The sequence below is a fragment of the Bidens hawaiensis genome, unplaced genomic scaffold (genome assembly GCF_021521415.1).
Source record: "Bidens hawaiensis isolate Kalapana, Puna unplaced genomic scaffold, B.hawaiensis_p1.1 tig00005897_1, whole genome shotgun sequence".
Classification (NCBI taxonomy): domain Eukaryota; kingdom Viridiplantae; phylum Streptophyta; class Magnoliopsida; order Asterales; family Asteraceae; genus Bidens; species Bidens hawaiensis.
This window is the reverse complement of record NW_027491387.1, coordinates 1,378,300-1,448,164: the sequence shown is the minus strand read 5'-3', so window position 1 is coordinate 1,448,164 and position 69,865 is coordinate 1,378,300. Positions and strand designations below refer to the sequence as shown.

At 38.8% G+C, this 69,865-nt stretch overlaps 2 protein-coding genes and 1 pseudogene across 3 annotated transcripts in view; 2 read left to right on the top strand and 1 right to left on the bottom strand.

Annotated features, from left to right (window-relative positions):
• The first annotated feature begins 10,449 nt into the window (after nucleotides 1–10,449).
• Nucleotides 10,450–12,530, top strand: LOC143630997 (strychnine-10-hydroxylase-like). Its single transcript, XM_077099867.1, has 2 exons — nucleotides 10,450–11,616; nucleotides 11,712–12,530. Exons 1-2 carry the CDS (start codon nucleotides 10,648–10,650, stop codon nucleotides 12,342–12,344), a joined length of 1,602 nt encoding a protein of 533 aa, XP_076955982.1. The 5' UTR covers nucleotides 10,450–10,647; the 3' UTR covers nucleotides 12,345–12,530.
• Nucleotides 12,531–36,934: 24,404 nt separating this feature from the next.
• Nucleotides 36,935–39,071, bottom strand: LOC143631005 (uncharacterized). The gene has a single exon (XM_077099873.1). The coding sequence runs from the start codon at nucleotides 39,051–39,053 to the stop codon at nucleotides 37,002–37,004; it is 2,052 nt and encodes a 683-aa protein (XP_076955988.1). The 5' UTR covers nucleotides 39,054–39,071; the 3' UTR covers nucleotides 36,935–37,001.
• Nucleotides 39,072–65,623: 26,552 nt separating this feature from the next.
• LOC143631004 (putative methyltransferase PMT26) overlaps nucleotides 65,624–69,865 on the top strand; it is a 12,802-nt pseudogene continuing 8,560 nt past the window's right edge. The window contains exons 1-5 of the transcript XR_013153274.1: nucleotides 65,624–66,548; nucleotides 67,531–67,681; nucleotides 67,841–68,111; nucleotides 69,475–69,585; nucleotides 69,666–69,840. The product of XR_013153274.1 is annotated as a putative methyltransferase PMT26 (transcript). The remainder of the gene's footprint in view (nucleotides 66,549–67,530; nucleotides 67,682–67,840; nucleotides 68,112–69,474; nucleotides 69,586–69,665; nucleotides 69,841–69,865) is intronic.

The window sequence follows — 69,865 nt, the reverse complement described above, 5'->3', positions numbered from 1 at the left end:
TCGTATAATGATGGTTGTTCAGCATAATAAAGGGGGTGTGTTCTTCATATATGGTTATGGTAGAACAGATAAAACGTACTTATGGAAGATCTTATCAACTGCCATAAAGATCAAAAGGCGATATCGTTCTAACTTTTGCTTCAAGTGGAATTGATTTCTTATTTTTAACCGGAGATCGCACAGCACATTCTAGGTTTCCTAACGCGATAAGTCTGAATGAGGATTCTACTGCTACATGCATCCAGGAACAGACGAGGCACAATTATTAGAAAAAAACAAATTAATAATTTGGGACGAAGCTCCAATGGATCACAAACATAGCTTTCAAGCTCTTGATGTAACATCCCTAAATTTCTCGTTAACCGAGTGTCACGCACTCTAGATATGTAAATAATTCCGGGGTTCGTTGTTTGTCTAATGGCCTAGTGGTGCTTCCTAAAAGTCCTATTACTCTAGTTTGGGAGCAAGGGGAACATTTTACAAAGTGCAGGGGGGCTAAATTGAAACATCTTGATATTATCAACCCTAAACCACCCCCCCCCCCCCTTTCCCTATTGCGATCGGTATTTTTCCCCAGACCCAAACCCCACGTTTTTTGACCTCCAAAGTTCAATTCCAAGCAGCTGGAAGTCGACCATGGTGGTACTACACTCCCATATTCTTTAATTTCCATTATCTCGGTCGTTAATATGGTCAATTATGCCGTTTCTTAGACTAGGGTCAGATTCTGATTAAATTCGTTTGGCACGCTTCCCGAGGTCAAAATTTAGATTTTTTTGGTGTCAAAAGTTTCCCAGATATGTCTATTATATCATACTAAAATTTCGTGATCATTGGAGTTCGTTTGATAGGTCAATTGTTATAAACCGATTTCTAGAGTTCTTGAGTGTTGAAATCGGTAATTATTGTGTTTCGGGTGTTGTGTGAAAGGATGGTCGACCCGAGTTTGAGGAGTCTCATGTTACTATTTTAACAGTAGGAAAATTATTTTTTTGGTCTTAGGGGCTGGTTTGGTTGGTGATACCTTAATCGTTTTGAAAGAGCGCGTAAAATCGGTTAATTGTTAATTAATGTGGAAAACGGAGATTTCAAACCCTATCAACTCGGGTGGTTAAGTATTAATGGGTAGGCTGTAAGGATGTTAAAATTTATCCAAATGGGGCTGGTTTGGTTGGTGGTTGGTTAATCGGTTCGTTAATGCACGAATTCGACTCGTTTAACATAAAACGAGCATAGTTTGGGAACCGTTGGTGGTGTTTTATTGTAAAGGGCATTTGGGGTAATTCAAGGACTCCGGGGGCTGATTAAATGGATATGAATGTTGGGTGAGGACATGGGCCAATTCAAGCCCATCAGGATGTCTCGTAGAATATACAAGTCACCGAGGTCTAGTTAGTGAATGTGGTGTGATTCGTTTCAGGAGTTTGATCTGTGTGTGGTTAGCTGGAGGATCTGGATGTGATATTTGTGTGGTTCGTTCCAGGGAGTTTCATGATGCCCTTTTTAAATGTTTTATGTTTTGGGCTAGCATACACGTTTTATGACGTTTTTACCCTTTTGAAGCATTTTAATGATATTGCATAGTTTATATATTTTTACTATCTATGCTTGAAGTTTGTAAGTTTGATATTTATGTTATGTGTATTTGTATGTGTGTGTGTGGCCACCACGTGAATGTTTTTGTTAAGCTGTGACCCGGGTCGAATGTGAATGTAAAAATTCCTTGATTTCCCTGTTGGGGGTTAAAGTGAATGTGTTCCGGGACAGGAAGTACTGTCCTTAGGGGGCGAATGAATGTAAAATCCCCTAACAGTTTATCTGTCCTTGGGGTGAAAGTTATTCGGGTCCTTAACTTTGTGTTTTGGATTTGATGGAATGTGACCCGTGTTACGTGCTTGACTGAGGAAAGTTTATTTATTGATTTATTGATGTTATTTATGTATTATTATAATGTTATATATATATATATATATATATATATATATATATATATATCATTACGGAAGTCGTATGTTAAACACCTTGGTTGGTCTTTAAAATAATTTGATGATTAAAACATGAACTCACTCAGCTCAAGCTGACTTTGCGTGTATGTTAGAATGATTTTCAGGTTGTACGTGGATGGGATTACTGCTTGGAGGTGCACAAGACTACCCGAGGTCCTGAGGCAGTTCTAGTCGATGTTCTTCGTCATGTTATTATGTTAGAATGATTTTCAGGTTGTACGTGGATGGGATTACTGCTTGGAGTTGCACAAGACTACCCGAGGTCCCGAGGCAGTTCTAGTCGATGTTCTTCGTCATGTTTTTATTTTTGAAAATTTTGAATTACATTTTTGTTTTAAGGATAATATGTTTCTAGATGAAACTCATTTCTATTTTTAATAATTAAGACAACCATGGGTGACCTTTTCTTGTCTTAAAAAGAAATAATGTTTGAATGTTTCGTTGACCTTTCCGCTCCAAGGATACTCTGAATTGGATTTTCAAGTTATGTAAAACTGATTTATCTTTTAATAATTTAATTTACATTTTCATGCCTTAAGGATAATAATTTGATGATTTGTAATTTCCACTGCAAGAATACTCTGTAATGAAATTTTGGATTTAAGAAACCAGTTTAAACTTTATTTTTGAATTTGTTTGGAATGATTACCAACTGTAGGACTCCCGGATTTTGGGATCTTACACTTGACAGGTCTTTAAAAGGTGTTTTATCGTCTAATTTGCTATTTGGAGAAAAAGTTGTTGTATTTGGAGGAGACTTTCGGCAAATCCTACTTGTAGTTCAAAAGGGCACTAGACAAGACATAGTAAACGTCTCTCTATGTTCTTCATACATTTGGAGTGAATGCAACGTCTTGAGATTAACAAAACCTAAGGTTAACTATGGGTACATCAACATCTGATGTTGAAGAAACCAGATTATCTGCGAAATGGCTTTTAGAATATGTGAAAGTAATATTGGCGGTCCTAATGATGGTGTTGAAAAGATAGATATACATGACGATCTACTTAAAAAAGATTTTGTTGATCCTATATCAAAACTTTTTGACTTTGTATGTTATGATATTCTACAAAATTACGAGAACCAACATTACTTTCAGGATAGAGCCATACTGTTAATGAGATTAATTTTAGTTTGCTCAAGTTTATTTCCAGGTGATGAAGTCGAGTACTTAAGTTCATATACTATTTGTAGTTCAGAATATGTCAATGACACGCTTTATACTCTCCTGAACTGCTTAATGGTCTAAGAATATCCGGACTTCCAAACCACAAGCTTGTGCTAAAAGTTGGTGTTCTTGGTATGCTTCATAGAAATCCTAACCAGAAAGAAGGCTTATGTAACGGTACTCGACTACAGATTATATTTTTAGGTACTCGTGTAGTTGAAGCAAAAATTATTTCTGGAACCAACATTGGTCATAGAGTTTTGATCCATAGATCTCCACTGACTCCATCAGACAACAAAATAGCATATAAATTTTAAATACGACAGTTTCCCCTTGCAGTATGTTTCGCGGTGACCATAAACAAAAGCCAAGGTCAATCATTATCTAGGGTTGGTTTGTACTTGAAAGAACTTGTGTTCTCACATGGACAACTATACGTCGCTTTGTCAAGAGTTACAAGCAGGTGTGGGCTAAAGATTCTGATTCTTGATAAACAAAGTAATCTGACCAATACAACCACAAATGTGGTGTACAAGAAATTTTTTTCTTATTTGTAAAATACTTGCATAATGTTTTTTTTTGTAATTCTTGTAATTTTAATGTAAGTTGTAATTGTATTAACAATATATGATAATTGTGTTAATGATTGTATTTTGCTTAATGTTTAAATATTATAATTTTCATTACTTACTCGTGTAATACACGGGTCTCAAACTAGTGATTAATAATTTAATACATAAAAGTAATCACTATTGAGATCAAAGTGTAGAGAAAAAGGGGGAAAAAAGGACGGTATTTAGTGGTAGCCACTTTCATTGATTTTTTATCAAACTCCACTATTTTAAACATTCATAATTTTTTCATACTTCATATTATTTTTTATTTTTTAAATTACACATTAAAATCGAGCATTTTTAATCTTTAATTTAAGTAACATATTATTACATAAAATAACAATTAAAAGAATACAAAAAAGTACACTTTTTATGTTGTACAATATTAGTTGGGTGCTCATGCAATGCAGCGAGGTACGCGTGCAAACACGACATCAAACGCGTAACCGGTGTCAGCACGTCCTTGACCTCACATCGACATGGGCATAACCCAACAATAGTATGTGTGTAACGCGACATCAGACACCTAAACGATGTCGGTAAACGCGCCACACAACGGTTGTGCATGTACAATATGGTGTCGGTACATGTGTAACGCTACATTAAACGCATTACTGGTCCTAACCAGACCCAGACCAAATTAACCCTTCTTGTATCACGTGTGTTGAACGTAACCAATTCTGACCCATGACCCGAACCCACCTGACTTGGCCCGCTTTTCGATCCTAACTGGTAATCACATAACACGTTAAGCTTTTTAAATTAAAACATTACATCAATACCATACTTAAATTAAACAGAATAAAATGCTCGTTTTTATGGTGCAATTGTTTTTTTAAAAAAATATTAACGTGTGAAAAATTTTTGGTCGTTTAAAAGTCGTAGGGGTAGTTAATTTAGAATAAGGGGGTAAATGTGTAACTATGGTATAAATTAACAAAATTTAATTGAAGTTAAGAGACCATATTTGTGACCCAATCGTTAGAGTTTGATCTGGGAGATTTTTGTTTAATACCCATTTCTCAGGCTCAGTCCGCGACTTTGCTTCGGAACTTTGTTGGGTTTTGAACTTTCTGTCGCGAAGCAATGGTGGTTAATGTGAATGATAGCCACACCGGTGCTAGTCGGGACTCCCACTGCACCATGCGCTGTAGAAGGATGGGCATTAAAGTCACCGACCGCTTCCCTACCTAGGATAATGACATGTTTTAATGTTGCTGGTAAAACCAAAAACTCAACCTCTTCGGTTCTTGAATGAATTCCATCACTTGGAGTGATCGGAAAGGATATCCCCCCTCGCGGGTGCATCACCCGCCTCCGAATCCATATACAGGAGCACGAATGGATTCAATCTCTCCTTATCTTCTTCATATAGCTGCTCAAAGCACTGTTCGTACATTATATCCGACGTGCTACCAGTGTTATATTTGAACCAAATAAGGTTAATGGTAGAAGATGTGACCAAAATACCACATTACTCATAAAACGTCATAAATGTATGCATTATGTATTGTACCTTATGCATGTTTTTTTTACATCTTATATTTTAAGATGTCTTAACATTTGTATCATATATAGTATTGATATTTGTATGAAATACTTTTGTACCGAATTATGTACCAATTTTTTTGCACCAAAATTTTTGTACTCGATTTCTCCTGTATTTTTCAACTAGATTTATTTTTCGTACTTGATTTATGTAATTTATTTTTTGTAGTGTAAATTAATAAAAAAAAGTTGGTGAAATTTTCTGTACTTTTTGTATGTTTACCATTACAATTTTTTTTCTTTATGTATTTATTTACAATAAAAGCATAATATTATATTAACAAATTACGAAATATGAACAGTGTTAGTCTAATTTACTTATAAACTTTGTTCGATTAAAAAAACCCAATCAAATAAGCAAAACACCATTTATAGAAAATCCACCTCATGTATGTATCATAATAATGTTATTTGATAATAATATGATTTGACCTTGTTGTATGTATTGTATATTTCATCCATCCATCCATCCATCCATCATCATCATTTCCTCCTTCCTCACAAAAAACCCTAGACCCAATCAATCTCCAAATGCTCACTCAATGATGAAACAAGACCCACTTCCCACCACCATCTGCGGGCAGTGCGGCATCGTGGAACCCAAACTCCTCCACCACATCCGCCTCCGCGGAAACTTCCGCCGCCTCTGCACCTCCTGCGTCCTCCACCTCCACCCCCAGTTCTTCTGCCCCGCCTGCCTCGGCGTCTACGACCGCTCTCCACCCGACGACGCCGTCGTCTGCTACAAATGCTACTCCTCTTCCCACCCGGCCTGCGTCCCGACCCCCGTCTCCTCTCGTAACCCCTCGCCTTGCCCCTCCTGCCTCAATCCCAATCTGCTTCTTTTTAATTTGACCCGGCTGGATGCTGCCGGATTCCGGGTTGTCGATGTTAATTCCGCCAGGCTGCTGCTCGCTGCGGCCAGGATTGCCGCCATGTCCATGAGCAAGGCGGAGGTTGCGGCCGCCTCCGAGGCCGAGAGACGGTCCAAGGAGGCCGCCTACACCAAGAAGAGAGCCAAGGAGGCGTTGGATCATGTCGTCAAGTTGATGGGGAAGGAAAAGATGAGCATTCTTGAAAATAATAATAATAATAAGGCTATTATTATTAATAATAATAATGTTGTTAGGAAAGTGGATGATTCGAGTGAGGTTGTGAAGGCGTTGAATGCGGTGGAGTTGAAGGATAACAACGGGATTGAGAAGGTTGTGGGTGAATCGAAGGTGGATGATAGCGGTGGTAAAGATGAAAATGGAGGTGTAAAGGATAATAATGAATTGGTGAAGGTTGTTGAGAATGGTCAAGATCAGGGTGATGTGGAAAAGAATGGCGCCAACGCTGTCAATTAAAGGTGGAGACTTTGAAGCTGGTATGTATTTTTTGGTATTGTGTTAATGTTGTTTTGATTTGTTTGTAATCAGGTTGTGAATTTTTTATACGACGCGTATCTAAAATTGTCAACACTCTTTGCTAAACAGGTTGTGTTCGGGTTGGCTTTGTGGGTTTACGGGTTGATCTGTTTAACTAATATGATTCTGTACTTTTTTATTTTGTTTTAATTCATAACTAAATCTGAGAGTGTCTTTTATACCAAGTTTTAAAATTAGAAGAAATTTGAGCACATTTGTATATTGGTGGCTCTAAATGTGCAACTTTAGAGTGTTAATATGCAGACAAGATAAAATAAGATTTTGGGTCAAACAGACCATGATTGTGTTCGGGTTGACTTTATGGTTTTACGGGTTGACTTGTTGGTTGTGTTCGCGGGTTGACTTGTTGGTTGTGCTCGCAGGTTGACTTGTGTAACGCATTTGATTTCATACTTCTTAATTTTGTTTTAATTTGTAACTTAAAGTGAGATTGCCTTTTATACCAAACGTTAAAGTTGAAAAGAAGTGAGATTGCCTTTTGTAACAAACAAGATAAAATAAAATAAAATTTTGGGTCAAACAGGCTGTGGCCGTGGTCCTGTCGTGCTTGTGTGGATTCATGTGTGCGATAAGAACTTAACGCTCGTTATTGTATTTAATGTTGATTGTAGGTGTTGATGATCTATGGTAAGAATGGGCTGCTTCGTTTTGGTAAAAGAGCATTCTTCCTGGCCGATTATAGTTTGGTTTCAGTGAGTTCAGCTTGTTTCTAGTTTTGAATTTGTGTTGTGCTCTTAGTACCTGCTTTTAGTAAATTAATGGTGTTTGTTTTATCATAATTTACTTATTTAGACTTGACTTTCAAGTCTAAATATGTGTGAACCCTTGGGTGGGCAAAAGTAAAATTGCACTAATTTTGACGTTATTTTACTAATCACGTGAAAATAACGTTAAAAGTGGCGGAAGGTTAATCAGGCATCATGTGGTGGCGTTGATAGCCGAAAGACAAGGGCACATGCACCAATCAGCCGGTGTCCCGATGATTGAGTGTTATGTGTCTTATGTCCAAGGCTTGATTCAAAACTACTATCGAGCCGGGGGTCTCACCGGAAGCAGCCTCTCTATCCCTATGGGATAGAGGTAAGGCTGTCTACATCTTACCCTCCTCAGACCCTACCATAGCATTGCTTGGTGGGATATACTGAGTACGATGATGATGATGATGATAGACTTGACTTTCAAGATATGATATGGTTATTATTTATTTTTCAAAACCGCATAGCTTATTACCAAGAAGTAAGTTTATGGGAATGAAACTTAAGGTTGTTTGTGGGTGTATGATAAACGGTTGGAAGGTTGTTAGTTTTAAAGTCTCAATGCAGTTGAGAGATGGCACAATGTATAAGGGTGTGCGTCTGGTCAAAGTTGGACCGAACCTGAATCTGGAATCTCTGGAAACTAAAACCGACCGATCGAATATAGGGTGGGTTGGTGGCGGTCTGGTAACGAATTATTTTTTTCTGCAGGTTATCAGCTTGATTAATTTGTTTTTCACACTTATCTTAGATCTTCCAAATTTGGTTAGCAATTTGGTTTTGATTTTCCTTGATTTGGTTGCTATTTTTGAGTAATTTCGGCGGGTCAATTTTCTCTTGGTTTTCTATTCAAAATCCAAAATATTAAGAAATGTGAACAACGAGGACCTGACCAAAGGTTGGTGCCTGGGCGTAAAACTGGTTGGTCTCAGTTCATATCTATTAATGTCTTATTTGATAGGATTAATTTCATATATACCCCTACAAACATTGATAATATCATATACCCAATGAAAAATCAATATATCATATATATACCCAATTTTAATAAACTTTTATTTAATGACCATTCTACCCCTTTGGTGTTATATGATTTGTTTCTATCTTATTTCTTTTTTGATTTTAGTAATTAAAATTTGAAATATTAGATTATATCTCATCCTTGTAAGTCCAGTACCATGCAACTAGCCCCACCGCCATCACCACAAGTTCCGACGATGATTCCGACCTGTGTCGGCGGTTATGTCCATGTACTACCATTGTCTCACCACCGTTTCAGATGCCGATTTCAGATCTAACGCCCTGCAACCAGGCCCACCACCGTCGCCACCAATTCCGGCAACAATCCCGACCAGTGTTGGTGGTTATTCCGTGTTCGGCCAATGCCTCACCACCGTTTTAGAATGTGATTTCTAATCGGAGGGTTCGGAGCTCGATTCGTTTTTAAATTGCACACATTCTGGACATCACCAATTGTGCAAACTTGGGTAAAATAATGTTTATAATTTTGTGGGGAAGGAGACGAAGGGAAGCAATCTGTTTAATTTTTTTTAGGGTATTCTAAAGTTTAAATACAAGGGTAAAAGTGTCATACATTAAAATATTTTTAATAAATTGGGCATATATGATATATTAACTTATTTATAAGGGTATACATGATATTTTTATTTTTACATGGGTATATATGATATTATCAATGTTTGTGAGGGTATATATGAAATTGCCTCTATTTGATATGATTACAAAACGATACTTATTTAACAAATTTCTATTAAATGATATACGTCGTTGATTTCAATTTGCGTTATATTAGCCCCGGTTTTTTACTATACCCACTACTATTGTTCAGTTATCACAAAATTTTGGGCATCGTATTTGTAAATCTTCTGATCAGCTTTTTTGATAGGGATATGACAGTGTTGAGACTGCCATGAGCTATTCAGGATGAGCTCATTAAGCTCGAATCAAACAGGCGCTAACTTGGGATTATGTTGGAACTCGTTTATTTAATGGGTTTGAGCCCGGGCCTTAAATATCTAGCTTGATTAGACTCGCCCTACAATTTGTGTAAATTTAATTTAACTCTTTAAGATATATACTTACAATATACTTACATGGTAAGTTGACAAGTATACAAGAAGGATTTACTTAAATCTTCACTGTGAGACGGTGGTGTAACACCTTATTCGGATTTAGGGTCGTTTTTACTCAATTGATAACATAACAAGAATCCATTACGAACTAAAATACAGCTTATTAGGATTTTATGGGCGCCGTCATCCTTTGGGGTTGTTGGTTTACAGAATTTTTTCGAAAGGAATACATTTCCAACGAAAATTTGTATTGTGTTTGGTTTACAAAGTAGTTAATGGTATTGAGAAGTAAATATACCAAATTTACTATATTACCTCCTAAATCCCTCACAACCGTGCGTTTAGTTTCTGACATGTATTGTAATGGAAATCTGCATAGGAATTAAAATACGAAGAAACTGGAATATGTGACAATTGAATTTGGAATTTAGACATTCTATTAGAATTTGTTGGAATTGGAATCTAAATTCCATTCTTGATGTGATTGGTTGGTTGGACAATTAATTGGAAACACTCTTTCCGAGCCCCACCAACCTCCCCCACTCTACTGCTGACCCGGCTCGCTGGCTATCCGCACCATTTCGACTCCTTCTGGCCTGACAAGGACCCGTAGCGTTTCGATCTGACCCTGCCCGCCAAAGACCCGCAATGTTTCGACCAACTCACACAGTTCCTACCTGACCCGGCTGACCACTATTTTGATACACGTATATTTAAAAAATCAGGGGGAAAAATTACTTAACAAAAAACAGGGAATAAAAAAATGTGTCTCACCTGTCTAAACTGTTGCTATATTTATTTATAGTATATCTATTTTGATTCCTTATCTTTTTAAAGAGAGAGAACTCATTTTCATTCCGAAGAAGTCAAGAACCATATAATATATTATTGCATCGTTGATTTTAAGGTAAGTGAATCACACACGACAGTATCTAACCACGATTTCAACAGCCTAACAAAATTGACTTATGTTTTGATTTTTGGCATGGGGTTCACATATATCTAACCATAATTCTATTTCTACAACAAGTAATGGAGTTCAGTCTCCCATTTTCAACAATGGTGACCACCATTTTTGTTGTTATTATAATAGCTTTCCTGCTAAAGATCTTAGGGAGCTTAAAGAAGGTAAACACAACGAAGAACCAAGCAGTACCTCAAGCAAAGGGTGCATGGCCTATAATCGGACACTTGCACCTTCTCGGTGGATCTCGACCACCTCAACTGGTTTTAGGAGACATGGCAGACACATACGGCCCTATCTTTACCATCAAGCTTGGTGTTCACCAAGTTTTAGTTGTGAGTAGTGGGAAGGTGGCTAAAGAGTGCTTTACCACAAACGACAGGGCCTTTGCAAGTCGACCAAAATCAAAGGCGGTAGAGATCATGGGTTATAACTATGCCATGTTCGGCCTGGCTCCATACGGGGATTACTGGCGACAAGTTCGCAAGATCATTATGCTTGAGGTTCTCTCTCAAAAACGAGTTGAGATGCTTCAACATATTATGGTTTCAGAAGTTAGAACATCCGTGAAGGATATATTTGACAAGTGCTTAATGAACAAAGATAGTGAAGATTCGGATAATACGGTAAAGGTGGATATGAAACAATGGTTTGGGAACCTGGTGTTTAATGTGGTAGTTAGGATTATTTCGGGGAAGAGGTTTGAGCTCAATGATGAAGAGGGAGTTCGGTTTCAAAGCGTGGCAAGGAAATTCTTTGAGTTACTAGGGGCATTTGTGGTGTCGGATTACCTTCCATTTACAAATGGTTTGAACCTCGGAGGATATGAGAAACAAATGAAGATGACGGGTAAAGAAATGGATACCATTATTGAAGGATGGTTAATGGAGCACAAGAGAGAGAAAGAGTCGAGCTTTAGGCAGCACCAAGAAGGTGACCAAGTCTTCATGGATGTGCTGATTTCGGTTCTCCAAGATGCCTCCGAAGAGGATTTCCTAGGTTATGATCATGATACAATTATCAAAGCCACGTGTTTGGTAAACTTACTTAACCTTGATTTATGCACAGTTGTTGCATCGTTATGTTTATATTGTCAAAACCTACTAACTTTGTGGCCACTTCAATCATGCAGGCGTTAATAACCGCTGGCTCGGATACTACATCTGTCACTTTAACATGGGCTTTATCTTTGCTACTTAATAACCCGGAAGCACTAAAAACTGCCCAAGATGAAATCGATGAAAATGTTGGAAGAGACAGAATGGTAGAGGAAACGGACATAAAGAACTTAGTTTACCTCAATGCAATTATCAAAGAAACATTGCGTTTATACCCAGCTGCACCTCTCTCTGTTCCTCATGAGTCCATGGAGGATTGCATTGTGAGTGGCTACCACATCCCAAAAGGCACACGATTGTTAGTAAATCTCTGGAAAATCCAACATGACTCAAATATATGGTCACATCATTGTGAATTTAAGCCTGAAAGGTTCTTGACAAGTCAAAAGGATATAGATCTTAAAGGAAATCATTTTGAACTTCTTCCGTTCGGCAGTGGTAGAAGATTGTGCCCTGGTGTTTCCTTTGCCTTACAAATTTTGCCTTTAACATTAGCCAACGTGATTCAACAATTTGTGATAAGCAAACCGTCAGATGAACCAATTGATATGAGTGAAAGCTTTGGACTAACCACAAGCAAAGCAACGCCACTAGAGGTCCTTCTTGCCCCTCGTTTATCCCATAATGTGTATCATGTTGGCGCGTGATGATATTATTTATACACACACCAGACATCAATTCATTCGCAAACCTCACACCATCAACATTATGAATTTTCAAAGTGTAGCTAGTAATATCCTCAACACGGTTTGCAAATACATGTGATCTTGTTGATAAAAGCTTTTGCTAGAGAAGTTATATTAGTTAAATTTCTTTTTCTTTTAACTTTTTTGTGTGTTATAGCTAGCTACATAAATGTATTAAAAAGTTATTTGTATGTTTGTTTCGGGTTCTAAAAATAAATACAAATAAATTGTATGATTTAGTTTTTGCATTTATGAGAAAAGAGAATTCATGAGTTCTCTAATAGTCTAATTTAGTTTGAGTTATTTAATGACTTTTAATGTTTTCAGCTTTGATTATTATGTAGAGAAGTTATTGTTAAGAGTTGTTACAACTCATGTTTTAGTTGTATTAGATTAGTTATGTACTTGTATGTACTTATCGTACCTACATAGTATATTTATGTAATATTGTATTGTAAAGACTCCACAATCAATATACATTATTGAAGAAACACAGATCAACTCCCCACTAATGGATCCTAGATCCGATGAATCCACAGGGTAGGATACGGTTACTGCCAATACGATATGAATACAATCTCTAAAGTCCAGTGACGTGAATCCTGCAAAACAGAACACCGTGAGCTCGTTACGGGAAGGACAAGGTGGGGGGTCTTCCTGTAACCACCCTCCGGCGTGAGAATAAGTACCGTTCTGACGAAGAGATAAAGTACTTAAGTAAATTGAGAGAGTACCGTGATGGTGAAAGAATACCTCATGATAATTGAGAGGGTATTTATAGCCGAAGAGTGTGGGGAAGTGATTGGGTCAGCTGTCCCTTTAGAAGATGCTTTCATAACCGTCTAGACACGTGTCCTCCTATGACAGGTTTGACCTATACGTTGCATGTGCATGTATAACAACCTGGACATGTGTTGCTCTATTATTGGCTAATGGGGTAATATTGGCCATGTGCACGGTTATAACGACCTTGTCACGTGTCACTAGCTAATTGGCCGATGGATCACGTATTGCCCAAGAAAGAATCTTGGCGAATCTTCTAGAAGGTAGTTAGTTATTGATAGCTATCGCGAAGCATTACCTCGTGGTCATTTACGCAGAAAGATATTCTTTCTTGCGGATGACCCTTGAGGGTGTCAGGATGCTTCCGCATGTGCTTCGAGGGTGTTTCTTCCTCAGATGATTTATGCGGATGATTCGTATGTCCCGCGGGTGCCTTATGAGGGACTTCTGATTGACCCGCGGGTATTCCTTAAGGGTATTTGGGTCTTTTTGGTATCCTACCTCTATAAGTCCCCCCAGTCCAGTGTTTCTTCCGTGTGAAGTATTTTATGCGGGTGAAATTCTGGACTTAATGTAGATTTGGGGATTTTTGACTTTGCAAGTTAGTGGGAAATATCTTTTGTTGTTGTGGATAATCATGAAAAAAGGACAAGTTGACCACTCGCAGGCGCGTGTGCAGGTGACAGGACGTTTGTGACGGCTACCGACTGTACAACTTTTCTCCTTTTTCGAATTTCCCGCTTGACGTGGCGATCTGATACTGGGCGATTTTTTCTCTCTCCACTGTTCGCATCCCATCGCATTAATTGCGGTGGGTATAAATAGAGGGAGTTAACTTCTTTTTGAGGCTTTATCACCTTTTGATTCTTAATACGAATTTGCTTTCTTTCTTCGATCTACCATTTAATCTTTCTTAAGATAAGCTTATATTCCACCAAGTGTTTTGTAATGGCGCCTGCTCAATGAAGTCGATGAGATAGAGGTCTGCTGGGGCCAAGAAGAATACCAGAAGCTTATCACGACTTATGGTATTCCATCGGAGTGGGAACCGGAGTTTCCCTCTGCTGGTTCCATAGCCAGATTTCCACCTCCAGGAAAGATGGCTTTATATGCCGATTTCTTTGACCACGGGAATTTCCGCCTTCCCGTTACAAAGTTCTTCCAACGGGTGATTAAACCGTTTGGGATTCATTTATCTCAACTTCACCCACGTGCTATCATGCGAATTCGACATTTCGAGTTCGTGTGCATGGCACATGACTTAGTACCTTGGTTGGATCGGTTCGCTGTGTTTTACAAGATGGCGAGTCGGAACGGATGGTATACTTGCCGTAGCTTGCCAGATAGAGTTATTGGCAACATGACTGAAGAAATTTCCAAGGATTGGAAGAAAAGATTCTTCTGGATCTCTTAGGATGTGGTGCCTGAGGCCATGACTCGTCGTTCTCCTAACGACGCCCTTATTGATATTACTCCAGCCGCTCATGAGAAGCGTGACTGGTTCCGCAAGCTTACCACTCCATCAACCTTTATGCGGGCACTTCCTGAGGAAGTACTTGTGTGGGCAGGCATGAGCCGTTTGTGGCCTTCTCCTTTCATGGAGCCTCTTTTTATTGGGCTAGACGGCCATAAGCTTAAATATCTTGTTCTTTTACTCTACCGTGTTTGAGTATTTGTTGCTAACGTTCGCGCTTGTTTTCAGGTTTTGGGCCAATGTTGAACGCCCTAGATGATGGCAAGGGCTGTGTAGGTAAGGCTATCCGTGACGTAAAGGATGCGCCTATCATTGAGAGGACTGCTCAATATTTCCTCTTTCCTGTCAAAGTGTGTGCTGAACCGATTGTCTCGGAGGCTATCTTTGAAACAGGTGCGTATATTCTAAATCCTCCTCCTCTTAATGCGCTGACCTCCAACGGGACGATCGTCATTCTAAGTGACGATTTTGCCCTCCTTGAGGGGGAAAGCTCAGATGATGCTTCTGAAGTTTCATCTGTCTCGCATTTGTTGGCAGAACTTTACCGGAAGAGGTCTCTCCGTGCTACGCAGGCGAGTGACGCGGGTACTAGCACTTCGGAAGCCGAGAAGGGGCCAAAAACGAAGAAACGTCGGACACATCGTCCAAGGAAACCACTATCCCCAACCTTGCGGAGCGATTAGGGACGGTGACTGGTGAGTTCTTGCTTGTCAATTTTTGTCAACCATAGTAATGAGATCTGACTATGGTGTTCTTACGCAGAGCCGTCCATTGCTAAAGGACGCACATTTGATAAGCTGTCAACACCGACACCAAATATTGAAAAGCAACCGTCGCCTCCTCTGGAGAAGGAGGCGGTCAAGCCTGTTACCCCTCCTGTTGAGGGGTCTAACGTTCAACCAATGACTACCGGGTCATTGGATTGTCTTTTTCAAGGTGGGGATGCCACTGGTTCTCAGCATGATAACCTTGACGTCACTGCAGAAGGTTTCAGGGTTGATGATCCTCCTCCACAATCTGGTCCTCAATTCAATCCTACTTCCTCACCTTTCGCACCAGGCGGGGAAGATGAATTCTTTTTTGGACCATATGTCCACGAGGTTGGGGGTTCCACGCAAGGCGGGCCTCAGCATTCTTCCTCCACTCCTGTTCGTCTTGGGACTTCCAGTTCCCAGTACTCTGAGAACGTTCAGTTGGGGGGAGACTATGATTTGTTCGTCCCGTCTTGGGACATTGTCAATGGGTCTCGGGTTTCTAATCCCAAGACCTGTATGAGTTTTGTTGAGCACTGTATGCCTCCTGCCGAAATGGCATATCAACGAACTCGCTCCCGCCAGGAACTACATACTGATCTGGCTATTTCCTTGACTAACAGCTTAGCCTGTAGTTAGGAAATCCTGCGAGAGTGGCGGACGATGGGCGGGAAGCATGGTGAGGATTTCGAGGCTTTGAAAGTTGCGGAGAAGGAAGCCGAAGAGCACCGTAAAGCAGCGAGTGCAGCTAGGTGGAAACAGACTGATGCCGAAGCTGCACTCAAGAAGGAAAAAGAACGAAATGCTGATGCTGCTAAGCGGTGGAAATAAGCATGTGAAAGGTCTAATGCCACCCTTGAAGCTTCCCGAGCTAAAACTCAGAGGAAAAAGGACGAATTGGCGAAGGCACAGGATGAAGTGTCTCAACAAAACGCCCGAATCCAAGAACTCGAGGAAGCTTTAAGGTTGCAAGGGGAACAGTCTGAAATGAAAGACAAGACGATTGTCGAGATGCAGTCTGCATACGACTCCCTTTTGCAAGCTAAGACTGAAGCTGGCGACCGTGCCTCCACCGAATTGCAAGAACTCCGTGGCAGGGCGGAACGCGCTGAGCGGGAGAGGCAATACTTCCTCAACCGTGGTCTTGATTCAGTAAGTTTCTCTTGGATACTGCTTAACTTTTGTTCACTTTCTTTCATGATGTTTAACAAACTTCGTTTATAGGTCATCCGTCATATTAAGAGAAGTACAGAGCTTACTTATGCTTTGTGAATTTGACGACCGCTTCTGAAGGGGTTGGCCGGGTGAAAGGTTTCAACAAACGGTTGGCATTCGCCCGGTCCGGACAACCTATTGAAAGCCATCCCCTCTATGGTCTTGACGCGGAGCAAGAACTTGGCATGCGGGTCCAAGAATATGACAGCCTGACCTTTCCGCTGCAACATATTCTTCCAGAGTTTGCCTTGTCTGACGATGGTGTGAAGCAGTTGCGAGTATATATTGACGATGAATCCGATGATGAAGAATCTGATGGCGATAAGTCTGATGATGATAAGTCTGATAATGACAAGGCGGAAGATGCGGCCCAGAATGTTCCGGAAGACACGACGCCTCAGAACCCATAGGATAGGTGTAGGCGTAAAAACTTGGACTTGTGATTTTTTTTCAAAATTTTTTGTAATCACTATTTTGAATGTTAATGAAAAGAAACTCTATGTGTTGATAATATCATTGCGAAATATCTTCTCTTTAAATTTTGAATTTGTCCAAGTTAAATAGATAGTACTGGTGACGTGGCAGAGATAGAAGTTTTAGGAAGTGGCTGACAAGACGTGTTGAATGCCTGTTTGACAGTCTGTACGCAATTTTTTGAATCTCCCGCCTGACGTGTCAGTTATTTTGTGGTCCATCTTTTCTCTTTCTTCTGTCAGTCAGACGGTCGCATTAATTGCGATGAGTATAAATAGGCTTTGACGCCCATAAATCTATTCTTACCACTTGCATATTTTCTCCTTCAATTTATCAGAGAACTTTTTCTTTCTTACATTTATTTCCATATACAGAATGGCTTCTCAGAAGAAAAATCCCCGTTCTATTGATGAAGTTGGATGCGAGATCAAGGAGAAAGATTTTGACGATATTAAAAACGTATACGGCTTTCCTCCGGAATGGGAAGCCGAACGCCCGTCAAAAGGGGCCATCGCAACGGTGCCCCCGCTGAAGAAGATGGCCGTTTATTTGGATCATTTCACCACCAGGAACTTCCGATTGCCTGTGACCAAGTTCGTGCAACTGGTCTTGATAGCGTATGGGATTCATTTATCCCAGATTCATCCTTTTGGGATGCTAAGAATTCGACACTTCGAGTTCTGCTGCCAAGCACACAACTATGATCCGTCCGTCAGCATGTTTGTCGTACTATACAAGATGACTTGTCGTGAAGGCTGGTACAGCTTTGCCTCCACCGGCAAGGCATCTATTGGTTTTGAGTGGCTCCGCAGTATCCATGGCTGGAAAACCAAATTTTTCTGGATCCGAGAAGATGTTATCCCGTTTACCATGGTTCATCAAAAGCGAAAGATAAACTACTGGAAGTTCGTGCTTCCGAACAAGAGGGTCGTACCTGGTTTCTTACTTTAACCAAGACTCCGACACCCATGCGCCCGATTCACGAGGGGGGCATGGTGCACGCCAAGATGAGTCGTTTATGGCCGTTTCCCAATTTGGAACCTTATTATGAAAATTCTGATGGAAGTAAGTTCTTACTTGTAACTTTCCGGGTTCTTAGTTTATTTTCTTTAACGTTCTTTGGCTGCAGGTGAAGGTACGATCCTTTCCACTCTTGTGGACAAGATGGGGGGCATGATGGTTCGACGTCCCATTACTCAGCATGACGTACCATTCTTGGAACGTACGCGTAGTAACTTCGTTTTTTCCACTATTGTTACTCCGGAGCCTCTTGTCTCCGAGGCATTGTTCGCACAAGGTGAGGAGTTTGTCACAAAGTGTGAAGGTATTCTTCAACCTCGACCTATAACCGCCGCTACTTCGAGCGGGGTGGTAGTACTTCTTTCATCTAGTGAGGAATCATCACTTTGTGATGGAGGATTATTAGTTGGTGCTACTAACCCTTCACCTTCGACTGTAGCTTCGACCCACAAGCAAGATTCGAAGACCACCGCCGATCCCTCAACAGGTGAGGAAGGTGGTCCTCAATCCGTTGAGGGTGAACCTCAAGTTACAGAAGCAGGTACTTCAAAGGCGGTTGGAAAACGGAAGGCACAGGCTTCCGATGCCGCGCCCAAGAAGAAGAAAAAGAAGAAGAATAAGGTTGAAGTCCCGGACCTGGGAGCTCGTCTTCGGGAGCTTTCTGCCCAAGACGTTTCTAAGGGTAAGCCTTGAGCCCTTATGATTATAATCGAACTCGTTATTTCCTGGGAACTTAGCAAGTTTTTCTTTTTGGATTTTTCAGGCTTGAAGGATTCCAGTCGTCCGACTCCTCCAACTTCGCCGCTAAACATTGTTCAGGATCCGATTGACTTATCAGACAATTCCCCTATCAAAGAGAAAGAGACTGGTGAATCCGATCGACTTCCCACATCCCCACCTCATCCCGAGCATTTCTTCTGGGATCAAGGTGGGGTTAGTGTTTTTCCTTATGGGGGGGCAGGCTTCCTCATCTCAAGTGGAGGAAGATACTGCTCCACATAGACCTCGCTGGTCATTACGCCGGGACTCAGTGTTGAATGATGCAGACGTTTGCCAAGAATATCTCGATGAAAGTCTTCCTCCTACAAAGAAGGAGCGGCAACGCTGTCGCATCCGCCAGGAACTCCTAGAGTCAAACTCTTATCATATGGCTAATACTGTTTCTACCAATCAGGAGATACGTCGTGATTGGTTGGCCATGAATGACGAGCTAGAGGAAACCGAGCGAAACTTGCTCGGTGCCAAGAAAGAGGCCCTCAAGGCGTTAACTGACGCCCAAGATAGTCATCGGGCTATGGAGGTGGCGAAAGCTGAACAACTTGCTGCTGAGGAAGCTAAGGCTGTTCTCCAAAAACAACTGGATGACCAAGCTGAGCTAATCAAGACCCTTCAAGCTGACTCAACGGCCAAGGATTAACGCTTGTCCGACCTGAATGCCAAGAATCGAGACCAAGCTCTAGAATGTGCTGGTCATAAGATGGACCTTATCCGGGCTCAGGCGGATAAAAAATGGCTTCTGTCAACAGCGATTCCCAAGGTACCGAATTTTATATTAACACAATGTGTTTGTTTGTACTCACACATGATTATTTTACTTAACAGGTTATCACTGACGTTCGAAATAGTGACGATCTTGGAAATTGTGTTGCGGTGCTCCTCCGTGCTTCATAACAAACAGGCCGACAAATGGGCTTTGAGGAAGGATATAAGTTTTGTTCCGAGGGCAAAGTTTCGGAGGAGTACGTTTTGGCCGGCAAGGACACTGCTGCTATCCTTCTTGAGAAAACTAAGGAGTTTGATACCTTGAAGTTTTCTCTTTTTGACCATATACCAGAGCTCACAGATAAGGAAGATGCCCTAGAGCAATTAAAGGAGCTGCTAGATCTTGAGGAGGAGGAAGAAGATGAAGATGCCGAAGATACTACGGAAGACGAAAATGTAGCCCCGTATATGTATATGTACTTTTCTTTGTAAATCTTTCTTCCTGTTTTGTAATCTCTTTTGATCAACAATAAGAAGTCTTTGCGTTTCTTCCGGTGTACTTTGTCTTAAGTACTATAATATAAGTGCCTATCCGGAACTTCGGTTTTGTCAATAAAAGATTACAAGTTAATGAAATAACATGGGATTAACTGGACATTCTCATACATTTAGGCATAAGCCTTCACAATAAAAGAAATTACATAACTTGCTAGTCTATGTGGGCACGCAGGCCGAAAAATAAAGAAGCAAATAAAACTGCTATATATAGCATTTCTTTAACTGTGTTGCGTTCCATGTTCGAGGGATTTCCGTCCCATCCAACTTCTCCAACTTATAGGCACCTTTGGATAGTACTAGTTTGATTTTATAAGGTCCTTCCCAAGTTGGGGCTAACTTTCCGGGAGGCTCCTGGCCGGAGGCCTCGTTATTGCGAAAGACAAAGTCTCCCGCATCGAACTTGCAATTTTGGACTCGCGAGTTGTAATATTTCTCTAGCTGCCGCTTATAATTGTGCTCGCGAATCAATGCTAGTTCTCTTCTTTCTTCCAATAGATCTAGATTCATCCTGAGTTCGTGATCGTTGTCATCAATTAACAGAACCCTCGCGGATGGAATCCCGATCTCTGCGGGGATCATGGCTTCAGTGTCGTAGGTTAGGCTAAAGGGTGTCTCCAAATTACTGGAGTTCTTTTGGGTTCGGAAGGCCCAGAGTACATGAGGCAATTCGTCCACCCAACCCGTACGTTTCGTCCCTAGCCTTGCCTTGATCCCTTCCTTGATTGTTCGGTTAATCCTTTCGACCTGACCGTTTGCTTGCGAATGAGCTACAGATGTGAAGGTTTGAATGACTTGAAGTTCTTTCAACCATTCTTGTAGTCCGCTATCAGCAAATTGGGTCACATTGTCACTTACCAATTTTTGTGGGAGACCGAACCGGCAAATGATGAATTCCCAAAGGAATTTTTTCACGCTTGAAGCCGTGATTGATGCAACCGGTTTGGCTTCTACCCACTTGGTGAAATAATCAATGGCCACTATCAAGAACTTGACTCATCCTGGGGCTTCTGGGAAAGGTTCCATGATATCAATAGCCCATTTTTGGAACGGCGAGGCAGATGTTATAGGAATCAATTCGTTTTTTGGACGCAAGGTGTTGGGGGCATGGCGCTGGCATGAATCACACTTTCTGATTTCTTGCACAGCGTCTAAGTGCATGTCGGGCCAATAATACCCTGCGTTCATAATCTTTGCAACTGTCATTCTTGGTCACGCGTGTAGTCCGCAAATGCCTTCGTGAATTTCTCTGATCAAGTAATTTGCATCTTCTGCGTCTACACAACGTAATAATGGACCAAGGAATGATCTCCGGTATAATATGCCGTCAGTCAACTGGTAATTCAGAGCTTTGTGCTTAATCTTCCGAGCCTCAGCCTTTCCTGCTGGAAATGCTCCGGAATATAAGTAAGCTATAATGGGTGACATCCAAGACTCAACACCAGTTTGGATTACCAGTACTTGATTCTGTGGAACGGATGGATGGTCTAGAACTTATACATGAATATCTTTGGCGAAATGCTCAAAATTCGTTGAAGCTAGCTTGCTGAGAGCGTCCGCCGATTTTTTCTCGCTCCTCTTAATGTGAACAATATTGAAGGAGGAAAATTGGCGAATCAAGACTCTTGCTTGTGACAAATAAGAAGCCATGACATCGTTTTTGGTTTCGTATGTTCCGTTTATTTTCCCCGCAATTAGCATAGAATCCACCCGAGCCTCCAAATGTTTCACCCCCAGCTTTTTCGCTATCCGCAGTCCTACCAGGAAGGCTTCGTATTCCGCCTCATTGTTGGTACTTTTGAAGTCCAACTTGATTGCGTACGTAAATTCATGCCTCTTAGGGTTGACTAGCCTTAAACCTGCACCTGACCCTTCACTACTGGAAGCTCCATTCGTGAACAATGACCAAACATGCCCTTGTTCCGGAGGTGCTTGGGGTTGTTGTTCAATTAAGCATTCTTGCTCTTTGCACTGTGGAACTACCGTGACGAAGTCCGCGAGTACCTGCCCTTTGATCGCTGGTCTAGGCTTATATTCGATCGAGTGTTCACCCAATTCAATAGCCCACTTTGCCAGTCGTCCGGACAACTCGGGTTTACTCAACACGTTCTTGAGTTTGAACCCGGTTAACACATTAATAGGGTGGCCCTGGAAATATCTGCGGAGCCGTCTGGCGGCATAAACCAATGCCAAAACCAACTTTTCCAACATCGAATACCTTGTTTCTGGGTTCGATAGCGTTCTACTGACGTAATAGATTGGAGTTTGAACATTTTTTCTATCGGTCAGCAGAACGGCTCCTACGGAAATGTCCGAGGCAGATAAATACAGTGTCAAAGGTTCACCCGCGTATGGTGCTGTTAGAGTAGGAAGCTCCATTAAGCATTTCTTAACTTCTAAGAATGTTTTTTCAGCCTTCGCAATCCACTTGAAATGTGCCTTTTTGAGGCAATTTATAAGTGTTGACACAAATGGATGAGACTTAACCGCGTGGTTCGCTAAGAATCGGTTTAACGCTACAAGTCTTCCGTTAAGTGTTTGAACCTCTTTGAGGGAAGAGGGTGAAGGCATGCGGGCTATAGCCTGAACCTTATCAGGGTTGGCTTTAAAGTCCGCGCCTGTTACTATGACTCCAAGGAATTTACCCTCTTCCCTGCCAAATGAACATTTAGCCGGATTCAGCTTCATATTGATGCTTCTTATCAGGGTCGAAATTCGAGCAAAAACATATGTTGCTCATTCACGTGTTTCGAGGTTGAGATCACGTGGAGGTTGTGCTTGATTCTCCGTCGGCCCTTTAGGTAACTGACTCATATCGTAAAGAGAACGGAAAATTTTTCAGCTGTTCTAACAAAAGCACGGATGGCGCCAATGAAGAAACACGGATCAACTCCCCACTAATGGGTCCTAGATCCGATGAATCCACAGGGTAGGATACGGTTACTGCCAATACGATATGAATACAATCTCTAAAGTCCAGTGACGTGAATTCTGCAAAACAGAACACCGTGAGCTCGTTACGGGAAGGACAAGGTGGGGGTCTTCCCGTAACCACCCTCCGGCGTGAGAATAAGTACCGTTCTGACGAAGAGATAAAGTACTTAAGTAAATTGAGAGAGTACCGTGATGGTGAATGAATACCTCATGATGATTGAAAGTGTATTTATAGCCGAAGAGTGTGGGGAAGTGATTGAGCCAGCTGTCCCTTTAGAAGATGCTTTCATAACCGTCTGGACACGTGTCCTCCTATGACAGGTTTGACCTATACGTTGCATGTGCATGTGTAAAAACCTGGACACGTGTCGCTCTATTATTGGCTAATGGGGTAATATTGGTCATGTGCACGGTTATAACGACCTTGTCACGTGTCACTAGCTAATTGGCCGATGGATCACGTATTGCCCAAGAAAGCATCTTGGCGAATCTTCTAGAAGGTAGTTGGTTATTGACAGTTGTCCCGAAGCATTACCTCGTGAGGCATAACAAGGTCTATTAATGGACTTGCCACATTGTAATACCTGTAAACTTTAAAAATCATAAAGATAATGTTACGGACCACACTGGCCCATCAGTAGACGCACATGCCCAAGACAAGTTGGACGAGTACAACATGCCCAAGAGAAACATAAAGAAGCCTAGCTAATTATTGGATTGAGCTGCAAGTTTCACGATCACATGTTTTCCTATTTTCTCTCTTTGTTTTACTAAGTCTTAGGAGTGTTAGTTAGTGGTGCATGTTTCATTTTGAATAAGGAGCGTGGGTGTACACCCTTCTGTTTCATTGCATGTATATATTCAGTTTTTGTTTAATGAAAAATATCATAAAATTGTCTCAATTGTTTGTTTCCTTCTCTGCAATTCTTTGGAGTGTAGCCTACTATAACAAGGTCTATCATCTTGGTGCTTTCATTCACGTCTCACCTTCCGCCATGCCTCCTACTATTGCCGACCAACTAGCCCAACCCATTGCTATTGCCACTGAAGCTTCAAAATCCCACCAACAAACCAATGCTTTGTCACAGCTACTAATAACCTACCTGTAAAGATCGATTCCCAAACCACCCACTTCACTGGATTGTCGGACTCCCTAAATACCGACGACAATTTCCAGGCCCGACCCCGTTTCGAACGCACCAACAACGAGCATTTCGATAGACCTGATCCACTTCCACCCCAACGCCAACCCAGCCATCCCAAAATTTCCCTTCCCATGTTTGACGGATCCAACCCCCTCGGTTGGATTTTTCAGGCCGACAATTACTTTGCCTATTTTAATGTTCCTCCAGCCGAATGCGTATCCCTGTCCGCTTTCCATTGCACCTGTGACGCTCTTTATTGGTATCAACACCAGAGAGAGAATGACCTATTGGGCACTTGGACGAATTTCAAACGTCAAATTGTAACTCGTTTTGGTCCTTCTTCTTATGAGAATCATGAGGCGGCCCTTTACAAACTTCAACAAACATCCACCGTACCCGATTACCTACTTGCTTTTGAAAGACTTAGTAATCGCATTACTGGCCTCACCCCACAAAACCGACTCAATTGTTTTTTGTCGGGCCTCAAACCGGATATTAGGTCTGAAGTGGCGGTTCACAAACCAACCACTTTGCGTGACGCAACGAGCCTGGCCCGTTTAATGGAGGAAAAACTGGCACATGTACAAAAACCTAAACCCTTTCCCTTTTACAAAATCATCTTCTTCGACGTCTGCTCTCACATCCCAGCCAACCACCACTTCCACAACTTCCCCTGCATCACCCTCCACACCTGTCACCATTTCATCCGCCACTACGAACCCCTTACTACCCACACCCAATAAACCACCTCCCTTTCATAAACTCACTCCGGAGCAAATTCAACAGCGCCGTAAAGAAGGGTTGTGTTTTCGTTGTCCAGCTCGCTACTTTCCGGGTCACACTTGCTCTCCTCCACGGTTCCTTCTAGTCGTCGATCACGGCGATGCCGACTTGTCTAAACAAGATCCTCCTCTTGATCAGCCTGGTTCATCCACCCCCACATTCATGTCACTGTCTCCAGCGGCCTTTTTTGGTTTGTCTTCACCACGGACCTTACGTCTCACCGGTTTTATTTTGGGGGAACCTGTCACCGTCCTCATTGATTGCGGGAGCACCCACAACATTATGCAACCTCGTATTGCAGCCTGCCTCGATATTTCCACACAACCCTTGAATCCGTTTCCGGTCATGGTTGGCAATGGCCAACTCATTCATTCTGAAGGTCACTGTTCGTCCGTTCCGGTTAAGCTCTATAACATTCAATTTGATATCCCATTCTTTTTATTCCAAATTCAAGGTGCTGATATTGTTTTAGGTGTCACATGGCTTGGGAGTTTAGGAAAAATCACTGCTGATTTCTCTATCCCTGAGCTCTCATTTACCTTCACCGGTACCACCACCACCCTACGCGGTGAACCGTTGTCTCACCCCACCACCCCATGCTCCTTGTCCTCTATGATTCGACATGATTCGGTTGCATCCATTCATGCCTTCTTCCCCATCCATCACTCAATCCACACAACCCACCTATGACCCGAAACTGGCTAACTTGCTTGAGTCGTTCCCCACTCTTTATGACACACCTCAACACCTTCCCCCGTCTCGCCCCCATGATCACCATATTCCCTTACTTCCTGACTCCAAACCGATTAATGTCCGACCCTATCGATACCCACATTTTCAGAAACAAATAATGACCCAGTTAATCTCCGACATGCTCCGTGATGGTGTCATTCGTCCCAGTAACAGTCCCTTTTCGTCTCCAATTTTACTTGTTAAAAAAAAGACGGTACATGGCGATTTTGTGTGGATTATCGGGCCCTTAATGCGGTTACAATACGTGACCGTTTTCTGATTCCCACAATTGACGAGTTATTGGACGAGTTACATGGTGCCACAATCTTTTCTAAAATTGATCTCCGTTCGGGCTATCACCAAATCAGAGTCGTTGAACCGGACATCCCAAAGACAGCCTTTCGAACTTCTAACGGACATTACGAATTTCTTGTTATGCCCTTCGGTCTCTCCAACGCACCATCCACCTTTCAATCTGCCATGAATGACTTGTTTCGGCCCGTTTTGCATCACTTCGTCTTAGTTTTCATCGACGATATTTTGATTTACAGTGCCAATCGAGAAGATCATTATGCTCATTTGCGGTACGTATTCGAAGCACTGACCACCAATCAGTTTTATGCCAAATCATCAAAATGCACCTTTGCAATTTCGGATATTTCATTTTTAGGCCACAAAATTTCTAGTTTGGATGTTTCCCCAGAACAAGACAAAATAGATTCAATACAACAGTGGCCTACACCACACTCTTTTACCACCTTACGAGCTTTCCTTGGTCTTACGGGATATTACCGTCGCTTCGTTCCCAACTAGGCCCATATTGCAGCCGCCCTAACCGACATTTTGAAGCAAAAAAACTTCTCATGGTCGGACGCGGCCCACTCTGCCTTCACTAATTTGAAAAACCACATGTAGAAGCTTGTTACCCTAGCCTTACCCAACTTTTCACAACCTTTTGATTTAACCACGGACGCATCAGGCTTAGCAATTGGTGTTGTTCTTTCCCAGAATAACTGCCCAATTGCTTTCTTCTCAAAGAAATTGTGTCCTACCATGCAGGGTCAGTCAACCTACACCAAAGAGTTATACGCCATTACCGATCGGTACGCAAGTGGCGTCAATATCTATTGGATAGAAAATTTCGAATTTTTACCGATCATCATAGCCTTAAACATTTACTCACCCAAACGATCCAAACACCCGAGCAACAAAAGTGGGTTACAAATCTCATCGGTTATGATTTTGAAATTCAGTTTAAACCCGGAAAAGAAAACATCATGGCTGATGCGTTGAGTCGAGTTGATCTGCCAACCATGTTGGCCTTGTCGCACCCAACAACCCTCTGGTTAGATGAGATCCGATCCTATTTTGCTAACCACACCAACGGTAAGCATTTGACTCATCAAGTCACCGCTGAACCGGAGGCTTTTCCCAACCATTTAATCCGTGACGGTCTCTTGTTCTTGAACGGTCGCATCACGGTCCCTCCCATTCCAACCCTTCGTCAAAACCTATTAGCTGAATTTCATTCCTACACTCTTGGTGGCCACTCCGGTATCCATGCGATATTCAAACGGCTCTCCACTTTCATTACGTGGTTGGGCATTAAAAGAGATGTGACTCGCTTTGTAAAAGAATGCCAGGTCTGTCAAGCTATTAAGGTTCCGACCCACAAGCCTTATGTCCTTTTACAACCCTTACCCACACCAATTGATACTTGGCAAGATATCTCTATGGATTTTGTCACCAAATTGCCAATTTCAAAAGGTAAGTCTAACATTTGGGTTATCTTGACCGCCTTTCCAAGTTCGCTCATTTCATTATGTTACTCGCTCACTACACCGCTATCATTCTTGCCACCACTTTCATGCGTGATATCTATCGTTTGCACGGTCTTCCTAAAAATATTGTGTCGGATCGCGACCCGACATTCTTAAGTCACTTCTGGAAGGCCCTCTTCACTCAAATGGTCACCGAACTCCTCCATTCAAGCGCATACCACCCCCAAACCGATGGCCAAACTGAGGTCGTGAATAGGTGTTTGGAAAACTACCTTCGTGCCTTTGTCTTTGAGAAACCGGCCACCTGGGAACGTTTTTTTATTTTTGGTAGAATTTCCTATAATACCTCCTACCATACCTCCATTAACATGTCCCCATTCAAAGCTCTTTATGGTCGGGACGTCAACACCATTCATGACTACACTCTGGGATCCAACTCTAATGCTTCAATTGATTTATCACTTAACAATCATCAGGTTCTTTTGGCAGCTTTAAAGTTTTCACTAGAACAAGCTCGGGCTCGTATGACTAAGCAGGCTAACAAAAAACAGTTGGAGAAGGAGTTCAACATAGGCGACTTTTTTTACTTGAAGCTTCAACAATATCGCCAACATTCGGTTCAGCAACGCAGAAATCAGAAGATATCCAAGCGTTTCTTTAGTCCTTACAAGATTTTAGATCGCATTGGCAAGGTTGCGTATCGATTGGAGTTACCGGCTACTTCGAAAATCCACCCAATTTTTCATGTTTCATTACTGAAAGAATATATCGGACGTGCTAAGCCTACTTCAGATTCTCTTGACAACTTTGAACCTACCGACATCAGTCTCCTACCGGAAGCAGTTCTCGACTCGCGCAAGGATAGTGAAAACTGTAACAACTCGGATTTTTATATCATTATTTTAATAATCGTTACCCGACCTGCTTATACGTTCGGGAATTTTATCAATAAAATTATCACGCTTATCGAGTAAACTAATTATTATAATTTTTATTTACTTAGTTAAAATATATCTCTCTTTCACATTATGGCAATTTTAACCCAAACTAAAACTATTACCCCATTATGTTCCCACTTTCATTCTTCAGGGACTAAAGTGTAAATATATATTATTATTATTATTGATTTGATCCACCTGACCCGTTTACCAACAACCCGCAACCCGTATTGAGTAACCGAGACCCGTTTAACAATCTTTGAGCACAATTCTGGTCATATATTTGGAAATTAAAATCATGGACTTGCTAAACTTGCCTAACGCGGCCTATATACGCCCTTAATTACGTTAAATCGATCACACATATACGTATTTCCTATTTTACTTGGCCGCCTATACCCGTTTCTGATTTTACATTATAAAGAGCATTATTTTTCAATTAAACCAGCATGCATAATCACACCATCATCGCAGTTCAAAACCCCATACTTAATTGTTTTTTTCATGGTCTGCCAATATGCTTATTTGATCAAGCTTGGGCCGTCACACTTGGGTCGCCGTTCACCATACATCCCTCATCGTATCGGGTAATTAAACATATCATTGTGTTCGTTTTGATCTGCTAATCAAAAACCCTAACAGTAATTAATCAAAACTTTAACGGATTTCGCGATTTGAATTGGTTAGGATTCATGGTATAAATCGGTTGTCTAGTATGCATGTTATATTAAATGTGTTAGTGTTCAAACCAACTAACCCTTTAGCCCAAGTGGCTAGAGTATGCATGGTTAAGGTGTTGTGACTGGGGGTGCGGGTTCGAGTCACCCCCAGTTCATTTTGCATCTTGTTTTTTTGGAAAAAATTATTTTTTGGTTGTTATATTAATTTTCTTAATCAATTAAATCATATTATTAATAACTTAAACACAATAATTAATCAATATTATTACAAAACCGTCATGTTAACTTGTCGCTTTTCCAAACATTGGTTCAACCATATACGTGTGTATATATATATGTATATATATACACACGTATATGGTTGAACCAATGTTTGGAAATATATATATATATATATATATATATATATATATATATATATGATTATTAAAAATTGTTGAGAGTATAAATTAAAACTATATACTTCGTAAATGTAATAAAAAAAATACAGTTCAAGTATTTTATAAACCAAAGGTATTTGTTTTTATATAAATATTTAAGTATACAATTTATTACAACTTATAAATAAAAGTTTTTATAAATGATTCTGTTTTATAAAAATTATTATTTACAATATTAATTGATAAGTAATCATTAGTTATAAACTTTGAATAATCATTATTTTACGAATTCGCGTTCAATCTTGGATCTCTTTATATAATTTATCGATATCTATTTATTTAAGTAATATCATTATAAGTATATTTTAATAATAATAATAATTCATTGTTATATTTATATATGTACATGTCTATAATTGCATTATATTTAATTAGATATTATTTAAATAATCATATAATTATTTTAAATCATATTTATTTAAAATTAATAACAATGATTTCATAATAATAATAACGTAGGGTTTAATCGATCAATCAATAATCATTGTAATCACAACATAACTCAAATCTCATCCAAATCTTAATTCATTAAATCAAGTCTATCTTTTATGATTAATATATATTGTATCATATTTAAATAGGACTCCTTGTCAGTGAATCCTGAAGGGTTTATCTTACTCACATTATCATTCTAATTTTGTTCCTCTTATCAGGTGAGTAATCACTCCCCTTTTTACTTATTTTTAACCTTTTTGGGGACATATGCGTATCGTATCATATTTATCTATTATCTAGTATTTAAAATCGCAACTGTTTAATCCTTGTGTGTATATAAGTTTATGCCTAACTTGCTATTTGCTTACTTGCTTTATTTGAACCGCATTTGGAGAGGTCCAACATATTCTCAGTCTAGTATGATCATACGACCGTCGTAGTGTCCGGCGTCCGACGCGTTGACAATGGTTTCACCGACACCTCATTTTTGGTAACCAATGCCCATTCGCATGGCAACGATTTAGCCATTTATTTATGTTTGATTGTTGGTGTATGTGCTATGGTTTAACTATTTATCTCACAGGAACAGTGTAACACCCCAACCCGGAACAGGCTAACGTGTTACTATTACAGATATCATAAACCAAACAAACTCCATTTTAAAGAAAGAAATAGAATCCAAACCAATGAGTTAAAATCAAACCGAAAGAAATCCTAAGTCTTATTTATTAAATGCTGAAATAAACGAAAATAAATAAAATCTTTATTCTTGAACTTCATTTTACTCTCCTCACTGATTTCCCTGATTTCCCGAGTTACCTGTCAACAAATAAAACAAACACAAACAAGAAAATACGGCTGAGCCAAAAATTGCCCAGTAACGGAAAGAGCATAGTATAGGTAAGGACATACGTAAAAAAATAAATATACGGACTTCAATTCAAACTCGAAAGCAACCTTTTTACCGAAAACTTATACTTAATTAAATTCAGATGTATGATCCGACACTTGGCCAGAACATAATCAAACGGGCACGGAAACGTATCAAAACTATAACAGAAACACCCAGAGCCAGAAACATATAACATATAACTTGTAACATATAACGTGTGACGTGTAACATATAACTGAACTAGGATCGATCCATACGCCCCTAAACGGCCAAAGTACTACCAAAGTACTAGTTAGAGACGCCGTGAACTTTTAAAACACACTGTCACGAAAAGTGTGTGCTCGGGTAACAGAGTACAAAAGATAAAACCATATAACTAAACATATTCAAACCGGAACATGCAATAAAGAATTAGTAACCAAAACGAATAGTTAAACAAAACTATATAAAAGTTGACAACATATAAAATGTCCAAAGACCAAACGGATCATATCGATAGACACAACTTGATGGTACTAAAATATGAAATATTGAAAATCCGGACTACAAAGTAACGGATTAGAATTTATACTATAAGTAAACGAAAACGAAGTAACGAAATACAATTAATACTAAGAGTGAACGAAACCGAAAACCGTACTATGAAGTAACAAGAAACAGAATCCGTACCTTAGTAGTCGATAAGCAAGCAAGTAAATATCGAGCCCTTAAGCCGTACTAACACCTACATTTATTAGTTTTTAATTTCAATAAGATGTTAAGTTGTCCAGTTTTCTAGTTGATCGATGTTCCCGGCGGCGACAGAAACTTTTATATCTGAACACCTCTTTTCGTTGTCGTCCAGAATTCTCAAACCCCGCTTATTTGTTTTAGACAAAATGAATAGTTAACCTATGTTCCTTTTTATAAAACTGATTCTCGTTTGTTAAATAGTTGGAAAGAAATTAAAGTAGTAAGATAACCCTCATATAATTCATCAAATAATAGTTACATGATTTTCAAACTGTATGCATGAACATCTGAACCACTACGTGTGAAAAAGTATATTATTATTATTATTATTATTATTATTATTATTATTATTATTTACACACAAATAGCTACGTACAAAAATATATCAGATCTATTTATTATTTAGCTTATCATCTTAGTATACAAATTTTAGATTCTACAGCCAAATCAAAGAAAAGAGCAGATTCTTTATAATACTTTCTTCATGAACTAAGTTTCATATTTGGCTTTAATTGCCGGAAACGAATCGATCTGAATTTAGGAACCATAATTTCAACCAAAAAGAAAACGAGCAGACGATTACCTGATGACTGAATTACTTAATAGAGACGCCACTGAATGAACACCGGAACTAATCTCTAACTGGCGAACTCACGATGTCAGTGGCGTATGAGTGCAACGGCAGCCACTAGGGTCCGATTTACGACAGCGGTTTGAGTAATAAAAGAAATACGTAGCAATAGGTGGTGGTATCGTGAACGGAGGTAGAGGGAACGATTATAAGTTGGTCCGTGACTGAGTCCGAATTAAAGGTGACAGAAAGAAGCGACAAATTGGAGTTTTACGGGGACGGGGTGATATATATAAACGAATCGAAGTTAACTCAAAATTTGAATTTATTTGGTGATAACTAATGAGAATTCAGATATTGATTGAGAAGTTAAAATCCTTGTCATTCTTATAAATCCGATTATTTTAATCTTATTTCCAGTTTTAATTTTTTTTTCTATTTAATTAAATTATCATATCAGTTTATTTTTTTATTATTATTATTATTTTCAAATTTGTGGATATTATTACTGTTGTGTCTGAAACTGGTGTTTTAATCACTCAACATGTGTTGTTGACAAAAAAATATATTTTATACGCATTTGCAGGTTATCAGCTTGGTTGTTTAGCAAGATGGAGATCACGTAGAGATGCCTTTAAGGATACAAATAATTAATAATTGTTGTAGTTTCTTTATATTTGATGTACTTAACTGTAATTGTTTCATTTAAATAAATTAAATAAATATTGTCATTTATTAATCTTGCTTGATAGTAACCTGGATCTGATACCACCTGTAACATCCGGCCCCTCGCATCACCAATATTGTCTGCTCTCTTCAATCACCAACGCGTTTTGGGCTTAGTTGGTTGTGGAGCACATGAAAACTCCACGGTTAAGCGTGCTTAGATGAAAGTAGTACTAGGATGGGTGACCTCCTGGGAAGTCTCCATCTGGGCAACCAAAAACAATTCCGTGAGCTCTTCGTGGGCAGAGCGGACAATATTGGTGTGCGAGGGGTCGGATGTTACAGGTGGTATCAGATCCACTCTTGTGCCATTCAGGATGATGGGACACACCTCATCGAGGACGATGAGTCCAAAGGGGGTTCTTTGTAACACCCTTGGCACACATAACATCGTCCCACTCTTAGGCAAATCCCACATCGACCGTGGACAAGAGACATCCTTGGTTCATAAGTAAATGTCCTGTCTCTTCAATCACCAACGCGTTTTGGGCTTAGTTGGTTGTGGAGCACATTAAAACTCCATGGTTAAGCGTGCTTAGGTGGAAGTAGTACTAGGATGGGTGACCTCCTGGGAAGTCTTCATCTGGGCAACCAAAAACAAATCCGTGAGCTCTTCATGGGCAGAGCGGACAATATTGGTGGTGCGAGGGGTTGGATGTTACAAAAACACGACAAAACTTCTAGTTAAATGGGAGAAATTGCCTCTTAAAGAGTCAACCTGGGAAGATGAAGCTCAACTGAAACAACTTTATCCATTCTTCATCGACATTGAGGACAATAGAAATTCTCCAGGGGGAGGTGATGTTACGGACCACACCGGCCCATCAGTAGACGCACATGCCCAAGACAAGTTGGACGAGTACAACAGGCCCAAGAGAAACTTAAAGAAGCCTAGCAAATTATTGGATTGAGCTGAAAGTTTCACGATCACATGTTTTCCTATTTTCTCTCTTTGTTTAACTAAGTCTTAGGAGTAATAGTTAGTTGTGCATGTTTCATTTAAAATAAGGAACGTGGGTGTTCACCCTTCTGTTTCATTGCATGTATATATTCAGTTTTTGTTTAATGAAAAATATCATAAAATTGTCCCAATTGTTTGTTTCCTTCTCTGCAATTCTTTGGAGTGTAGCCTACTAAAACAAGGCATATCAGATAACCATACCGGTATGAAAGATTTTAGGTGCGTTAATATATCGTAAAACCGATTGAATGCTCAAAATTGTTACCGTTATTTTTGTTAAAGTGGTTACACTTGGTGGATGGCCTAGCAAGATAAAGATATAATGTTAAGACTTTTTGATTACTTGTTGTGTATGGATTTGAAAGTCTCTGTCAAAGTGTCACGTCACTCCCACCGTACCACGTAGGTAGAGTGGGGTTTAAAGCCCAATTCCGTTAAAGTCATGTTTACATTTAACTTAAATTGTATTTTGTAAAGCCCAATTCTCTTACCCTTGAAAACATGAGCTCACCTCACCACTATCCCCTTTCATGTCCGGCAAAACATTGCAGCCCGTCCCTTTACCGCTCCCACTTTAAAGTAGGGGCGGCAGATCCTGACACGACTCGAACCCGACACGAAAATATTGTCACACCCTTACTTAGGGCCTAGGCGTGTGACCACAAGTTGGTACATGTTTTGTAAAAACATCAGAGTCACGGGTTTCATTTTAGCAGAAGTCTTTAGTTAAATATTATTATATTGAAAACTTATTAAAAACTCGGATTTAAATACCCGTTTTGATAGTTCAAATACATTTCTTTATAAAACATAACTCTTTATAATATTTTGAAATAAAATATCTGAGCCATCAGATAGCATCTAATGACTACAACTCCAATCTTCTATTCCTTCTTGTTTGTCTGTTCTAACCTTTCTTGTTTTCCTGTTAAATGGTTAGAAAATACGTCAGCACACAGTTGGTGAATGACGCTGACTCTAAATATATCTTTTCAATATCTTTGTGAAACCAACAATAATACCTTTGTGACTACTCATTAGGCACCCAACTACATTGGGATCAAATTACCCTAAGTACCATGTACAATTAATTATATACACAATATCATTTCTCTAAACAGTCCAGTAGACCTTCAGAGGCATGTTGATGATATGCATGGCCTCGGGGAAATGCCGAGTCACCATGTATGTTTGGAACCAGACACATGTATACTCTTAATCAGAGTGTTCGTTTCTTATTATTGTACACAAAGTTTTAAGGATTCGTAAATCCCATGCAAACAATCTTGACTCAATATAAAAGGTTTAGAGCATATTCACCTTTTCTGTTTATAATCAGTTTCTGATACTGATTCCTGTTTTCTGTTCTCTTCTTCTTGTTTTGTTACCTCGGACCTATAGTAAGAGAATAACATTTGTATAAATAACTAGATCATCGATCTAGCTTCAGACCTTTAGTCCGTTTTGTATAGCTTTAACCTTGATAAAATAATTTGTTTATATAAAACATTTGGACCTTTAGTCCCCTTCTTTATTTACCATTTATATGCTATGTTTCTTCTTTAGGAAGAAACGTCTATACTGAGTTTCTTCTTTAAGAAGAAACATTAATTTCATAATTATAACCTCTTGTATTATATTTCTTAGTCATAAAGAAATACTATTTTGACTATAACTTTTGCTTAAGAAAAGTTATATACTACTTAATTGTAATCAAAGTTCGACTATAACTTCGACTATGGTCTTAAGCCATTTATAATAATAAAATAATAACTTAGACAGAACCCCTTACCTCGTATGGGTATTCGGAGTTAGATATTCCTAAGTTTATACGGGCAGCACTTCTACTCTATACGCACGTTTATCGAGGCGTTCTTGATCCACCTTTCTTGGCACGCAAATCGAGGTGATGTTCACTTGTCGCCGGGTCGTGCACGTACTACGAGACGAAATGTCGGATTACTTCTTGTGTAGCACTCACTTCGAGGAAAACATCGGGTATTTTACACGGATTACGAGGTGATATTTGTCGGGTCAGTGGCACGCAGAAGGATGTTCGTCACGCAAACCGAGGTAGAGAGTGAAATTTTAGAGAGAGAGTGAATGTGGGTGTGAGGGAATGAGCCGTGAGGCTCCCCTTTTATAGCCAATATCTGGTCCCATCGTGATACGCGATAGGCCCCTTCTTCAACGGCGTCGCGTATCGCGATGCCCCCTTTTCTGAGGTTACGCCACGTATTGCCACGTATTGCCACGTGGCCTGACACGTGTTCTGCCCTGCTGCCACGTGTCACCAGAGTGTGACACGTGTGTGATGCGTCATCACGGCCCATCGCGGTACGCAATGGCCGTCTCCTTAGACTCATCGCGTAGCGCGATGTGTCTCTGGATATTATTTTTCAGTTTTGGTCCCTTGTCTTTAGTAGTTTGTCATATTTGGGTCTAACTCTCATTGTCCAAAAATACTAAGGCGGCTCTCAAAGAGGCTCGCGGCGATGCGAGCGTGCGAAGTGCGCCATCAAAGCGCCACATTGCGCCCAATGCCCTTCGCCGTCGCCGTCGCCGTCGCCTTCGCCATCGCCATCGTCCTCGTCCTCGCCCGAGCCCGAGCCTGAGCACGTGCGCGTCGGTTGCTACGCACCCTCCTCTAGGACCACTTGGTTGATGATATTCATAAAAGAATATTACTATGGAAAATCTCTTTCTTATAAAGAGCTTCTATTTCTTTACCACCTTCATGTGGGATGGATTCTATCTTCCTTATTTATACCTTAGTAGAATGCTTCCACTTTCTTATATCTTCCAATGTGGGATGTAATTTTATTATTTTCCTTCATATAGGAATACTTAACTTAGGAAATATTTTTATTTCCTTATTTTTCTTATAGTTTCTTATTTAATATTTTCCCATAACTTGTCTTTGAGATTATTTTTGATCCCTCAATTTTCCTAAGTTGTCAAATTTGGATCGAAATTTTGGGGATGTTACAAATATATAGGTTTTGGGTCTGCTGATACGACCCGTTTTCTTAAACAAATCAACCTTTTGAATGAATTTATCATAAATATAAATACGCAAACATGTACTCAAAACAACAGTATACGAAAATCGATTAAGGTTCACCAAAGCCCTCAGAGAGTATGTTGGTTATCTCATCTTGCGTGTCGTCTTCATCACCTTCACTAAAACCAGAACTAACCAACAACCTATGTGTTAAAGCATCGGGCACCCAACCGTTTTCCAATATCACGTCCAATACCAAACGGGCTTCTCGTTTATACCCTTCTTTCCAAAGTCCGTTTATAAGCACGTTACAAATCGCATGATTCAACACGCGATGATCATTAACAGATAACAACTTGTGTATTGCAGGCAGAACAGCATGCAGCTTCAACTTTTGTGCTAAAAAAGAAAGTGAAATGAGTAATATTTCTGTATCGGGCAACAACCCTTCGTTGACCATCCGATTAAGATACAAGACGCATTCGGTTGACCTTTGATGATCACTCATGCTTTTTATAATTTGGTTGTAAGTTTCTGAACTTAAAGGGCAACCTTCTACAATCATTCTTCCAACAATGGTTAAATGACTGTTGCTTGTGGATAAAGTAGACATACTCTTCATAATAATATTGTAATCTTCACTAGAACAAGATAAACCATAATGAGAACCATATTGCAGCAAGTTGACTACTTCGTTTATTTTCCCGTTCAGACATAATCCCTTGATTAACATACTGAAAGACGAAGAATCTATGACCAACTGTTCTTCACGAACATGATGAAATAAGTTGACCGCATCATTAACTTCATTCGACTTGCATTTTGCAATAATAAGAGCAGAGTAAGCGATGGAATCAGGTACATAACCAGAAACAATCATTCTAGTGAGAGCTTTATAAACTATGTCAAATCTTTGATTCTCACTAAGGTAACTGATTATAATGTTCCATGAAAGACTGTTTGTTATGCTCTTGTCAATCATTTGTCGAAACAACTGCGTGACATCAGCATAACCGCCACCTTGGCAATAGCCTTCAAGAACAACATTATACGAATCAGCATCGGTTACTTGATGTTCTTCAAGAAACCGCTTCGCCTCATGCAACTTGTTTAACTTACAAAACCCGTTTACCAGATCAAAAAACACACGACTCGACACCTTCAAATCACGACGTATCGTCTCATTAAGAAGACCTGCCACATTATCCAAACAGAGGTTTCTAGCATAATACTGTATCAAAACCTCGTAAACCAATAAATCCGGCACAATATTCAACCTCCTCATCTTTTCAAACAATCTCAACCCTATTTCACACTCATTCATCTCAAACAACAAAGGCAATACGCATGAAAAGAATCTCAAATCAAAATCACAATCACTTTCAATAACTTCATTCAAAACAACAATAGCTTTATCCGTAACATTCTTACCAATAAGCCCACTTACAACAATCTTATACGTTCGACTATTCGCATAACACCCCTTCTTACGCATCCTGCTACACTGATCAACCACCGAGTCAACCCGGTCAGCATCAAACAAAGCCTGAATCAACAAATTCAACGTCTCCGTATTCGGACATATTCTCAGCTTCACCATCTCTTTATACACAAACAACACACACTTAATCCCCTTCTTTTCCTCCACAAGAGCATTTAACAACCGATTAATCACCGAAACCGACGGCTTGTAACCGTTAAAACACATGACACTAAAAACCCTTAAAGCTTCATCAAACTTACGATGAACAATGAAATTGTCAACAAGGGTTACCAGGGTTTGCTCTGAATCTTGAAACCCACATCCAGATTTGACCAATTCGGTGCAAAACCCTTCCATTTCGTCGATTCTTGAGGCTAGCCCTAGTTTGAATATTATGTGATAATACGTGTCGGGTGTGTGACGGAATTGAGTTTGGAGTGAAACCCATTTGAATAAACGTAAAGATGAGTCCAAATCGTGGGTTGAAGATAGGATGCTGATTAGGGTTTCAGGATGAAGGTTTTGGGATAAAGATTGGACTTTGGAGTGGTATTGTGAGGAATTGAGATCGTCTGATTGGGTGTAATTGGGATGTGAGAGTGAAGAAGCGTGTGAAATGAAGCGATTTGGTAAAGAAATTAGACCTGAGAGTTGGAATCTTGGGAGTTTTGTGATCATGGAATGTTTGCAGCTGGTGGTGAAGAACTGAGGCCGGAGGAGCGACTGTACCCTAACGCACTGTTCTTGAGTTTTTTAACCTAGGAAAGAAACAAAACGAAAAGGAGAATGAATGATAAGAAAGACAAGGAAATTTTTTTAATTAGTCGTGTTCTTGAGGTAGAAGAAAATTAGAGGAAATGAAATAATAACTATGTTAAAAAATAGTTATCCTTAGTAATCATCCCATTTTTTGGAGGATAACTTATTGAGAAAATACATTAATTTAATCCCTCCTAACTCCTCCTACTCCTTTCCTTTCCATCCTAAAAAAAACTCAAGAACACCTATTTTTTAACTATCCTTAGTTTTCCTTTCCTTTCCGTCCTTTAAAAAAAATTCAAGAACAGGGTGTAACACTTGTTCTAGAGTTTCATTTAACTTAGCAAATGGAAGGAAAAAAGGAGCGATGGAAAAAATATGATGTGTTCCGAGTTTGAAAAGAAAAGGAAGGAAAATTTAAAGGAGGTGTTCCCGAGTTTCATTAAAAGAAAGAAAATGAGGGGAGGGAAACGAAAATGATGAGTAAAATAAAAGAATTTGTGTTTTCCAAATTGGAAAGATATGGAAGGAAAATAAGGTGAAAAGAAAGAGGTGATACCAAAATAAAAGATAAGAAGAGAAAACTTTTTTTTCCTTGCTTTTCTTTTCATAAATAAACTCAGGAACACAGCTTAAATCTTGCAACGGCAGGATGAACGTCTTCGGTATCGGTACCAAATTTACCGAACTGAACATTTTAATACCAGTATCAAATATTTCTAATTTTTAGAATCGGGATTTTCGGGATCAGTAGTTAACCATACATATAATTCAAAAATACATGATTTCATGAAGTTTCGAAAAAGCAAAGGCATTTCATGTTATTTACCCTATAACGATTTGGTATATTGAAAAGCTAAAAACTTGATGACATTCCAAAGAAAGCGGGTAAATATTTGTTGAACAATTTGGTGAGATAACACTATGTTCTGGAGTTTCATTTAACAAGAGAAAGGAAAAGGAAAGGAAAATGTATGTTTTTAATTCGTGTTCCCAAGTTTAATGAAAAGAAAGGAAATTAAACATTTTATGTGTTCCCAAGATAAAAGGAAAAGAAAAGAAATTTGCATTTTTACTATTATACCCGTCAATGTATATAAAAAAACACAATCCAACAAGCCAAAAAGATGACAATTGTCTTTCATAACATATAAAAGGTGAAGTCAAAAGTGTTATACAATTCATCAACTATGCATATGATATATATTTGGTTCATCTTTGAGCTAAAGTTTTTATTAGTATGAGTATGTGTGGCAGGTGCATCTATTGTTCACCATTTAACAAAACTGGACAACATCAACTTGATTATATAACCATATCAATAGATTACCTTTACCAAGTTATTGTGATGTACTTTAGACAACACTTCTCTTACTAATAGGCTCTCAATCTTCCCATATACTGCAAAACATCTTTGAGGCTTTTTCACAAACACCTGGCAAGCAATAATTTCAAAACAACATTTTGACCCGCAAAAGAAGGATCAAAAAATGATCTGCGGATATTAAAAGGAAAGCAAAGTGTTGAAACTAAACCTAATGAATACCTGATTAAGGGAGAACTTAAATGGCGCAGAGAAGAATGAATGGTCGGCATGTTAGGTGATAATCGAATGGGCGGCGCTTAGTCGGAGTAAGGTGATGATAGAGATGAAGATTTTCCGGTGAGTGCAATGAGTTTAGAAAGATGATTGGAGGTGGGTTGAAGACATAGTCTGTTGATGATGATGAGGGTATAACTGGAATTGAAATATGAGTATGATGTTTGTGTTTCTTTTCTCCTCAAATCTTTCCAATTTGGAAGGAAAAACAAATACAATATAAATCAATTCCTTTTCTTTCGTTTCCAACCCTTCATTCCATAAAAAAACTCTGAAACACCAATCTCTTTTTTTTTTCCTTCAAAACCCTTTCCTTTCTCTCATTTAATGAAGCTCTGGAACATACTGTAAAAGCTCTTGGCTTCTTGTGGGTGAGAAATCGATCAAAATGGCAAGATATAACATAGGAGAGGTGGCATGAATTTAATCTTCATATGTTGTAAGGTTGTAAAGGGGAAATCATTGTATATGGGGTAAAACTTATGTATTGGTGGTTATTTCGTGTACTCGGGTTGTACTAGTAACTTGATAGTATAGAGTAATAAAATTATTTTATTGGTCGTTTAAAAAAAGTGTTCGAACAAAGTTTTTTGGCTTGAAAGGTGGTGTGGAGATGTTACTTTTCAGTTCCGTTTCCCGCGACTATTTCAGTTAGAAATGATGAAAGATTATAAAGTTTCGAATCGGCTTGAAATGTATGCGGGTGAAATTTTCAGGCGATGGAAATGGGTGAGATTTCCACAGGCGGTTAATGAACTTAACGAGTTACGAGAACTGTTGATCGATTGTAAAGAGGTAACGTTAAACAACCGAAATGACCGCCTTATTTGGGGTTCAGATGAAGGTAGTTCATTCTCAGTTTTGAGATTAAAGAAGGCTTTTACCTGTGCTATGATGCTGATGGTGGGTTTGTTTTTTATTGGAACAATTTCGTTCCAAAAAAGGTTGGCTTGTTTGCTTGGAGAGCATAAATGGAAAGGATCCCGTCACGTTTTTCGTTGGCAAAAAGAAGCATTGAAGTGAGCTTGGTTTTGTGTCCGATTATAAAAACCGATTTTGAAGATTTTTTAAATAGATTTAACGGTGTGAACCAGATTCATGTGTGCATTAGTTTGGTTGATTTGATTGATGCTAAACAATCGTCAACCAATCTTCTTTCTCCGTGATGGTCGGGTAAAATTCGTGTATATTATTATATTATTTTTTAATTTTAGTTTACATATTATGTGAACTTTGGTACTTCAAGCGTGTTTATGTGTTTCAGGATACTTGACATTAAGGATGCTTATCAAGATGAATTACGGGCTTGGAACGAAGATATAGAAGACTCATGATGATTGACACGTTTTTCTATGCAAAATAAAAGAAGAAAACAAAAGTTTGTGTGTTAGATACCCCTTAGCACGACGTTAAGGGGTCCTGAGGGTGATGTTAGAGTATCTCTAAGATCATCAGATAACTGAGTCTCTAGCGAGGCGCTAAAGGCTCACCCCTGGATGTTAGCGTCGTGCTAACATCCTCCTGATGGGAAAAGTTACCCTAACTTTGATATAATCAATGTTGAGCCCCTAATTCGACATAACCTTCATTCTAGCAACCAGGTACAAGCCCTAGGATGATTTTGCACAATCCCAAAGCCTTTGGTTCGTCCGTTCATTGCATGCTTTTGTCCTCTCATCAGATAAGCGAATTCTTCATGATGCCGATGTCAGGCTAAACCACTGTATTCACTTTAGGCCAGGGTTTTGTGTACACTAACTTTGATCAGATTCTATATTTTGAATGAATATAAACTTAATTGAATGTCTTTAATCTTGTTTTACATTAGAATTGATTGTTTAAACAGTTTATGATTTTGATTATCAAACTTTGCATCACTTTTCTGGTTGTGTTCATCACATGTAGGGTTAGCTCTTATGTCATTGAACCAGTAATCGTTAGTCATTGGTTATAACTGATTTTCTTACATTAAACTGGTAATTGGGTAAACCGGAGTTCAGTTGTGTCAACAATTCTGTTAGGGTATCGTTTGTCCTCACAACCCAACTGATAGGTTTAGTAATTACTGCGCAATTAATTCCTATGAATCTGTGATTAGTCGGTCATCACATCACATGAACCTGAAGTGAATCGCTTTCTCATTATTGTTTACAAACTTTTCCAAGTAATCGTGTGTTTTTATGAAATCATCTTTTATAAACCGCTTGACATTGTCTGTCCACTTAATCTAATAATTAATAATTATGAACGTTACTTGCATTTTCCATTGATTCCTTGTGGAGAAGACCTTACTTACCCGTATTAGTTATAGGTATTTAAGCTTCATAAACACTAGCTTTTTATTAGAGCACGGCATCTACATCACTCCGCTCATTGTCCATGTCCCCTTTTGAGATGAGATATGACTGCGACGTAAATTAATCACATTCTTAAAGATCAAGATATCCGTTCGGTAATTGAAATTATATATTGTTTATCATTAACATTTTCAACATATTTTATAATTACTGAAAATTTATGTATTTTTATACAGCCAAAGAAAGTGGTGCTTTGTGGTACAATCACGTCGATTTCAGTGCAGATCAGATTCGGTTTTTGCCTTTGTTTTTTGCCTTTGAGCGTCTCGCGTACGTTAATGTACGTTAAGCATTAGCGTACAGTAATCGCACCCTATATATATATATAGTGCAAAGATCCAATACACTAATGCTTATCGTACAAATACGTACGCGAATTCCGTTTTTCGCGAATCAATCCATGAAATCACATCCAAACATCTCGGAATCGTCAATACATATCCAATCAATCATAGCTTCACCGAAAAAAACAGTTTTGGATGGTTAATCGATCAATTTTTCACTTTTTTTCACAAAGACGGTTTTTGAGTGTTTAACGAGCGTTTAAGGTTTTGTGAGCGTTTTAGGTTTTTGCCTTTGTTTTTTGCCTTTGAGCGTCTCGCATACGTTAATGTATGTTAAAAATTAGCGTACAGTAATCGCACCCTACATATATATATAGTGCAAAGATCCAATACACTAATGCGTATCGTACAAATACGTACGCAAATTCCGTTTTTCGCGAATCGATCAATGAAATCACATCCAAACATCTCGGAATCGTCAATACATATCCAATCAATCATTGCTTCACCGAAAAAACAATTTTGGATGGTTAATCAATCAATTTTTCACTTTTTTTCACAAAGACGGTTTTTGAGCGTTTAACGAGCGTTTAAAGTTTTGTGAGCGTTTTCTGAGCGTTTTAGGTCTTTGTCTTTGAGCGTCTCGCGTACGTTAATGTACGTTAAGCATTAGCGTATAGTAATCGCACCCTATATATATATATATATATATATATATATATTGAAAAGATCCAATACATTAATGCTTATCGTACAAATACGTACGTGAATTTCGTTTTTCGTGAATCGATCCATGAAATCACATCCAAACATCTCGGAATCGTCAATACATATCCAATCAATCATTGCTTCACCGAAAAAAAGTTTTGGATGGTTAATCGATCAATTTTTCACTTGTTTTCACAAATACGGTTTTTGAGCGTTTAACGAGCGTTTAAAGTTTTGTGAGCGTTTTCTGAGCGTTTTAGGTCTTTGCCTTTAAGCGTCTCGCGTACGTTAATATACGTTAAGCATTAGCGTATAGTAATCGCACCGTATATACATATATATATAGTGAAAAGATCCAATACACTAATGCGTATCGTACAAATACGTACGTGAATTTCGTTTTTTGCGAATCGATCCTTGAAATCACATCCAAACATCTCGGAATCGTCAATACATATCCAATCAATCATTGCTTTACCGAAAAAAATAGTTTGGATGGTTAATCGATCAATTTTTCATTTTTTTCACAAAGATGGTTTTTGAGCGTTTAACGAGCGTTTAAAGTTTTGGGAGCGTTTTTGGTCTTTGCCTTTGAGCGTCTCGCGTACGTTAATGTACGTTAAGCATTAGCGTATATTAATCGCACCCTATATATATATATATATAGTGAAAAGATTCAATACACTAATGCTTATCGTACAAATACGTACGTGAATTTCGTTTTTCATGAATCGATCCATGAAATCACATCCAAACATCTCGGAATCGTCAATACATATCCAATCAATCATTGCTTCACCGAAAAAAGTAGTTTTGGATGGTTAATCAATCAATTTTTCACTTTTTTTCACAAAGACGGTTTTTGAGCGTTTAACGAGCGTTTAAAGTTTTGTGAGCGTTTTCTAAGCGTTTTAGGTCTTTGCCTTTGAGCGTCTCGCGTACGTTAATGTACGTTAAGCATTAGCGTATAGTAATCACACCCTAGATATATATGTAGTGAAAAGATCCAATACACTAATGCGTATCGTACAAATACGTACGTGAATTTCGTTTTTCACGAATCGATCCATGAAATCACATCCAAACATCTCGGAATCGTCAATACATATCCAATCAATCATTGCTTTACCGAAAAAAACAGTTTTGGATGGTTAATCGATCAATTTTTCACGTTTTTTTCACAAAGATGGTTTTTGAGCGTTTAATGAACGTTTAAGGTTTTGTGAGCGTTTTCTGAGCGTTTTAGGTTTTTGCCTTTGTTTTTTGCCTTTGTTTTTTTTGCCTTTGAGCGTCTCGCATACGTTAATGTACGTTAAGCATTAGCGTACAATAATCGCACCCTATATATATATATATAGTGAAAAGATCCAACCCACTAATGCTTATCGTACAAATACGTACGCGAATTCCGTTTTTCGCGAATCGATCCATGAAATCACATCCAAACATCTCGTAATCGTCAATACATATCCAATCAATCATAGCTTCACCGAAAAAACCAGTTTTGGATGGTTAATCGATCAATTTTTCACTTTTTTTTCACAAAGATGGTTTTTGAGCGTTTAACGAGCGTTTAATGAGCGTTTTAGGTTTTGTGAGCGTTTTCTGAGCGTTTTAGGTTTTTGCCTTTAAGCGTCTCGCGTACGTTAATGTACGTTAAGCATTAGCGTACAGTAATCGCACCCTATATATAAAATATATATTTATATATAAATGAAGACATAAAAATCCTACGTGTCGCGATGTGGTCACTTCCCCTTTTTTTAGAGTCACTAGATTTGCTTGATTTTTAAATGGAGGCTTCTCATGCATTTGACCCGAATTCATGGGTATGGGTCTTATCAAACCCAGTTTTTCCTTAAATGTGTTATAACATCTCATTAAATTAAAATTTATTATCACCAAATTATTTATGTAAAAATCCTATAAAATTGGATATAATAAAAAATAATATCTTATTTATTTTAATATATATATATATATATATTATTTAAATTATAAAACCAATTTGATAGTAACAAAAACAAACGGGTCTTGGGTCATCAAACCATAAGTATATTATTAACTTTCATAAATATTATTTATAATTAAAAGGAATATTGGATTTTAATAATCCCTATTGAAAGGTATTGGCCGATAATAATCCATATTCATTTTATCGCCACTGGCGATCCCAAATTCAAAAAAGTTGGCACCCAACGGTCCCCCGTTACAAAGGACTTAACGGCGTTATACTTTTTTCCGAATTTCAAACAAACTTTTTAAGGGTATTAATCGGAAGGAAGATACGAGTCGAATGATATAAAACTTAGCTCCAAAAAATGATCTATACGACTTGATTTTGGTTAATTGTAAGTTCAAACTCGGAATTGAAGTATTGCTTCGTCATTTTGAAGCACTGTTTCGAACTAACTTTTACACCAATCGACTCGTATTATCCTAATGATCAAAAGCCCTAAAACATTGGTTTGAAATTCAGAAAAAACTACAAGGCCGTTAAGTCATATTTAACGGGGGACCATTGAGGGCCAAGTTTTATGAATTTGGGACCGTTAGTGGCGATAAAATGAATAGGGATTATTATCGGCCAATGTCATTCAATAGGGATTATTAAAATCCAATATTCCTAATTAAAAAAACCATTTTCAGAGTAAAAAAAAAATAAACGGGTTTTGGGTCTCATCAAAACTATATAGCTTTTATACCGGGTTATAACATCTCATTTATTTGTGAAACAATTACCAAAAGTATATTATTAACTATCATACAATAAAAAAATATAAATTAAAAAAATAAATAAATATTAGAACAAACAATATAAAACAACCCCCGTAATACGAGGGATAAAACCTAGTATATATATAAATATATATATAGTGAAAAGATCCAATACACAAATGCTTATCGTACAAATACGTACGCGAATTCCGTTTTTCGCGAATCGATCAATGAAATCACATCCAAACATCTCGGAATCGTCAATACATATCCAATCAGTCATTGCTTCACCGAAAAAAATAGTTTTGGATGGTTAATAAATCAATTTTTCACTTTTTTCACAAAGACGGTTTTTGAGCGTTTAACAAGCGTTTAATGAGCGTTTAAAGTTTTGTGAGCGTTTTCTGAGCATTTTAGGTTTTTGCCTTTGTTTTTTTGCCTTTGAGCGTCTCGCGTACGTTAATGTACGTTAAGCATTAGCGTATAGTAATCGCACCCTATATATATAGTGAAAAGATCCAATACACTAATGCTTATCGTACAAATACGTACGTGAATTCCGTTTTTCGTGAATCGATCCATGAAATCACATCCAAACATCTCGGAATCGTCAATACATATCCAATCAATCATTGCTTCACCGAAAAAACAGTTTTGGATGGTTAATCGATCAATTTTTCACTTTTTTTCACAAAGACGGTTTTTGAGCGTTTAACGAGCGTTTAATGAGCGTTTAACGAGCGTTTAATGAGCGTTTAAGGTTTTGTGAGCATTTTCTGAGCGTTTTAGGTTTTTGCCTTTGTTTTTTGCCTTTGAGCGTCTCGCGTACGTTAATGCACGTTAAGCATTAGCGTACAGTAATCGCACCCTATATATATATATAGTGAAAAGATCCAATATACTAATGCTTATCGTACAAATACGTACGCGAATTCCGTTTTTCGCGAATCGATCCATGAAATCACATCCAAACATCTCGGAATCGTCAATACATATCCAATCAATCATTGCTTCACCGAAAAAACCAGTTTTGGATAGTTAATCGATCAATTTTTCACTTTGTTTCACAAAGACGATTATTGAGCGTTTAACAAGCGTTTAAGGTTTTGTGAGCGTTTTCTGAGCGTTTTAGGTGTTTTCCTTTGAGCGTCTCGCGTACGTTAATGTACGTTAAGCATTAGCGTACAGTAATCGCACCCTATATATATATATATATAGTGAAAAGATCCAATACACTAATGCTTATCGTACAAATATGTACGCGAATTCCGTTTTTCGCGAATCGATCCATGAAATCACATCCAAACATCTCAGAATCGTCAATACATATCCAATCAATCATTGATTCACCGAAAAAAACAGTTTTAGATGGTTAAGTGATCAATTTTTCACTTTTTTTTTACAAAGACGGTTTTTGAGCGTTTAACGAGCGTTTAATGAGCATTTAAGGTTTTGTGAGCGGTTTCTGAGTGTTTTAGGTTTTTGCCTTTGTTTTTTGCCTTTGAGCGTCTCGCGTACGTTAATGTACGTTAAGCATTAGCGTACAATAATCGCACCCTATATATATCTATATATATAGTGAAAAGATCCAATGCACTAATGCTTATCGTACAAATACGTACGTGAATTCCGTATTTCGCGAATCAATCCATGAAATCACATCCAAACATCTCGGAATCGTCAATACACATCCAATCAATCATTGCTTCACCGAAAAAAACAGTTTTAGATGGTTAATTGATCAATTTTTCACTTTTTTCACAAAGACGGTTTTTGAGCGTTTAACGAGCGTTTAATGAGTGTTTAAGGTTTTGTGAGCGTTTTAGGTTTTTGCCTTTGTTTTTTGCCTTTGAGCGTCTCGCGTACGTTAATGTACGTTAAGCATTAGCGTACAGTAATCGCACCCTATATATATATATAGTGCAAAGATCCAATACACTAATGCTTATCGTACTAATACGTACGCGAATTCCGTTTTTCGCGAATCGATCCATGAAATCACATCCAAACATCTCGGAATCGTCAATAGATATCCAATCAATCATTGCTTCACCGAAAAAAACAGTTTTGGATGGTTAATCGATCAATTTTTCACTTTTTTTCACAAAGACGGTTTTTGAGTGTTTAATAAGGTTTTCTGAGCGTTTTAGGTTTTTGCCTTTAAGCGTCTCGCGTACGTTAATGTACGTTAAGCATTAGCGTACAGTAACTGCACCCTATATATATATATATATATATATATATATATATATATATGATAATTACAATATGCAGATATCACATTAGAGCCTAGATGTTCAAGACCAAGCTGTGTCATAAAGTTGACTTTATGGGAAGGCCAGGTTAATATGTTGATGAAGATTTGTGCCAAAAACCTATTGGAAAAAAACTTTTAGATGCATGTATTATTCTGTTAAACATATTACTTATTTTTTATATATGTTGTCTTTAATTATATGTACACACATATAGATGCTATAAATAGTTAATTATGTTCTATATAGGGTGGTGCTTGTGTTGACTTGATCTCACACTCTCACAGGAGTTAAAGAATCTAGAGGATCATATGTATGCTATTAAAATGTTTAAATCTAACTATAAATGTGGTAAACATCCGAGTGTGTTTAGCACAAATCAACCCTTTTGCACTTTTGTGAGAGCTTGCTTCTCTACTTTAAGTATCCAATCCAAAAAAAAAATCCTAATTTTTTTAAAAAATTTAAACGAGAACCAAATTTTCTAGAAGTCCACACTCCTTGACCCACAACCAGGTTATCCCAACAAAAAGTCAAAAAGTGTAGCGGAGATTCAAGACACAATTTTCAAAATATGCTGTTAAAATCCTATATTTATACACTTTAACATTATTTTATAACTATAATATATATAAACGAAAAACATAAAAATCCTACGTGTCGCTATTTGGTCGGTCCTTTTTTTTGGAGTCATCAGATTTGCTTGATTATTAAATGGAGTCTTCTCATGCATCTGACCCGAATTCACGGGTATGGGTCTTACCAAACCCAGATATTTCTTAAACGAGTTATAATATCTCATTAAATTAAAAACTAATCTCACCAAATATTTGATATAAAAATCCTATAAAGTAGGGATATACTAAAAATTAATATATGATTTATTTAAAAAAAGATATATATTATTTATAATTAAAAACCAATTTATAGTAAAAAAAATAAACGGGTCTTGGGTCTCATCAAACCTATATAGCTTTTAAACCGGGTTATAACATCTCATTTATTTGTGAAACAATTTATTATCAAACCATAAGTATATTATTAACTTTTATACAATAAAAAAATAAAAATTCAAAAAATAAATAAATATTAGAAACAAATAATATAAAACAACCCCGTAATACAGGTGATAAAACTAGTTATATTATATAAAATAATCATCCACCAAATTCTTTATATATATAAATTTGTATAAATAGTTTTAATACAAAAATATGTCATGTAAAATTTATCTTTGTGAGTATTGTTATTTCCGTTAAATAACACGTCTCGTAATTATTTGAGACATTTTATCCCAAAGATACTATTTTAATTAAATAACGACACTAGTTTGTAAATATATTCGTGCTATTGATGTTCAAATCATATTCAAATGTATCCCTGAGTGATTTTTAAGTAAACTTTGTGGCTAAGGACCTCCATTGTTTCCCTCGTACCTTTTTCTTTCCGTTTTCATAAAATGTAAGTTGCATTTATAATTTTTTTTAACTTTATATGTATAATGTTCGTAAAATTATAAATATATGAACTTACTAAGAGTTTATAAAAATTAATGTATTATTATAACAATAGAATTTAAGTTATGTTTAGTTTTCTTCTTTAGGCAATTAAGAACTTAGAACTCCATATAAATATATAAAAATAGTAAGTTTGAACATAAAATAATTTTAAGTTATCTTTAATAATTTATAACTTGATAACAACTCATTAACTCTTTTGATTTTTTTAGAAAAAAATATGTTAAACTAGTTGTGTTTTTGTTATATATTTTCAAATGCAAATAGCTTTAGATTGTTTTCTCAAACACATATAAAATTACCTGTTGTTTTCGTGTTAAACAATTCAGTTCTCATACCGAAAACTACTATATCTATATCGCTCGACAACCTGAAAAGAGTTCTAATGCTTGATCATTGACACATTGTCTTTCCATCGTCTACATTATACAAATTTCTGTCATAATTGCTTATGTACGAATTATTGTCTCTATAATTAATTCTTACTATTACTATTATTGTAACTTTTGGGAAAAAAAGAAAAGATTTGACATAAAAGGTGTGTGGGGTTAACACCATTATTAACACTAGACAATAAATAATCAAAAATCATACCTACTATACCATACGTACTCCCAAAAGTTAATTGAGAAAAAATTCATCACATAAAATAAAATACATAGATAAATATAAATAACAAACAAACTTTTTGAACATTATTTGAAAACACTCGTCAGTCAGTTTTCTATCATGAGATGTTAATTATTCATACTAATTTTAATATTTTAGACCTGATTCATATAAGAACACTATCATCAAAAAGTAAACACGTCTTTGAGTCAAGGTTCCGAACTTAAGACTTAAAGCCTTAACCATTGCTTGCATGCCGCCGCATGTTGGACCAAAGACATAAGGCAAACAAAATAAAAAAATAGGTCGAATCTGAGTTCTCACACGTTGTGTTTGTGTTGCAATCTCATCTCTTTATTTTTATTCCTAGTGTTCCGATCGTACTATTCATATCTTCATCATAGCAATGAGCAGCTTCCAGATCTGCCGTTAGCTTCATCATCATCATCATCAAGGTACACCCTTCATCTTTAGATCTGTATCTGTATCTGTATGTATTCATATGCACTCATAATAACTTTTCACTTGTTACTTTTATTCTGATTAATAATACGTTCTTTTATGTAATAATAATTAGGTGAGCGAATCATGACCTAAAAATGTTTATCAAAATGTTGTAATTATTATACAACTTTGGTAGCTTCATGATGAAGCAATCAGCTATTATTATGATTATTATTACTTGTTCGATATTATATTAGCATGTTCAACTAATATTGATATTTGTTTATATGTGTTTTTAAAAGTATCCTGCTGAATAAAACTGAAGGTGATTTCTATATTATTTTATAATTAAATGTGATAAAATTTTGTCTTTGGGATTCTCATTTTTTATAATGCTTATTATTGTAGATACACTGTTGTAGAACTCGCTAGGCGTTAGTCGGCTGGAAACCGGCGATTAGGGTCGCTTGGTTCAGCTTTGACCAAGTTTGACCAACTACCGATTAGTGACATTTAGTGGCTAAACCTGATGTTGATTAATTTGCTCTTTTTTGTAATTAGGCGAATCATGACCTAAAAAGTTTTTGTGAAAATGCTGTAGTTATTATACAGTCTGGTAGCTTCATGATGAAGCAATCAGTTATTGTTGTTATTATTATTATTATTAGTACCACTACTTGTTGGATATTATATTAGCATGCTGTTATTACAATTTTGAGAATTCGAAAATTGAAACCGATATAGTTTTGTTTTAGTAGTTGAACTAATATTGTGGTATGAAATTTGTTTATATGTGTTTTTTGAAATTTGTTTATCACGTGAAAATAACGTTAAAAGTGGCGGAAGGTTAATCAGGCATCATGTGGTGGCGTTGATAGCCGAAAGACAAGGGCACATGCACCAATCAGCCGGTGTCCCGATGATTGAGTGTTATGTGCCTTATGTCCAAGGCTTGATGCAAAACTACTATCGAGCCGGGGGTCTCACCGGAAGCAGCCTCTCTATCCCTATGGGATAGAGGTAAGGCTGTCTACATCTTACCCTCCTCAGACCCTACCATAGCATTGCTATTGGTGGGATATACTGAGTACGATGATGATGATGATGATGTGTTTTTTGAAGTACGATGCTGAATAAAACTGAAGGTGTTTTGTATATTATTTTATTAACTATGTTAAAGTTTTGTCTTTGGGATTTTTATTTTTTAGGTTTTTTTTATAAAGTTTCTTTTTGTTGATTAGAGTGTTGGAGAACTCGCTAGGCGCTAGTCGTCTGGAAATTGGCTTATAAGGGTCGTTTAGGTTCGGATTTGACCGAGTTTGACTGATTAGCGATTAGTGTCATCGATTAGCCAATTTGAAAATTGCTACAGTTTTGATAATTTGAAAGTTGAAACCAGGATTGTGTTGTAGTAGTTGAACTAAAGTTATGGTATGAAGCATGCTGCTAAAAATGTTAGTTATTTTTATATTATTTTTTATAAATAAATTATGAGAGTTCTCTGTCTTCAGGATTCTTATTTTTTTAGTTTTTTTCTGTAATGCTTTAATTGCTGATTACAGTGTCGTAGAACTCGCTAGGCGCTAATCAGCCGGCTTTGACCGAGTTTGACTGTTTAGTGGTTAGTGTCATCGAATAGCCAAAATCGAATTGGCAAGGCAGTGATTTGTGACTAGTCCCCGATCAATAGCGGTTTTTGCAACACTGGTTGATATGTTCTTCTAAACAGTTAGAGTTGAAAACAGGCTTCAGTCATATTTAATATTGTGATCAGAAGCTTTTGGTCTAAGTTCAAAGTGTATGAATTTGATACAAATATGAATATATGATGCTTGTAAACTCTGACAAATAGCATATCACTGTACTCTAATTCAAGTCAAATTTGTTAATATCTTAAATTTATCATGGCCAGTTTGATCTCAAAATTAGTCAATCAATCAATCAATCAATCAATCAATCATACCCAGTAAAATCCCACCGACAGCAGAGCTATAGGTAGGGTCTGGGGAGGGTGGGATGTAGGCACACCGTACCTCTATCCAAAGGAATAAAGAGGTGGCTTCCAGAGAGACCCTCGGCTCTAAGAACATGTGTATGAAGCAAAAAAAAGGAAATCAAAGTTTAACAGTTATATAAAAAACTACTACTAATTATAATAATATTAATAATAAGGTCACAGTTTAACCGCAATATAAAAGCTAATAATAATAATAAAATATGTAAGGGAAATACCATTATGGTATGTGACCTAAATAAGTTAAGTCTAAGCCCTAAGGTATTCAATTCTCTCTAAAAATCCTTAACTTTAATTCTACTTCTCCACGAATTCCTATCCTCAACCATGTCCTCGGAGAGGTTTAGGTCTATCAAATCATGCCTAATCCTCTCATCCCAAGTCAATTTCGGTCGTCCTCTACCCCTCCTCCCCTCTATAGTAATGTTTTCTACGGATCTAACAGGATTCGTCGTCTGTCTTCTCTTTACATGTCCAAACCATCTCAATCTCCACTCTCTTATCTTGTCTGCTATGTTCGCCACCCCTAATCTCTCGCGAAGCACAACGTTTCTTATTCTGTCTAGCCTTGTGTGCCCACACATCCAACGTAGCATTCTCATTTCTGCTACCTCCATCTTCCGCACTTGTGCCTTCTTGATGGCCCAACAATCTGTTCCATATAGCATTGCAGGTCTAACTGCCACCCTATAGAATTTTCCCTTCAGATTAGTCGGGAAACTCTTGTCGCACAATATACCTGTGGCTGCTTTCCATCTACACCATCCTACCTGAACTCGGTGGTTCACATCACTGTCTAATTCCCCATCGCTCTGTACAAATGATCCTAAATACTTGAACTTCGTTACCTGCGGGACCACCTGCCCTTCAATTGTGATGTGTGCGTCTTCACTGTCGTTTATCTCACTAAAATCACAGTGTAGGTACTCCGTCTTAGATCGGCTAATCTTTAAACCTTTTGTCTCTAAGGTTGTTCGCCACTCCTCAAGCCTCATGTTTAGATCTTGTTTTTTCTCAGCAAGTAACACAATATCGTCTGCGAACATCATGCACCACGGGAGAGTCCCCTGAATCGACTTTGACAACTCATCCAAGACTACTGCAAAAAGAAACGGGCTCAACGCTGACCCCTGGTGAAGACCTACCTCTACAGGAAAGAAATCAGTATCCCCCACTGGCGCACGGACACTTGTTTCACTCCTGGTATACATATCCATAATTATCTCTATGTATTTCCTGGGCACTCTTCTACCCTCCAAGCACTCCCAGAGTGTAACACCCCGACCGATGGCGGATTATACATCGGGGCGCCACGTATTGTTTCATTACTCGTGACACTATTTGGGTGTCAATATTTAATAAATACATTTTCATTGCGCACGCGCAGAACACGAATCGTAAAGTAACATAAATCATATCATATCTTAAAATATTCAAATAACATAATTTGTCTTGTTACATTTTAATCTAGGTCCAAAGAAAAAGAAAACATCCTACGTGTCCTTGAGATTCCCAAAAGCAGCTACAGCAAACCTGAACATGTGTTAAAATAAAACGTCAACACTTGCGTGTCGGTGAGAAATCAAGTTTAATAGATATAAATAGATAAATACAAACTCTGCACGCAACATGTGCTTAACTGGGGTTTAACATAGGGTGTAATCAGATTGTGATCAAGCCTAAATAGATCATAGCTCATAGTTCAATCCGTGCTCCCAATTGAGCACAAAAACAATAAATCATACGTGCATGTGTAACAAAACAAGAAAACCGTAAACGATAGGTCTCCCGTGTTCATCTAATAGATCCATGAAAACTTCGGAATAGGCCGAACAAAGCGGTTAATGATTCACACATACAAATAAACAGCCAAGTAAACGTCCATAACACATGGGGTTTTGCGCACATAAATTTCATAAACAAGTTTAAGACTCAAGTTGTACGAACACATGAACATCCCAAAACGTTAAAAATAAAAGGGGATTAAGTACGAGATTACTCACCTGAAAAAGGTGTGTTGAAAGATAATGCAAGAACCAACTTTTAAACAAGCACAAGTTAACCTATAAATAAGAGGTTATTGATTTAACGATTGGTTTTTATGTCTTGAATATATGCAGTAAGTATCGATCTTTGTTAGTTAAACAAATTAAAACAAAATATATTATAAGTTTACCGAGATTCTGGGCAGAACAGAAGAGAAGACGGAGGCAAAGAGAGGAGTTGAGGATCTTCGGCAGAGAGTAAAGGGAGAGAGATTTGGGGAGTGTTTAAGTGTAGTGTGTGTAGTGTTAATAAACAAGAAATTAGCTTAATTTATAGGAAAACCCAAGGGAACACAATCCCTTAAAAGGGGGAAAAGATCTTATCAAATCAAGCAAAAGATATTAAAAAGTACAAGAAACCAAAAGCAAAAGATATCAAAAGATATGCCGGCAGCTGCAGGGGATGGGGAAAAGCTGACAGGTTACAGGTCAAAGCATGGGAGGTGTCAGATAAAACACTGTTCAAGACATGCAAAAGAAGATTTCAAAAGATTATGTCAGTCACTTTTTCTGTCAACCAATAGGATTGGTGCGCATGCTGCGCCGAAAGTGGCTCTTCGGACAGATGTCGGAACTGACCTAAAGTGCTCAAACAAAAGATAAGATATCTCAAAAGAATACAGGCTGGCAAAAACAGAAGAAAAGGCTTAAGGTCTATCGCGAGAAGACTCGAGCGCTGCGCGCGAGGGCGAAGGCAGACAGAGAACAATCCTTAGCGCGCCGCGGGAAGAACTATAATCCTTAGCGCGTCGCGGGAAGAACTACAATTCTTAGCGCGCCGCGGGAAGAACTATAATCCTTAGCGCGCCGCGGGAAGAACTATAATCCTTAGCGCGCCGCGGGAAGAACTATAATCCTTAGCGCGCCGCGGGAAGAACTACCATTCTTAGCGCGCCGCGGGAAGAACTACAATCCTTTGCGCGTCGCGGGAACAGTTCGCCTCGCGTATCGCAGGAACAACTGGTCTTCACGCAGGCTTCCTTGTAAGGAGTCTGGCGCGTGGAGCTGCGCAGACATCCTTAGGCGGGAAGAACCAAAGGACAAGCAAAGAGTTAAGAGAAAAAGGGGTTTCATGCTTAAGGGTTAAGCAGAGGGGCGGGACGGCGACAAGAGAGAAAAAGAGGCGGGACGGCGACAAGAGAGAGAAAGAGGCGGAACGGCGGAAAGGAAATATTATTATTAGTAATATATATAAATATATATATATATATATAATTTATTTAATGCTAAATTTACAAAGATTAATAATCAAATTTTAAATCATAAAAAGAATCGGATTCGAAAACGGGTACCTGGGTCGGGTCGGATTGGGCAGTTGTCACAGTCTCCCCTACTTTAAGAAATTTCGTCCCGAAATTTATCTCGAAGTAGGATGCGCAGAGAAAAGGTGCGGGTACTTGATCTTCATCTGATCTTCCCTTTCCCAAGTGAACTCGGCTCCGCGCTTGGACTGCCAACGAACTTTAACAATAGGGATGCGACTGCGCTTGGTTTGCTTTACTTCGCGATCCATAATCTCCACAGGCTTCTCAACGAAATGCATAGACTCATCAACTTGAACTTCATCAAGTGGTATGTGGAGGTTCTCGTCAGCTAAACATTTCTTGAGATTGGATACATGGAAAGTTGGATGCACATTGCTGAGCGCGGGCGGCAGGTCCAGTTTGTAGGCAACTTTTCCCACCCTCGCGAGAATCTTGAATGGACCAACATAACGAGGTGCAAGCTTACCTTTCTTCCCAAAGCGGACAACACCCTTCCAGGGCGACACTTTGAGGAGAACAAGATCACCAACTAGAAATTCGAGAGACTTCCGCCTGCGATCTGCGTAACTCTTTTGTCGGCTTCTGGCGGTCAGCAGATGATCACGGATCTTGGCGATTTTATCGGTTGTCTCTTGAACTAGTTCGGGTCCTGTGATTTGAACTTCACCCACTTCGTTCCAATAAATCGGTGAACGGCACTTTCGACCGTAAAGTGCTTCAAATGGGGCCATACCGATGCTGGAATGATAGTTGTTATTATAAGAGAACTCGATCAGAGGTAGGTGTGAATCCCAATTACCTCCAAAATCAAGAACACAAGATCGAAGCATATCCTCGAGGGTTTGGATGGTTCGCTCAGACTGTCCGTCAGTCTGGGGATGATATGCAGTACTCATGTCCAAACGAGTTCCTAACGCAGATTGGAGAGATTTCCAAAAGCGAGATATAAAACGGCCATCGCGATCGGATATGATGCTCAAGGGAGTACCATGACGGCAGACAATTTCCTTGACATAAAGATGCGCAAGTTGTTCAACACGGTAGGTTTCACGAATGGGCAGAAAGTGGGCAGACTTGGTCAATCGATCCACTATTACCCAAATGCTATCATGTTTGCTTGCGGTCAAGGGTAACTTGGTGATAAAGTCCATTGCTATACTTTCCCATTTCCACGTAGGGATTTCAGGTTGTTCGAGCAAACCAGATGGGCGTTGATGTTCAGCTTTTACCTTAGAACAAGTTAGGCATTTAGCTACGAACACAGCAATATCCTTTTTCATACCAGGCCACCAATAAGAAAGGCGCAAATCTTTGTACATTTTGTCAGCACCAGGATGAACAGAATACCGAGTTTTGTGTGCTTCACTCAGTATGACAGAGCGAAGATTCTCATCATTGGGGATCCAGATGCGATTGAGATAATAGAGAATTCCATTCAGGTTAGGGACTAGATGCGCTTCTGCACCACACGCTAACTCGGCGCGTAGGTTGCCTTTGCTGATCGATGCGCGCTGCGCGTCGCGAATGCGCGATTCAAGATCGTTTTGGATCGGCGCGAAGCGAAGCTGCGTGCGCGGCAAGACACAGTTAAGTTGGCTGGGTTTTCGGCTGAGCGCATCGGCTACCACATTAGCCTTTCCAGGGTGATATCGGATCTCACAATCGTAATCGCTGATGAGTTCGTTCCATCGGCGTTGTCTCATGTTAAGTTCCTTTTGATCAAAAATGTGCTGAAGGCTTTTATGGTCGGTGTAAATGATGCACTTAGTACCATAGAGGTAGTGTCTCCAGATTTTTAAGGCAAATACAACTGCACCAAGTTCGAGGTCGTGAGTCGTATAATTCTTTTCATGAATTTTGAGTTGCCTAGACGCGTAAGCGATAACCTTGCCTCGTTGCATAAGTACACAACCGAGACCTTGGTTGGAGGCATCACAATAAACGACAAAGTCGTCAGTACCCTCAGGTAACGCTAGAACAGGAGCTTCGCACAACAATTGCTTGAGCGTTTGAAAAGCTTCTTCTTGCTTAGAGCCCCAAATATACGGTTTGCCTTTGTGCGTTAATGCTGTTAAAGGCAAGGCGATTTTTGAGAAGTTCGAAATGAATCGCCGGTAGTAACCAGCTAAGCCCAAAAAGGAACGGATTTCGGTAGGAGTGGACGGTGCAATCCAGTTCTTGATTGCTTCAATTTTGGATGGGTCGACATGAATACCCATCTTGTTTACAACATGACCAAGAAACTGTACTTCATCCGACCAGAACTCACACTTGGAGAGTTTGGCATAGAGTTGTTCGGTTCGAAGCTTTTGCAACACCAACTGAAGATGTTGTTCATGCTCGGCCTTGGTTTTGGAATATACCAGAACGTCATCGATAAACACGATCACGAATCGGTCCAAGAAAGATCTACACACCCGGTTCATTAGATCCATGAAAACAGCGGGTGCGTTGGTTAAACCGAAGGGCATGACCAAGAATTCAAAATGACCGTAGCGGGTTCGAAAAGCAGTCTTGGGAATATCCTCTTCGCGGATACGCAACTGGAGATAGCCAGAACGGAGATCGATTTTGGAGAAACAAGAGGCACCTTGGAGTTGGTCAAAGAGGTCGTCAATACGCGGTAAGGGATACCGGTTCTTAATGGTGAGCTTGTTCAGCTCGCGGTAATCGATACACATGCGAAACGAACCGTCTTTCTTCTTAACGAACAACACCGGAGCACCCAACGGCGAAGAGCTAGGGCGAATGAATCCTTTATCGGTCAACTCTTGAAGTTGACTTGCTAATTCTTGCATTTCAGCGGGTGCAAGTCGATAAGGAGATTTGGCTACGGGGGATGCACCAGGGACAAGATCAACACGAAACTCGACTTCCCGAGCGGGAGGTAAACCAGAAAGATCATCGGGGAAGACTTCAGGAAAGTCACGCACGATGGGGATTTCAGAAAGTTTCTTCTTTCCTTCATCGGGTTTGACCACATTAGCTAAGAACGCGACACAATTCTTCCGCAAAAGTCTTCGGACTTCAGAGCATGACATAAGTTTAAGACCGTTAGATGGTTTCTCGCCGTAGATATGAAGATCTTGACCATTTTCCCGAGGAATGCAAATCAACTTCTTGGCGCAGATTACTTCGGCGCGATTTTGCGAGAGCCAGTCCATTCCAATAATCACATCAAAACTTCCAAGAGGCATGGGAATGAGGTCGATTAGAAAATCATGTTCATTAAGGTTAAGCGTGCAATCTTTGATCACGGAGCTTATTAAAATAGTTTCACCATTAGCCAATTCAACTGAAAAGTTTTCGTTTAAGTTTACTCGCGGTCGCGCAAGTTTTTGTTCAAATGCGCGAGAAATAAAACTTCTATCGGCGCCAGTATCAAAAAGTATAGATGCATATTGTCCGTTAAGTAAAAATGTACCATTAACCACGTCATTATTCGCTTGCGCTTGGTGCGCGGTTATATTAAAAGCTCGGCCGCGCGTCACTTGGTTTGAAATTTGGTTAACCGGATTAGCTTGTGTAATTTGTACTTGCAGTCTCGGGCACGCGTTCCGGAAATGACTGGGGTCACCGCAGTTATAGCACGACCTGGGTCGTGGATTAGGGTATGTTGGTTGTGGGTTTAGCGGGTAAGTTGGTGGTGTTTACGCGATTGGGTTGGCGGGAAGGACTCTACAGTTTTCAGCAGTGTGACCAGTACGGCCACATCGGTTACATTGTCGGCACGGGACTTTAGTTGGATGGTGAAGTCTACAAGTTGGGCAAAAGGGTTGGTTTCCTGTGTAAGGTTTCTTAGTTGACGGGGTAGGGAGTGCGGGATTGGTTAAGGCATAGTTATGGACTACAGGGGGTGTTGGGTAGGTTGACAGTGGGTTAGGAGCGTGTACTAGAGGTTGGTAGGCGGGTTGCTGGACAACGAGCGGGTTGGTAAGCGCGTAGGTTTGATGATTGGGTCTGCGCCTACGCTTGAGGTTGTTACGGTTTGAGGGTTCTGGCTTGGTTTCTGTTGGTTCTGGGACAGTCTTGGTGAGTTTGGTCTTTTCGGCTCCCCGCAGGATCAGGGTTCCTGCCCTGACATGGTTGTCGCTGAGCACAGCAGCCAACTCGATGGCGTCAGAGAGGGTTGCTGGGTTCCTGGCCCATACAGAATCTTGAATTTCCATGGGGAGACCCCCAAGAAACTTCTCGATGGCTCGGCGGGAAGGGGTAACTAGGTGCGGGACAAGCAAACTTAGTTCGTGGAAGCGCGTAGCGTACTCGCGCGCTTCGCCACTGTACTGCTTCAAGTTCCAAAATTCCTCCTCAAGGCGCTTTATTTCGTTGGGAGGGCAGAATTCTCTAGTCAAAAGTTCCTTGAATTCCTCACAGAGCATGCTAGAAGCAGCCTCTGCGCCTCGCGCGTGAGCTACTCCGTTCCACCAAGTAAGCGCCCTTGATTCTAGGACACTTGAGGCGTAAAAGGTTGGAGGGCATTGGGTATGGAGGAAGGTGTTCTCAATTTTCTCGAGCCATTGGAGCATTACGGTGGCTCCTTCAAGCCCTGTAAATTTCGGAGGGTTACCCGCATTAAAGGATTTAATATTGTATCCGGAGGGGTTGGTATTATTTTGGTTTAAGGCTTGGGCTATTGCGGCGGCCATTTCCTGGGAACGACGCTGCATACGTCTGCGCGAGGCTTCTCTCCTCTGATGACGGCGAGATAGCGGAGGCATTCTATAAAAGTTTTAATTTTTGTTAATATTTTGGTATGGAAAATCGTTTTAGCGCAAGGTATATCGTCGTAAAGCTTGTTTCGCGGAGTTAAATGCTATCAAATTTTGAAGTAAAATATGAGTTTAAATGCAAACTTAATACATGTAATAAATTCGAATTGAAAATCGACAATTCATGTATCACCATGACTTTTCAAATCTTCAATTTAAAATATACGAGTAAACAAGCATTGAAGGTTGACAATTCATGTATCACCATGACTTTTCAAATCTTCAATTTAAAATATCGAGTAAATGAATATTGGAGATTGACAATTCATGTATCACAATGACTTTTCAAATCTTCAATTTAAAACATAAAGTTAATGGGGATTGAAAATCAACTATTCATGTATCACCATGACTTTTCGGATTTTCAATGTTAAGTCCCAACAACAAACGAATATGTAAGTAAAGAAATAAATTGAAATTTAACAATAAAAATCGAAAGATCGCGAAATAAACATGAAATCATGTGCTGCGTATACGCAAGCATATTTTATAAATATCGAGTAATTAACAATTAGCGCGCAAACATGAGATATTTCTCATGCGCGAGAAGGGACTCTTAGGTATTCTAGGTCGTTACGTCTAACCACCTATCCTAAAGTCACGGAGCTCTGATACCAATCTGTAACACCCCGACCGATGGCGGATTATACATCGGGGCGCCACGTATTGTTTCATTACTCGTGACACTATTTGGGTGTCAATATTTAATAAATACATTTTCATTGCGCACGCGCAGAACACGAATCGTAAAGTAACATAAATCATATCATATCTTAAAATATTCAAATAACATAATTTGTCTTGTTACATTTTAATCTAGGTCCAAAGAAAAAGAAAACATCCTACGTGTCCTTGAGATTCCCAAAAGCAGCTACAGCAAACCTGAACATGTGTTAAAATAAAACGTCAACACTTGCGTGTCGGTGAGAAATCAAGTTTAATAGATATAAATAGATAAATACAAACTCTGCGCGCAACATGTGCTTAACTGGGGTTTAACATAGGGTGTAATCAGATTGTGATCAAGCCTAAATAGATCATAGCTCATAGTTCAATCCGTGCTCCCAATTGAGCACAAAAACAATAAATCATACGTGCATGTGTAACAAAACAAGAAAACCGTAAACGATAGGTCTCCCGTGTTCATCTAATGGATCCATGAAAACTTCGGAATAGGCCGAACAAAGCGGTTAATGATTCACACATACAAATAAACAGCCAAGTAAACGTCCATAACACATGGGGTTTTGCGCACATAAATTTCATAAACAAGTTTAAGACTCAAGTTGTACGAACACATGAACATCCCAAAACGTTAAAAATAAAAGGGGATTAAGTACGAGATTACTCACCTGAAAAAGGTGTGTTGAAAGATAATGCATGAACCAACTTTTAAACAAGCACAAGTTAACCTATAAATAAGAGGTTATTGATTTAACGATTGGTTTTTATGTCTTGAATATATGCAGTAAGTATCGATCTTTGTTAGTTAAACAAATTAAAACAAAATATATTATAAGTTTACCGAGATTCTGGGCAGAACAGAAGAGAAGACGGAGGCAAAGAGAGGAGTTGAGGATCTTCGGCAGAGAGTAAAGGGAGAGAGATTTGGGGAGTGTTTAAGTGTAGTGTGTGTAGTGTTAATAAACAAGAAATTAGCTTAATTTATAGGAAAACCCAAGGGAACACAATCCCTTAAAAGGGGGAAAAGATCTTATCAAATCAAGCAAAAGATATTAAAAAGTACAAGAAACCAAAAGCAAAAGATATCAAAAGATATGCCGGCAGCTGCAGGGGATGGGGAAAAGCTGACAGGTTACAGGTCAAAGCATGGGAGGTGTCAGATAAAACACTGTTCAAGACATGCAAAAGAAGATTTCAAAAGATTATGTCAGTCACTTTTTCTGTCAACCAATAGGATTGGTGCGCATGCTGCGCCGAAAGTGGCTCTTCGGACAGATGTCGGAACTGACCTAAAGTGCTCAAACAAAAGATAAGATATCTCAAAAGAATACAGGCTGGCATAAACAGAAGAAAAGGCTTAAGGTCTATCGCGAGAAGACTCGAGCGCGCGCGAGGGCGAAGGCAGACAGAGAACAATCCTTAGCGCGCCGCGGGAAGAACTATAATCCTTAGCGCGTCGCGGGAAGAACTACAATTCTTAGCGCGCCGCGGGAAGAACTATAATCCTTAGCGCGCCGCTGGAAGAACTACCATTCTTAGCGCGCCGCGGGAAGAACTACAATCCTTTGCGCGTCGCGGGAACAGTTCGCCTCGCGTATCGCAGGAACAACTGGTCTTCACGCAGGCTTCCTTGTAAGGAGTCTGGCGCGTGGAACTGCGCAGACATCCTTAGGCGGGAAGAACCAAAGGACAAGCAAAGAGTTAAGAGAAAAAGGGGTTTCAGGCTTAAGGGTTAAGCAGAGGGGCGGGACGGCGACAAGAGAGAAAAAGAGGCGGGACGGCGACAAGAGAGAGAAAGAGGCGGAACGGCGGAAAGGAAATATTATTATTAGTAATATATATAAATATATATATATATATATATAATTTATTTAATGCTAAATTTACAAAGATTAATAATCAAATTTTAAATCATAAAAAGAATCGGATTCGAAAACGGGTACCTGGGTCGGGTCGGATTGGGCAGTTGTCACACAGAGCACCTGTCGTGGCACACTGTCGTAGGCCTTTTCTAGGTCAATAAACAACATATGTAGATCACGCTTCTTCTCCCTATACTTTTCCATTAATCTTCTTATAAGGTGTATTGCCTCTGTGGTGGAACGCCCCGGCATGAAGCCAAATTGGTTGACCGTAACCTGAGTTTCTCGTCTAAGTCTAACCTCAATCACTCTTTCCCATAGCTTCATAGTATGACTTAGTAGTTTGATTCCTCGGTAGTTACCACAACATTGGGCGTCTCCTTTGTTCTTATAGATAGGAACTACAACGCTGCTCCTCCACTGGTCTGGCATCTTACCTGATTTGAGAATACTATTGAACAGAGTAGTTAACCACATGACTCCTTCCTCCCCCAGACACTTCCACACCTCGATGGGTATGTTGTCTGGGCCAACCGCCTTAGACCTTCCCATCCTCCTAAGTGCGTCCTTCACCTCTTCTCGTGTGATCCGTCGGCAGTAGCAGTTATTAGATTGTTGTCGTTGAAAGTTTGTGTTGTCATGTTCTTCTTGGTAAGCTCTCCCATTGTTAAAAAGATTGTGGAAGTAGGTTTGCCATCTTAGCTTGATGTCCTGCTCCTTGACCAGTACATGCCCATCTGTATCCTTTATGAACTTCACCGGTCCTAGATCTTGCCTTCTACGCTCCCTGGCTTTGGCAATCTTAAACATAGCATGTTCCCCCTCTTTTGTTTCTAGACTTTCATACATCCGTTTAAAGGCCGCCTTCTTTGCTTCCGCCACTGCCTTCTTTGCCTCTATCTTGGCCGTTTTGTAGTTGTCCCTCAATTCCACTCGCTCCTCCTCATTCGTGCACCTCATTAGCTCCCTAAAACATCCTTTTTTGTCCCTTATCTTGTCTTGCACTGCGTCATTCCACCACCAAGACTCCTTATGCCCACTTGACTTTCCTGTTGTGACCCCGAGAGTCTCCTTTGCTACTTGGATGATCTTTGTCTCCATAGCTTCCCATATATGAGTTGAGTCCCCATTTAGTCGAGCCCGCGTATGCAGTATGAGTTTATCCTTAAACAGTAGGAGATTTTCGTCCTTCAAATTTTCCCATCGAATTCTCGGTGTACCTTTCTTCTCTCGAACAGTCAGCTTATTTCTGAAGGCTAATACTGTATGAAAATTAGTATAGACATCTAATACTGTATGAAAAGATAGAAGAATTTACACACACACACATATGCTGTACATTAAGATGATACATGTTTCTAGTTAAGCTATAATAAATAAAGTTCTTAGTCAATTAACATTGTGATATGTTGATTTTCATTTGCAGGCTTCGTATATTTAAGACATAATTAAAATCAATACAAATGGCGGTGCCAAAACACCCTAAAGCTGATGGTAGAAAGTCAACAAACAGTTACTGTTCAACTGTTACACTGGTGGCTTTTGTAGCACTGTGTTTGGTAGGCGTATGGATGATGACATCATCCTCAGTTATCCCTCTTCAAAACATAGACACTACACAGAAGATCAACGATGCTGAAGAAGTAATCACTAAAACCTTGGATACTGAAGATAACACTGATGAGACCACCGTAAAAAATGATGAGAATGCAACACCTGATACCACCACTTCAAAACAGTTTGAGGATAACCCTGGTGATTTACCTTATGATGCAACAAGGAGATACTAATACAAGTTCACAACAGGACAAAAACAATACTAAAGAGGATGATGAAACAACAAATGAAAGTGACAAAGAGATAAAACAAGATGGGAAGTCTAAAAATGATGATGAACAAGAAAACAATGAAGAAAGTGAGGGTAAAAATGACAAATTTGATGATCCATTCTGGGGCTGAGTCAGAGCTTTTGAGTGAAACATCTGTTAAGAACGGGTCGTTTTCGACTCAAGCAACCGAGTCAAGTAAAGAAAAGGAAGTGCATAAGGCGGTCAAACCTGAGGACAATAAAGGGTATAATTGGAAACTTTGTAATGTTACTGCTGGGCCTGATTACATACCATGCCTTGATAATATTCAAGCAATTAGGAGCCTTAGGACCACTAAGCATTATGAACATAGGGAAAGGCACTGTCCCGAGAACCCGCCTACTTGCCTTGTTCCTTTGCCTGAAGGATACCAGCGCCCGATACAGTGGCCCACAAGTAGGGAAAAGGTATACTGGTTTCGTAATATTATTTTCACTTACTCTTTATATCATGTCTAGGCCTGTAAACAAACCGAACGTAGAATCGTTCGGCGGGAAGTTCGTAACGAACGAACATGAACATCTGCCTCGTCTGTCATTTATGTTCATTAGAGCTCATTCATTTAAATTCGTTTACGTTCGTTTGTTCATTTACGTTCATTAGTTTATGTCTGTTGAAGTTCGTTTGTTTATATTTATAATATACTCAATTAAATCTTTTAGGCCCGTTACAATTTAGTCTACTTGTAATAACTTTTTAGGCCCAACACATTGTTAACATTTACTTTTGTTTCGGTTATGTTCGTTCATATATGTTTAGTTTTGTTCGGCTGTTACGTTTGTGAACTGGTTGTGTGTATTGTTAATGAATGGACATAAACCGACACAAACACGCTCATTTTCTTAACGAACGAACACGGACAAGCAAAATCTGTTCATTTATTTGTTCATGCTCATTTGGTTTGCTTACAGGCTTGGTACTAATGTCTCCTTTCTTCATGAATTAAGACAAAGATGAAAGATGTGCATGTGTGTAACTGGTCAAACTGGTTTGGTTGAACGAGTCAAAATGGTCCAGTTCCGGTCGGATTGACCTGCAAACACTTCCTTCTATCTGTCATTAAACTTTTCTTTACTAAAACTACATGTGCTAGTTATAATCACATAAACAATGCTTTGACAAACAATGATTAGGACTTTAGGAGTTTGTATGCATTAAAAGTAATACGTGACTGTCAACATATTCTACTCATTCCCTTGTTACTTGTATTTTTTTTTAAACCGTTTGAGATAATGCACTAACCAAATGGACCCATTCATAAGTATATGGGTCGAAACTCTCAAATCTAATAGCCATGCACCGTGCTTGTCATCTTGATGTTTACATACCAAAATCGAGTATATTTATATCAAACTTTGTATATCTCCAATTTGGAATTTAGTAATAGCTTTTATGAGCTTCATATATGCACAATGTAAATGGTACCATAATGTTCCTCACACTAAGCTGGCAGTACTTAAAGGACACCAAAACTGGGTTAAAGTTGATGGTGAATTCCTAACTCAGTTTAAGCATGGTGCTCTTCATTACATTGATTTCATACAAGAAGTAATAATCTTAACCACCTAACACCTTCATAATGTTATGTTAATTTATTGTTATTTAAGGATTCATTTAGTCACATGAATTATTTATAGATTCTATTTTTTTTAACTTAAGTTAATTACTAAGATTTATCCATTATTAGTACTAATATTATTATAACAGAATGTGCCTGCTATTGCATGGGGAAAACGGTCACGTGTAGTATTAGATGTTGGATGTGGAGTTGCTAGCTTTGGAGGGTTTTTATTTGATAGAGATGTTTTGGCAATGTCTCTTGCTCCTAAAGATGAACACGAAGCTCAAGTTCAGTTTGCACTCGAAAGAGGAATTCCCGCTATTTCTGCAGTCATGGGCACACAACGACCTCCGTTTCCCGCTCGAGTATTTGATGTAGTGCATTGTGCGCGTTGCAGAGTTTTATGGCATATTGAAGGTAATTTATTATTGTTATTTTTTATTGTGATATTAACAAGCAAAGAATATCACAATATATTATAGGTAGCGTAATGAGCAGGTTAAGTATTGAGTCTCAATTGGGTTGGGTCTACCCACAAATTCTTTATGCATTTTTATATATATTTCTACGCATTAATAATGATAAAAAAAGGTTATCATTAAAATAGTAGGAATATTATTTAATTGTCTTTTGACCCATTTGAGTTAAAACATAACCTAAATGATGTTTTAAAAACTGGTATTTCGCTCATATCGGATTGGGCTAAAAAATGGTACACCTGGTTGAACCGGGTTAAATAGTTAATCTTTTAATTTCATATAAATGCAACTTTAACTCAAAAAATAACCCAAAAGTACATGATTTCACAATAAAATGATCCAAAAGTTAATTCATAATAAAAATTAATACAAAAGCGCCCGATTTTCAAAAAATAATCCAAAAGTCTACTCGTTTCAATGTTAATCACTAGGTTAAAATTAATTTTTAAACCAATGGTCCGTAAAATATAAAAATCTCTTGGGCTTAAAACTGGTTTGCTGGTACAAATCAGTATTTTAGAAAAAACCTCCAGTTCGATGTTCTAGCAAACGGGCCAAAAACACCGGCATGCTGTGCGAAATCCAGTTTAACTGGTTGAACCAGCCGGTTCGTACCAGTTTTTAAAACATTGTCTAAATCAGCTAGGGGTATGAATTCTGACACGACACGAATCTAACATGAAATTAAAGTGCTTGGGTTTGATATAAATGGGTTCGGGTCATTTCGGGTCGAACTTCATGAACCCAGTTAGTTAAATGGGTCGTGTGGGTCAATCCGGTGGGTTCATGGGTTGACTCATTTAACCTTTTTATTTTGTTTAATTTATTTTCCAAAAGTGTGCTTTATGCAATAAATTATTGGTTGGGTATTTATTCCAAAATTTAAAAACTTAAATAGAAATTGAGATAAGATTTTATAATAAAAATGTAAATGTAATTATATTTTTTTGTTCTAAAAATGTATATTTAAATTATTAATACGTGAAAGCAATAAAAAAAAACTTTTGGGTCAACCCACAAATGTGTGTCGTGTTTGGGTTCATCTGACATGATTTTCGGGTTCATGTCGAGTTGGACCCGCCAACCCGCGAACATGACCTGTTTAATACCCTTAATCAGCCCATGTCAAGTTGGACCCGCTAACCCGCGAACATGACCTGTTTAATACCCTTAATCAGCCCATTTATATGTACACATGTCAAAACAACCACATATCAGGTATGTAAGAGTGAAAAAAAAGAAAAAAAGTGTATTATGTTTCAAACTTTTTCAGTTATTTATTTATATATTTTTATCTCTAGGTGGTAAACTTCTTCTAGAGCTAAATCGTCTATTGCGACCTGGCGGTTACTTTGTGTGGTCTGCAACTCCTATCTATCAGAAAAATCCAGAAGACGTTGGAATTTGGGACGGTATGCATTTTTAGATATATACCATACATGCTTGTGGAACCTGAATGATTACTGGCTAATTATTTTCCAAATTTTGGTAGCAATGAAAAGATTGACCAAGTCAATGTGCTGGGAAGTCCAAGCAGTTGGTAAGGATAAAGTCAACAAAGTTGGTGTAGCTATTTATCGGAAACCAATGTCTAATGAATGTTATGAAGGAAGACAACAAAATGAGCCTCCACTGTCTACTGAATCTGATGATCCAAATGCTGCTTGGTACTATTCTTTATTCTAAACGGCT

Excerpts from the sequence above, each read along its gene's own strand:
- LOC143630997 (XM_077099867.1), top strand. The coding sequence starts at position 10,648 with ATGGAGTTCAGTCTCCCATTTTCAACAATGGTGACCACCATTTTTGTT. Across the intron at positions 11,617-11,711 it reads TTATCAAAGCCACGTGTTTG|GCGTTAATAACCGCTGGCTC; the intron begins GTAAACTTACTT and ends TCAATCATGCAG.
- LOC143631005 (XM_077099873.1), bottom strand. The coding sequence starts at position 39,053 with ATGATCACAAAACTCCCAAGATTCCAACTCTCAGGTCTAATTTCTTTA.